The sequence below is a fragment of the Urocitellus parryii genome, chromosome 1 (genome assembly GCF_045843805.1).
Source record: "Urocitellus parryii isolate mUroPar1 chromosome 1, mUroPar1.hap1, whole genome shotgun sequence".
Taxonomy (NCBI): Eukaryota; Metazoa; Chordata; class Mammalia; order Rodentia; family Sciuridae; genus Urocitellus; species Urocitellus parryii.
The window spans coordinates 155,520,523-155,581,470 of NC_135531.1; the positions used below are offsets into that span (position 1 = coordinate 155,520,523).

The 60,948-nt window shown below is 37.5% G+C and overlaps 2 pseudogenes; both read left to right on the forward strand.

Moving 5' to 3' along the window:
• The first annotated feature begins 5,909 nt into the window (after positions 1–5,909).
• Positions 5,910–6,836, forward strand: LOC144255757 (olfactory receptor 14C36-like; annotated as a pseudogene).
• Positions 6,837–44,068: 37,232 nt separating this feature from the next.
• Positions 44,069–44,985, forward strand: LOC144255771 (olfactory receptor 14C36-like; annotated as a pseudogene).
• Positions 44,986–60,948: the final 15,963 nt, after the last annotated feature.

A 60,948-nucleotide genomic window follows, 5' to 3' on the forward strand; every position in this document is an offset into this window, starting at 1 on the left:
GAAGCTGTGAATGTGAAGCCAAAGATGGCATGGAATCCCAAGACATTAATAGTTACCAGTAGAATAAACTCTCTGCCAAGAAAAGGCAAAGAGAGACCCTGTGCTCAGCAACTGGAAATACCAAAGAGCAGGAATTACCAACCATTTTGGAAATATTGTCTTACACTCAAGAGTCCTAGCTGTTACATGAGGAATTACATATGGAGTTATTTTCTCAGCTGGTTTTGTATTTCCTCTACATCACCCATTCTTTCCACAGCCCTACTAAGTCCTTTTGGAATAAGAAGGTTTATGTTCTACAGTGGATATTGATGCATGTAACTTGCTTTTGATTTTTATGGGGCCTCAAAACCAAAATTTTACCTTCAGTTTTAGGTGAGATATTTGGCTCAAACTTTAGGGTAAAGTTGGAATTGTTACAACTAACAGACAGTTGGAGATGGCCTAAATTCATTTTGCATTGTGAAATGGACATGAGTTTTGAAGGTCTTGGGTTGAAACATTATGGATGGAATGTGAGGTATCTCAAAAAGTTCCTGAATTGAGACAGAATTTTAAAAGGTAGAATGATAGGATTATGAGAGCTGCAACCTAATCAATCCATCTTAATTTGAATGAATTGACTGGGTGGTAGATTTAGGCATTTGGGACATTGCTGGAGAAAGTGGCCCACTGGGATTAATCCCTGATAGCTTTCCTCTAACCCTAACCCTCATTCTTCTTCCCTGTCTTTGCTTTCCTGGATCCCTATGCTGAGCATCTTCCCTCTGCTGTGTTGGTCCTCAGTGTGCCCCCACCATGGGCACAAAGTCATGAAATTGGCCAAAGATAGACTAAAACTCTGAAACCCTGAGTCAAAATATGGTTTCCCAAATTGGTTGGTTTTTGTTTATTGTGGGTTTGTTTTTTTTGTTTTTTAACCAGGTATTTTGGTCACAGCCATGCATATCTGACACAATTATTCATCATAATCACGTAGAGTGCAGAGTGTATAAGAGAGATGACCAAATGGCCAAACTTATAATACACAATAAATCAGTCACATTTTATTACCAGATTGAGGAGAAATAAGTCCACAGATAGATGTGCTGATTTAAAGATCTGTGGAATGTACCTGTAACAGAATGTCCTTCATCCTAAAGAATGTACAAACAATGCCTGTACAGGGTGGACTGATTTTGAAAAAGTTAGAGAAAGTCAAGCCAGAGCATATATTGAATGATTTTATTTATATAAAATTTCACAAATATATAATTTCAGAGGTACAGAATATAACTAGAGTTTTCTAGTGTCTGTAAGACCATGTGTAACAGATTAGATGGTTCATCTGAAGTAATAAAAGTATCTGGGAACAAGTTGCAGTTGGATGTTCTACAACTTGGTAATGTAGTAAATATCACTACATTTATAACCATGAACTGTCACAAAGGTAAACTTTATGTCATGTGAATTTCATGTCAATGATAAGAAATTTTTATGCTGAACTACAGTGTGAACAGTTTCCCACTTACAAGTTGTGAGTGAGTGAGAGTTGCTCACCAGCCTTGATGTTACCTGATCCACACCAACACCCTTAATTCATAATGAGGACAGGAGGCCAGAGATGAAAACACACAGGGAGAACCATCAGTCTTTTCAGTGTTAATCACTTCTCAGTAATGATTTACAACCATGTGTGGCAGAGCAGTTCCACTGTCCATGCTGGCACGTGGCCAGGTCCTCTCTCCTGGGCTCTGTAGGAGCTGCTTCTTGGGGGTGTGCTCAGGCCTCCTGCTGTCTCTGCAGGCTGAGGTCTGGGCTCCTGGGGGCCCTGCTCCAACTGGCCAGGCACCAGGTTCACATAAAGCAAAGGTGACTGAGCTCCCTACATCCTACATAGCACTGTGCTGACTGGACAGATTCACCCTAGCTGCAGATACCATTGATGGGAGAAGCAAGGGGACACACGGTTCTGTTCCATGTTGACAACAAGTGACACTCAGGAGTGAGTAATAAGCAGTTAGAGTTTAAATGCATCTGAGCTTCACTTTTATTCTGTTCAGCAAATTACAGTGTCATCTAAAGAGTCAGCTAGTCCAGGAAAAGTTTTAATTCTGAGAAGAACACAGCAAGCATGGAGATTCCTTAAAAGTGCACTATAGTTTTGGGGTGATTGCCACTGCTGCAATAGGAACACAGGGACCTTCAGGAGGTCTGCACAGTGTATGCAAGAATAGTGTGTGAAAATTCTTCACGCTGATTCTGGATAGTTTAAAATTCTCTTCTTCAGATTACTATTCCTTATAGCATACTTGTAAAATTCCAAAGAAAAATAAACACATTCAAATTAAGACAACAAGCACAAAATGCAAAATATGGTATAGGATAGTTAGGTAGATAGGAATGTTTTCATACAACTGATAAACATGCATATATGTAAATAACTGTTGGAAATAATATATTAATGTAGAACACAATTTTCATTGGAATAGTTTGAAAATTAATCTCAACCCTTTCTTTTGATCACAATACATTTTTTCACTTATTCATTTTGTTACTTTTTGTTTTGGGGTTTCAGGGATTGAACCCAGGGGTGCTTAACCACTGAGCCACATCCCAGCCCTTTTGATTATTTATTCTGAGACATAGTCTTGACAAGTTGGGAGGCTAGCTTTGAGTCTGTCTCAGCCTCCTGAGCTGCTGGATTACAAGTATGTTTCACTGTGCCCAAATTTTCAATTGTATTCTTAACATTTTTTACTGAGTATATATTAAGTATGACTATAGGATGTGTGTGTCTAGTGGTATCAATATAAATTTCAAGTTGTTCAACATTTGGAAGTATATTTCAATTTTAGGATTATATGTACCTCAGCATTCCTCAATGGTTTATCAAAGATACTAATCAATTTCCCAATAAGGAAAATGTAATTTAGAAATAATTAATTATTGAATCTTTCAAACCAAAAATTTTTAGCAGTTTTGAAATGATCTATTTATCATATATTTAATTATTTGAAACACTATCAAGAGAAATACAAAAAATAAAAAGTCCTGGCTTTTCACGTGCAGAGAAAGCACCTGGGCAGTCCCTCTTCATGTTCCTGGAGTTAAAACATGCTAGTTCTCCTCACACACATTGTCCTGACTCTCACTTCTACCAACCCTTTCTGTTATTCATACCTTCATCTTATTGTCTTTAAGAGGGAATCTTCTATGGGTATTTTTGCCCCTTAAAATGAGGATGTCATACTGAACCATATAAAATTTTAAATTCAACCTATGCAATCTAAGCCATATTTAAAAAAAAAAAATCCAGCTTCAAAAATCACCATATATTTAGAATCTACTGAAATTGTCTCAGGCCCTTTGTAAAAAACAGGTGGTGCTTTGTACATTTATTTTATTGTATTTATACCTGACTTTGCATCAGTTCTCCATAGTTGGAAGTTTCCCAATATTGACTGGAATATGAAAAAAGAAAGTTGAATTGAGATGAATTTATCAAACTATACCAAAATCACACAAGGAAAAGAGGACATGAAGTAAGTTCCTATAATTCAAACTAGTTGTGGAGAATTTTCTAAGTTCTATTGGAGAAAGAAAAGCAGGAGGTGGTTTAGTGTTAAAAACCATAATAAAGAAAGAGCACTAGGGACATATCACAGTTGATGGAGTACTGGCCTCGCATGCACCAGACTCTGGGTTCAACACTCAGCACCACACACACAGAAAATTTAAAATTTTTTTTTTAAAAAGAAAATGTCTCTATAGCTCTATGCAACTTCTAGATTTAAACCCAAGTTTATGTTCCATCTGTATGTGACAAGATGTTCTGGGATGATCAACAAAAACTCCTGAAGATCCCAGAATCCAGGATAGAAGGTGAAAAACCTGGAAGATTTCCATAAAGAAACCTGATTAGTCTCATCATATATACCTTTCAAATTTTTTCATGTTTATTTGACTTTTTACATATGTACCATTTTACTTTTCCTTCACAATACTTAAATTATGTTTTAAAGATGATAATTTACCTCTTTTACTAAAACCAGTATCCAGAGCCGATTTTGCCATGTTATGAATCATTAGTAAATATTTATGGAAAGATTACCTAATTTGAAAAGATCTCATGTTATGCCCAAAGGCAAGTGTGAGTTATTTCAAAAGAAGGAACACTGTATTTCTTACAGATGTGAAGAAAGGGCTTCACCAATTTAGGAGTTACTCGATTGTAAATAAGTCAAATAAAAACTTAGTTCATGTTATCAGTTAGTCGGTTATGCTATATTGCATTTTTTAGTAACTACTATGCATGATGTCATGCACTTGCTACTATGAGAATAAAAACTTGAAGCAATACATGATCAAAATTCAAGGAATTTGCAACAGCATTTCCAGGGATAAATCATACTGATTTACTGAAAGGTAGAATAACATGTTGATTTCTAACACTACAGAGAAATAGAAGAATAATTAGAAGCTACAAGAGGGTTTCTGAGGAAAAGTTGCATTTGAGCCTCCTTTAAAGCTCAGTACGTAGTAATGAGGAAAATGGAATCATTATGTCACAGGGCCTCTGTCAGCAAGTTCTAGGGCATGTTGTGAACAAGGGGGTCACTGAGGTGTGAGATTCAAGTTTGTGTCACGGAGAAATGGGGAATAAGGCAAGCAAGAGATTGAAGTTAGACTGTGTAGGGGTCCTTGAAATTAACTGTGAAATTAACACCAACCTACCTGTGTCAGGGCACAAACCCCAGTCCATGGAGGACACAAAAAATGTAAGTAAAGGCCAGACAAACTCATGAGGAAAATCGCTTTTCTAAGGATGAGTGTGGTTAACCTGGCAAGGTGCTGAGGTTGACCCAGGTTTTCAGAGTGCTGAAGAAACGATGATTTTAGTGATTTGGGATTGAATCAGTCTGAGCTGCTTCATAAGTGCTATAAATATGAGCAAAATCTTCCTTCTAGGGTATACAGCCAGGATCACTTTGTATAATCATGACATTTGGAGCAAACGATTAAAATGGAAGGTGTCAACAAGAAAATGACAAATTATTATGTAGACAAAGAAATCTTCAACTTCATAGAGCTGAACACAGAGTAAAAACACATTAAGGTAAAAAATAAAAGTTTAGGAGAATGTCAGCTGGGCTGGAATCTGGAGCTTTAAACACCTCACACTGATGTGTTGGAGAGAAAAAGAGAGCCCCAGTGGGAACAGGACCAGATACCTATCTGAGATTGTGTGGCCTGCATACAGCACCACCCCATCATGGGGAGCAGCAGGGAGACTAGGGGACTGCAGGAGAGTCCAGATGCAGTCAGATCACCTCAGTTTACCACAACACTGGTCCTGCAGCCCTGGAATGGGAAACTTTGAATACTTGAGATTCTTTCCTCATGAGTAAAATTTTTTCGTGTTCATGGAGATAAATACTCCTACATTATGAAGAGTTTCCTATATGAAAAATATTAGAAAATTAATTACAATTGGAATTATTAATCATACTTTGAATTATTTAGTGTGGAAAAATGGCAAAATAATGTTGAAATTGTATTCATGGAAGAGAATGTAGGTAACTATATTACTGATCATTAAAAAAATTAAAAAAAAAAAAACATTGTCACATGCTCTGCATGGAGTATCAGGAGGTCAGGGGAGGCCTGATGAGGAGGAACTGAACACAAGCCCTACAGGTCACACCCAGACCCTGGGCTGCAGACCTCCACACCTGAACTGGGAGGTGCACTCTGCTCAGAAATGAGTAAACATATCAGAAAAGCAAGAGTGACCTTCCTTTGCAGGGAATCTAACCACAAAATACAAGAAAAAATGGTGCATATGAATATATAAAGTAATTGCATTGAATCTGTTTTCTTTCCACTTTTATCTCTTTATCATCCCAGTCAACCTGAATATCCAGTAAATGGCCAATGCCACCATGGTAACTGAATTTCTCCTCCTGGGCTCTCCTGATGGCTGGAATATGAGTTTCCTCTATTTCACAATATTCTCAATGACCTACCTGGGTACCTTGTTAGGGAATCTTCTCATCGTCACTGTCACCACTGCTGACCAGAACCTGCACACACCCATGTACTTCTTCCTCAGGAACCTGTCCATTTTGGATATGTGCTACATTTCCATCACTGTTCCCAATGCCTGTGTCAACTCTCTCACTGGCAACAGAGCCATTTCAGTGGCTGGCTGTGCAACCCAGATCTTCTTGGTCCTTTTTTGTGCATGTGTTGAACTTCTGTTTCTCACCATCATGGCCTAGGACCGCTATGTGGCCATCTGCCAGCCCCTCCAATACCCATTCATCATGAATCCTCAGATTTGTGTCCACATGACCCTGGCCACCCTAGTCAGTGGTCTGCTGTATGCAGGTGTGCACACTGGAAACACATTCAGGCTGTCCTTCTGTCAGTCAAACGTGGTCCACCAGTTCTTCTGTGATGTCCCCTCTCTGATGAGGCTGTCCTGCTCTGACACCACCAGCAACATGGTCCTTCTTTTTGTCTCTGCTGTGGCAATTGGTGGTGGTTGCTTTACTCTTATTGCAATGTCATACATTCGCATATTTTCTGCTGTGCTGAAATTTCCCGAATCAGGGAAGGCCTTCTCCACCTGCACCCCTCACATCCTCGTGGTGTCTATCTTCCTTAGTTCTGGTGCAGGTGTGTACCTGAGGTCCTCATCAACCTCTGACACCCTCCAGAACATGGTTCTCTCTGCCTTTTACACCATGGTTCCTCCCTTCCTGAATCCTCTTATCTACAGTCTCAGGAACAAACAGGTAAAGGAAGCTGTGAGGAGAGTAATGCAAAGACAGTTGTTCTCAAGGAAATAATAAAGATGCTTTTCAGTATTATTCTAATTTCCCTATTTGGGGTTCTTGATTAGAGATCATGCTCTTCATAGCTGTGCTTCAGAATTTATACTGCTTACTCTAATGTCACCTTATTGGGTCCTTGGTATTTCAACTTACAAAATAATTTTTGTTTTAATTTACACCATCATTTCTATTTATTCTTCGTAAAACGTATAAAGTTTTAAAATGCATCTTTTATAAATGAGTATAATTCAAGTTGTTTGCTATAATCATTTGAGATTATATATGTTTATGATTCATCAAATAGTTTGTAGTATTTTTATCAAGTAAAGTCACAGATGCAAACCTTACAAATCAATCATGAGAACATCCTGAAATCATTTGATCATATTTAGTGATTTCATTTAGTGATGTGTGAAATAAATATGGAAGATCTATGATACACAATTGTGTGAATGTAAATACATTGGAAATAACACAAAAATCAAATCCTAAAGAAGTTATAACCAAAAGTGTAGAGGGAATCATAGTAACATTTCTCTCCTTCTAGAACATAGAAAAAGAGGAAAATCCTTGTCCATGAAGTAAACAGAGGGCCATGGTTACCAACCCCTGTGTCCTGACAGTCAAATCCATCCCCTGGGGAAGCCACATTGCCTTCCTAGGCCGTGTTGGATGCCAGTCTTTTTTATGTCCATGATGGACCCAGAGATGGGGACCAAACCTTAGGGCTAAGTTGTAGGTGAGCATTAAGATTGTTGTCTCCCCCATGTAACTTAATTCTGTAATATTTAAGACATTTGTCTTGTCTTATAAAAATGAAATGATAGATACTAATTATCTGAGCTAAGTGTCTCCCCTATGTCAACTATCAACTTTCTGTAAGTATGTAATGTAAGCCTGTATCTGTACATGTCCTCTAATGCCTTTTTGCAGTCATTCATCCTCTCACAGAGTTTATGTCTTTTAAAATATTTTAGTGGCCAAACTGGAATGTGTTTTGCTAGTTATTAATTGCAACTGACATATACTCACTGTCAATGGATCTAGAAATTTTAATATAACAAAATATGAAAAAAAGAGTCCATATATATTGCAGGCAATGCATCAAACTCCAAATTCTGAGAACAATTTTTTCACCAGTTCATTAATAAGAAAATAGTGGACAAAATTATAAATATATGTATTAACTAGGAAAATACAAAAATCTAAATATATGTGAATAATGAATAACAGCATCTCTTAAAGTTTGCAGACAAGGGAATACTTGTAGTAGGAACCCATGAGCACCCCAGACAATCAGAAGGAAGCCTTGAGCTGCTGTAACAGGATCCAACCAGAACACAGGCTCCATCCACTGTGTCTGACCATTGGGTCTCCCTGCTCCAATGATCCCTGCTAGAGCAGAAGGCCCTTCAGAGCACCACAGATGACTTCTGTGACCTCCACCTTTACAACTATAACCTACTGAATCCTAATGAGTGGCATTCAAAATCTTACATGAGTTGAGGTGACAATTAAGTTTAACTTTAATGCATAAATTTAGAAAAAAATAAATAGCATAAAACCAGTCCTATTGAGAGACGTCCATCTTGGTGAAAGTCATTGGATATTTAACTTGTATTTTAAAATGTTTTATACCAAATAAGCTGGTTGCAAAGGAGATGCGAATAACTAAATATTGGTACAAAGACTATATGGAATCCCATATTGGATTTCAAATTATGCAAAGCCATGAAGATAACTTCCCAAGGACAGAAAAATAGAGAACATGAGTTAAAAATAGATAATAGCAGCAGCTAATTATTAAGATATTTCTTTCGCATATAAAATAAGGGATTGTTTTAATCTATTTAATGTGGTTCTTCTCTTGTTATTTATTAAATTATCTGCATCAAGAGACAATATCACCTTTTCAGACATGGATATGGAAGAAGTTACTAGTGTAGTCTACTGTTAAATGATTCAAAACAGAATGATAAGTAATGTCATTGTGACTTGGTGAAATTGGCCATGTGAAGGCTCAGACTGGGGTGACAGAGGCATAGGTACTGAGTTTGGACTCTTGGGTTCAAGGGGCAAGTCTCAGCAGCATGGCTTTATGAGCCAGTTCCTAGGAGCAGACTGACAGCTGATGAGCTCACAATGGGCCCCGACTTACTGGATCAAATGAGTTTCCTGAGAAAATGCTCAAGTTACTCTGGTTTTTTGATTCTGCTTTCTTTATCTATTTCTTTCTTTAAATATTTATATGTATTTTAGTTGTAGTTGCACCCAATACCTTTATTTATACGTGGCACTGAGGATCGAACCCAGGGCCTCACTCATGCTAGGCGAGTGCTCTACCACTGAGCCCCAGCCCCAGCCCCTTGATTCTGCTTTCTCAGTAAGAATTTACAGGACCCCACAATTTATTAGTGCATCTGGTGATGCAAAGCTGGATTGTAGAATATGCAACCCAGAGATGGAAGTGACCAATTCAAATATGCCCCAGTGTTCACTGAATTATCTGTGCAGATCGATATTTACATCAAGATCAATTCAAAGTTTTAGATGTTCTTCTAATTTTTGTAATTTTATGGATGCAAACATAGTTGTTCAACATTTAAAAAATCAAAGATACACACCAACTTAACCAGAGAAGTAGAATCAGAGTCTGTGGTGCATTTCCACCTGGTCCAGCAGCCAATCATCCTCGAGTCAAATATAGAAATGTTCCTTTCTAATGTACAAACAAAAGTGGATTTCCTATGAGTAAAATTGCTCCTACTTTGATTACTGGTTCCAATGCAATGGCATGAAAGTCCACAGACTTCTGTAGGACATAAGATTCCCAGTAAGACAGGATGTTCTTCCATCATAGGAATCCAGCATCATGTCCAGATTTGCTCTGTCAAACTAACATGTGTACAGCTCAGTCTATTCATCAGGGTGAATATTTTATTGTGTTTGGAGCATCAGTAGCACTTTTCCCCAATTTAGCAAGCCTTATTTAAACTTAGAATTGTATAGGATTTAGGATAAAAGATGGGGTGCAGAATTCCTTTCAAAAGTCAAATTGTTGATTTTTCAACTGGAATTGAGCTTTTATCCTACCTTAGTCACATCTCTTATGATGAAAGTGGAATATGCAAGGCCAGTATCTGTCCTAGATGTTTTAAGGGTTGATGTGAATCTAAGAAGCAATCCCTGGGAACTACCCCTGCCTGGCCTAGGAGCAGGACGCAACATTTGCTCAGTGGCTGGGACCACATACCAGTCCCTGTGGAAATGCAAATAATTTATTTTGGTAAAATACCTCTTTAGAATTGTCTAATAGCACAGTATGGGCCTCACTTCTCAAAGCTGGTATTTAGGTGGAGAGACTTCAAGTAGAAAGATCAGCAAACTGAATTAAAGACAAGCAGAAAACCCCAACTAATGAGTTTACTGTGAGGTTCCCAGATGGAAGAGTTGAATTTTGTTCACTGACATCCACAGTCCCTCTCCAAGCTCCATTTTTGAGAAAATCTGGAGAAGTGCTTCTAGCCCGACACCCACGCTGGCTTCATGAAAGAAGGTTTGATTGTGAGAAAATGCTAGGGAGTTTTAAACTAAAGAGACAAAACTCTAATTACCTTTAAAACCAGCTCCAGGACTGCTCCTCCCAGCTCTAGACTCAAGCCACCTAATGTGGTAGCGAGGTTTACTGAAGTGGCTAGCGAGAGAGAGAAAACGTCAGGTAGTGGACTTTTATTGGGGAACAGGAAATTCTAGGGAAAACCCATCCAATGAAGATTAAGGGGGGCAGCATCCTAAGGTCAGGGGTGATGATTGGGTCTTCAGGGCAGTTTCCAGACATGTCTCTGCACGGACAAGCCCTTGGACCTGGAGAAGGGTCGGGAAAGCTCTGACAGCTGTGTCTAAGTGCCTCTTACCCAGCCAGGAAGCTAACTCAAATCATGTGCGAGGATGGCCTCCCACAGTGGCTAAAGTCTACAGAAGGCCCACATGTTATTTCAGCAGTCACACTCCATTCTGGCTTTTACTTACTGGGCCTCATGGAATTATGGTCACTTGCACTTGGGATATTTTCATCTAAAATGCTGTTTCATGTTTGAATGGAGTCAGTTAGGAACATAAATAAATCACCACCAAATCTTAGTAACAAGTGGATCTTGGTGGCACTCAAAGAGAAATAAGGACAAGTACAACATTGGCTTGACAGTTTTAGGCAGATCCTGAGTCAAATCAAACCACATGTGTCTTTTTCATGGAGAAAGTAGGAACATTAAGAACAAGATGACAAGAGTGACAGGAAAGAAGAGCTCCAGTTGGTAAAAATACCGTAATGCATCCTGAGTCTTAAACAGGAAGGCAGCAAAGCAAACAGCTCAGCCAAGGAACTGTGATCGGCAACTTCAGCTGGACAGGGGCTGCCTGGTGTCCCAGGACCTGGGAAGGCTTCCCTCTGCATGACAGTGAACACTGGCTCTGCAATGTCCTTTACAGAGTCCAGATTTAATTCTCCTCTTTGGCAGCCTGTAGTCATTTCCAGGATGACTGCTTAGTTTTAAGTCTGAAGGAGGAGTCCACAGGGCACACTGTCAGGATCTCACTGACAGGCTAGCTAACCACAATTGATGAAGGCTCTTTTCAAATGGACCCAAAGTCCACATTTCTCTGTACCCTCTTCTAAACTGTACTCTCTTATCTGTGGGGAGCATTTGTCATTGTCAAGAGGTTTAAAACTATCATATCTGAGTTGCTTACTGTCTAATAGCCATTGACTTGGTTTGACTCTCTTCTTTTTGGTGCTAACTATGAGCAAACAAACAAAAAAAAAAGAATGAGTGCCATCTTGAACAGTGATGTGGGAGTCTCCCTGAGAGGATCCCCTGTTCTACTTTCCATGTCACTTCAGGAAACCTGTGGCCAAGCTTACAGCCACAGCAGAAGTACCATCCATCTTGTGTCTCCATGCACCTGGGTGGCAGCCTCACAGGGAAGAAGGAGGCCATGTCAATGAGCCCACCTTCACTCCAGGATGCACCCAACACACCCTGACCTCAGAAACACTGCCCTGTCTTGGGTTGGCTCCTGCTGTCCTTGGGTCAGTATCCGCCCATCAGTACCAACTCACAATCGTGAGCCCTGACTGAGGGAACAAGTCTCCATGGATCCATGAAACCCCAGAGTCCCAGCTTTCCAGCACATTCCTCACCTGATCCAGGATGCAAATCTTAACTCCCAGCAAATCTTAAGATGGGTTCTGTTAGAAAGAGCCATTGAAGTCCTGCCAAAGCTGCACAGAAACTGTTAAGTGTTGCCAGCCATCTGGTAAAGACCTACAGTCTTCTACCAGGGTGACTGTCCACCAAGGGAAATAAAATAATGAGACCTTTTTGGGCTCTCTGACATGGGCAGTTGTTTTTTTCCCAGTATAATTTAGTACAGGCTACTGGAAGCAAACTTCTTTCACCTGGTAAGACCAAAAACACACCCTCAGTGTCCTGTCAGGTACATATCGACATTTCAGCCTTACATCAGGATTTTTAGCAGAGACTTGACAACCTGCATCATCTCCAGGACTAGCAATGGTTGATTGTGTAATACTGATTGGACCCACCAAACAAGAAGCAGGAACTGCTCTTGGCTGGATGGCAATAATTTGTGTGTCAGAAACTGAATAAAAACAATAAAAGCTCAGGGGTCTCACAGATCAGGAAAATGGCTAGGATATCATGGTCTGGGTCATTAGATTTGCCCTGTTATGTGAAGTATAAGTCATTATATCTGGTCTCTTCTACAACTGAAAAGAGTCACCCTGGATAGAGAACTTCTCTGAATTTTCAAGACATCCTACTAGTTGCATGGGTGTGCTACTTCAGCCCATTGACCAGGTGGCCATGAAGCCTCTGACTCTCAGTGGGAAAGAGAAGAAGAGAGGGCTCTGTGGCAAGTCCAAGCTGGCATGCAAACTTCTCAGTCACTTGAGCCCTAGGATCCAGCAGAACCAGACATGTCTGAAGTGACAGTGGCTTTCAGTGACACCGCTCAAAGCATTTGGTAGGTCCCTATAGGTGAACCACAATACAGACACCAGATTTTGTAGCAGATTCTTGCCATAATCTGTGAATACATTTCTTCCTTTTAATTGGTATATATTAATTAATTTAAAATGGAGCTTTGTAGAGCCACAAAGCACTACAGGAAACCAGCATGAAGAAATGCATGCTGAGCAGCAGAGGAGGAGTCCTGGAGTGAGGAAAGGAATCTTAAGTTCATGCACCTGCCACAGGCCAGGGGAGAAGAACTACAACCTCTGTTCAAACCAGTAATGTGCAAAGCAAAAGTATCTGTGGGAAGTTATGAAATAGGCATAAAAGCATATTCCTGAAACTTCTACTTAGCAAGGAAGACTTTAGGACAAACAGATGAGATAGAGCAAGAGCATGCATACAATAGGATAGGGAGAAGAGAAATTGCCATTGTCATTGTCTGATATACAGAACTCACACACGCCTATGCAAACACACACCCAAAAATAATAATTGCAAAATTGATAGTTCATTTAAAATAAAATTTTATTTTATTTACTCTAGCTTGGGGTGGTGTGACATCTTTTAACCACTATTATCAGTCACATGTATCCCTAGTGCAGGAAGAAAGTTAAATATAGATGGAGAACTTCATCGTCTTTAGATCTGTATCATAAGTAAACATATTGTTTGAATTGCTTAAGTTTAGGAAGATAAATTTAATATATAGCATCTGCTTTTTATCTCCAATATTTTACAAGGAGAAATTTTTCAAAATTATAGTTGTATACAAGGGTAACTTTATTGATCAATGTAGATGTTAGATATTTTAAAGAATATAAAGAAAGAACTAAAGTTGAGGAAATTATGCTTCCTCCCGACTAATCATTTACTTGTAGTGTCAGCTGCCAGTGGGCACCCATTGGCATCACCAATGAGGCCATCCTGGCCAGCAGCTGGCCTCATACTGCATGGTCCAAGAAATCTCCTTTCTATCTTCTGTGTCTAAAAATCTGAAAAATAACCTCCAAAGAATCTATAATAAATTGTATTTATAACACATTGCATAATGCTAATTCATTTTCAAGCAATCCATTTCATGACACCAATGTGAATCTTTGATTTTGCATGCAGCTCAACACTGATTTTGATGTAGACTATCATGTTTATTTGAAGTCTGCTCATGAAGAGTCAGATGAAAAAAATAGACACTTGATCTTTTGATTGGTTATGCTGACATCTTTTCCCATGTTGCAAAAGTTTCTCCTAAATGACTGGAATTTCATTTTACTTTTTGGAAATTATTTTTTAATATTAATGCAGCTATAATTTAACTACCTACACAATGTTTAGCATATAAAGATTGCAGTGAAAATGTTGATCTAAGAAAATGAAATAGCATATTCATGCTTTTAACTTCAAATTTAATTTTGACTCATGTCGATTTTTATTTTATTTTTTTAGTTGAGATGTAGTGTCTGTATGTGTTAGACAGAACACCATGTTAATGTGATCCCCTGTCAAACGTGTGATGATCAAAGCTGAGCAACCTCCTTAGACCTTGGTCTTCCTGTGTGTTGGGCATGCAATCCTTCTCTTCTCTAGTCCTTGTGAGACCTCGCCCCACCTACTCTCTCCAGTAGCTTCCCACTGCTTTAAGGCAGGTCCAGGGTCCAGTCCCCTCTTCTCACTGGCTGGGTGGCCACCCTGACACTTCTTTCTATCCTCCCTTCCCAGGCCTTTCATGTCTTTAGTGATACCATCCCATTCTCTTCTTCCCTCAGATCTGCTTTTCAGCTTTCACAAATGAGTTAGAGTGTGTGGTGTCTGCTTTCTGGGTACACTTTATCCCACACAATGACCTCCCTTCCACCAGTCTGTGTCCAGCCTCAAGCGACAACATTTTTTCATCCTGAGTACCATTCTTTGTGACCATATTCCACATGTTTTGCCATTCACCCACTCAGGGGTATCCAGATGGAGGCCATGCTTCAGCTTCAAGGATTAGACCATCTTGAAACCATTATTGAAATGATGTTTCTTGCTAGAATTTTTCATACTCAGACTTAATAATGTAAGTAAAATACTGTAATAAATAAGTTCATAAAAAGATGCTGCGATATTTAAGTTTTTCTAATTCATTTTCATTATAAGTAACACATAATAATTTCGCCAATAATGAGATTCATTGTGAAAATGAATAGTAAATGTGGCTCCACCAGAAAACTTCTAGAACTAGTAAATTAATTCAGAAAAGTATCAGGATATAAAATAAACACCCATAAATCAAAGGCATTTCTGTATATCAGTGATAAAACCTCTGAGAAGGAAATGAGGAAAACTACCCCATTCACAATAACCTCAAAAAAAAAAAAAGACACTTGGGAATCACCTTAGCTAAAGAGGTGAAAGATCTATTCAATGAAAACTACAGAACCCTAAGGAAAGAAATCAAAGAAGACCTTAAAAGATGAAAGATCTGGGCTGGGAGTGTGGCTCAGGTGGTAGCGCCCTCGTCTGGCATGCGTGCAGCCCGGGTTCCATTCTCAGCACCACATACCAACAAAAATGTTGTGTCCGCCGAGAACTGGGAAATAAATATTAAAAAAAATTCTCTCTCTCTCTTTCTCTCTCTCTCCCCTCTCTTACTCTTTAAAAAAAAAAAAAGATGAAAGATCTACCTTGCTCTTGGATAGGCATACTTAATATTATCAAAATAACCATTCTACCAAAAGCACTATACAGATTTAATGCAATTCTGATCAAAATCCCAATGGCATTCCTCATAGAAATAGAAAAAAAGCAATCATGAAATTCATCTGGAAGTATAAGAGACCCAGAATAGCTAAAGCAATCTTTAGCAGGAAGAGTGAAGCCAGTGGTATTGCTATACCAGACCTTAAACTATACTACAGAACAACAGTAAAAAAAAAAAAAAAAAAAACAGCATGGTACTGGCACCAAAACAGACTGGTAGACCAATAGTACAGAAAAGAGGACACAGAGATTAACCCACAAAATTACAATTATCTTATATTAAACAAAGGTGCCAAGAATATGCACTGGAGAAAAGATAGCATCTTCAACAAATGATGCTAGGAAAACTGGAAATCCATATGCAAAAAAATAAAATTAAGCCTCTATCTCTCACCATGCACAAAACTTCACTCAAAAATGGATCAAGGACCTAGGAATTAATACAAGAAAAAGTAGACCCTAATCTCCATCAAGTGAGATTAGGCCTCAACTTCCTTAATAAGACGTCTATAGCACAAGAATTAAAACCAAGAATCAATAAATGGGATGGAATCAAACTAAAAGTTTTTTCTCAGAAAAAGAAAGGATCTGTGAGGTGAATCGAGAGCCTACATCCTGGAAGCAAATTTTTACCCCTCACACATCAGATAGAGCACTAAACTCTAGGATATATAAGGAACTCAAACAGCTAAGCACTGAAAAAACAAAAAACCCAATCAATAAATGGGCCAAGGACCTGAACAGACACTTCTCAGAATATGATATATAATCAATCAACAAATATATTAAAAAATGGCCTAGACATTCTTGACTGTCCAAATCTCCACTAAGCAAGTTTCTAAGCAGTGACTTGAGACTATGCAGGTTACTTGATTTTATAAGTGTCACCATTATTTTTGGCCTCTCAACTTACCCAGGGGATCAAGTGATAAGCTCATGCCCCAGTGTTTAGAAACAAGCAAGCACAGTATCTCTGCAAAGCTATATCAATAATGCATGTGCCAGGAAAGGGCCCTCAGCAAATGCTTTTGGTCACCCCTCAACTGTCACTGATGGAGGACCTACTGCTATGCAGACACTGAGGCTGAAGCCACCATCACACTGAATAGATTTATGCAGATTCTTCTCTGGGTGGTCTCTGTGATTTAACTAATGTCTTCCCACATAATTTTTCTGAGCAGAAAATAAAAACTAAAGAAAAAGAGAAGCCCCTGGAGCACTCCTGTGAGAAAGCATGGTCCCAGGGAGCAGGGGAAGGGGAGGCCCTGTGCTGGGTGCTCACGTGAGAAGAAACTCACTTATGAGCATCAGTAGAACATTCTACCAAACTTCTAAATGAAATGGGGTATGAACAATGACACATATACAGACACACACACACACAAACACACACACACACACATACACACACAATGCAGCAAATTGGAGATTAATTGACAAAAATAAAAGGTGGCAGCTTTATAGAGCATGATACAATGTGTACCTGGGCTTCTAAGACAGTGCCTGCCCTCCACAAGCCCAGTGTTCCTGGACTGGAATAACAATCTCTCTTGACCCTGAGGATGACACCACCAGGAATTACTGAGGGCAAAGACTGAGAAAGGTGGAATCTCAATTCAATTCCCAGTCCCTGTGAACATATATGTTAATTCCATAAAACAAAATTATTTGGATACTGTAACCAAGTAGATGTGTTGTAGGAAGCTATGGGAACATCCAGCAAGCAGTATCAAAGCTCAGACTACAGTCTTTATGTGGGTTTATCTCAGGTTAACTTCCTTATATTCTCTTCCTTTACCTGCTACACACCACAATGACCATTCTTTAATATTCCACAATGAACAAGTAAAACTCTTATATGGAACTTGAGTTATTTTTTAAATATTGAAAGAGGATTGGCATATATATGAAATATAATCTTTATTGCTGCTGTTTTCATTCATTTTCATATTATAATTAAAAACAACTAATGCTCTGTTTTGCATGTGTTTTGAGTATTTACTTTAAAGTTTTATGTGCTAGAAGAATGGTCCTCAATTAAACTATACAGGTGGTGTTTATCCTAAAGAATTAAAGTCAGCATACTGTACTGATACATGCATACCCATGTTCATAGCAGCACAATTCACAATGGCCAAACTATGAAAACAGCCCAGGTGTCTCTCCTTGGACAAATGGATAAAAAGTTTTGTGGCAATATATACAAAAAATTATTCTTCCATAAAGAAGCATGGAATTATGTCATTAGGAAAATGAATGGAGCTTGAGAAAATTAGATTAAGTAAAATAAGCCAAACTCAGAAAATCAAGGGCCATATATTTTCTCTCAGATGTGAAAGCTAGAAAGGACAAAAAGGTGTGTGGGGGGTGGATCTCATGAAAATCAAAGGGACATCAGTACAGTAGAGGAAAAGGTGCAGTGGAGGAAGGAGGAGAAGGAAAGGGGAAAATTGGGGCATGCTATTGACCAAATTATATTGTTGTAGGTCATGTGAATCTGTGACCATTTATCCCATCGTGTACCACTGTAATGCAACAATGAAAAATAGGAAACAAAACAGTCCTGAGGTGGTGAGGCCTTGGGTGATTACACCATCTGAGCAGCACCATCTGATGAGACTGAGTCAGTCCTATAGGACTAGATTCCTTCTTGTGAGACAAGGTTTTTATAAAACAGTGAGCTCAGTTCCTTCCTTCCCTCATGCTTCCTGGCTCACACAGTGTCCCTTCCTCACCTGACCAATTCTCTTTGTGGTTCTTCATTGTTTTGGCATATCCAGTGTGGTACCATGATGTTTGGACCATGCTATCTGGACTTCCCAGCCACCAAAATGGTAAGCCAGTTAATTTTGATTCCTTTAGATATTACCCGAAGCTGTATACTCTTACAGCAACACAAGCACCAAGAAAAATCTTCTTTAAACAAAATTATGAGAAGTCAGCAAGATCATGGGCTATGAAGTCAGAAACAATCAATCCACATGGAAATATTGAATATCTATAGATTGACCAAAATAGACTTTTGAGAATTATGGACACTCTTCAATGACCCATATTAACCTAGTGGATGTCCAATCACCAAAAACACACATCAAGTAAGTTGGGAATTTTGTAGAGTCTTTTTTTCTTTCCTTCTTTTTATTTTTTTAATCTTTATCACATCATGACATAGACAAGAAGAGGTAGTCCAATTTCCAGTTTCCTCCCTTGGAAGGAAAGGGACAGAATTTGATTCATCCTGTCATGTTTGTGGAATATCACAGGAGTTACTTCTGTATCACTTGGCTCACAGGTCAAATAGTAATAGTGGCAAAGGTGGCTTCCAAAGCAGAAAACCTCCAATTGCTGTGACAGGTACCACAGGAATGAAAGATAAAGGACCTGCATATATGTGAGGGCAAGAGATCTTAGGCCAAGGAACATAAAAGAACAATCAGTTACTGAGAAGAAAAATAGATAAGAATCTCAGAAAAAATGAAGACATTTAAAGCATCCATGAACTTGGGAGGATTGTGGGGAGACACTTGCACAGGGAAGGGAAGACACATGCTGAGAAAAGATGCCCTCAGTGAGCCTTCAATCAAGCAGGTTTCTAGCACACAGAGAGCCAGGCTTCAATGAGAGGTGATGTCTTATAGTTGATGTCTTACATAAATCCCATTTGTCAACAAAAGATCACAAGACACACAAAGAAACAGGGAAATGTGTCCCATTAAAAAAACAAAATTAATCTACAAATACTAATATAAAGACACTAAATTCAAATTTAATAGACAAAGACTAAATATCCATTGCTTTAAATAATTCAAAAAGATAAGGGAAAATACTAAGAGAGCATGAAAGCAAAAAAGAAAAATATACATGAAAAAAAATAAGAGTACTAAGAAAATTGAAGAAGTTATAAAGTAAAGTAAATGGAAAAAATTCTGAAACCAAAATTAAGAAATGAATTGAAAAGTGTAGTAAGTGTTTCAATGTCAAATTTAAACACATAGGAAGAAGAATCAATAATTGGAAGACAGTTAAATTGAAATGATCAAGTCTAACAAACAAAAAGAAAATGAAAACAGTAAACATTCTTAGAAACTTACAGGATAATATCAAATTGTAGAGAAAGAAGTTAAGACCTTCTTTAAAAAATTTTTTTAAAAATACCTATTCAAAGATATGACATGTACATCTAAGACATTCATGTACTCCAATAAATCCAGAGATGAAGACTAAGAGTCATAACTATCAAAGCATCTAAAGCCAAAGGTAAAGAGAATATTGAAAGGCATAAGACAAAGGCAGCTCATCACACAAAACTAATCTTCTATAATATTACTGGTCAGTATCTCAGTAGAAACTTTCCACACTAAAGAACAGTGGTTTGATATATTTAGCAAAGGAAAATACAACCCATCAGTATGAATTCCCCAAATGACAAAACTATCGTCTATCTCCTTAAAATAAGAAATAATGATACTCTATGAAAAAAAGCAATCAACTTAATTAGTACTATACAGATCCAATTAGTACTATACAGATCCAGATATGGTTAAAATAAAAATAAAATGACACTAGATAGTGATCTGTAGCCATGTAAAAATAAAATTCTCTGGTAAAGAAAAATATAAAAACTATTAATATTGGTATTTCAGTTTATTACTCCACATTTAACTTTTCTTAGGGATTAGAACAAAAAAGCAACAAAATGATTTTAGGTCTGTTAATTGGTAGACCATATGTGACATCAGTAATATAGTGTATAAGGTCAAAACTAAGAGAGTAGAACATGATCAAAGTTAAGTTGGTATCTGTTTAAAACAGTTATAAACCAAGATAAACTAAGATTGATAGATGTAATTCCCAAAATAACCACACACACACACACACACACACACACACACAAACAATATCTATATGTATTGCTTAATACAAATGAGAAGTGAATCAAATATCACTACAAAAATAATCAAACACAAAGGACATAAATAAAGGAATGAATAAGAATGAAAAGAGCTCCAAGACATACAGAAAACAATAAATGGCAAAAAGAAGTCCTTCCCGTCATTAATGTCATTAAAATTAACTGGATTTGATTGCCTAATCAAATCGTACACATCAGAAAATAGGATTTTAAATATCATACAACCTTGTTCTGTCTCCTAGAGTATTGACTCAGATCAGGATAAGACCAAAGGATGAAGAATGCATAAACAGCAACCCAAAGAGTCCAGGGTGCTACAACAATGTAAGAATGAAATTAATTCAAAGTCAAAAACTTTTAAAAATATAGTGATCATTACATAATGATAAAAGTGTTAATGTACAGGTGGTATTAACAATCAAGAGAACATACATAACATGAATCAGAGCTTCACAATAAATTGAGAAAGATTAGACAGGAAGAAAAGAGAGAGACAGCTCTGAAATAATATTCATACACTTCAATATCCAAATGTATTTAACTAGTACCTACAACAGACAGAGAAGAAATAGGAACACAGAAACTAGAAGAGCACCCCAGTCCTACATACCCCACTCCACCCAGTGATGGGGAAGGCATGGACTTTGATTCACAATGGATTGCAACTACATAGCGAAGACAGAATGGTAAAATATGGTAAATATACAAATATGTGTAAATTAACATTGTCTCCTACGAAAATAAGAGGTCAGAAGGGAAGTTGCCTTCTCTACCAGAAAATCTCCTTATAAAAATGATGTAAAAGCACAACACACTGAAATTGAAAGGATGTAGAGAGAATAGTGGGAAAGGGAGATTTGTATTTGAAAATACTCAGACTCATAAAAGAAAGATTTCATATCAGTCACTTAACTTTACACACTGAAGACATAGAACAAGAGACACAAATTAGACACGAAGTCAGTAGCAGGTGGAGTAATAGAGATAAAATAAAAGGAAAATAAAATACAAAATCCTCAAGAAAAATCAATAAAACTTAGATTATTGATTCTTCAAAACAAAGATTTAAAGGAATGACACCAATCTTAGCAAATCAGCATGATTCTCTCTCAAAAATGATAAAAATTAAAAACATTGAAAAGGCCTGTGGATGGAGCTCAGTGTTAGGGAGACTTGGGTTCAATTCCTAGTACCACTAAAAAGAACTTTTATAAAATTCATACAAAAACAAAAGGCAGAAAATATATCCTAACTTCATTTTTTGAGACTAGTATTACCTCATAGAAAGCCAAAGTCAAATTAAGAAAATTAAACCCAAAACAGATAGCCCTGATCAGTATTTTTAAAATCATACACCTTGGTACTTATCCAAAATAACTAAAGCCAGTATACTACAATGAAACAGGCTCATCAATGTTTAAAGCAGAGCAATTCACTCTGGCCAGTCAAGGACCCACCCAGAAGCCTACCAACAGATGAATGGATTAAGAAAATGTGGTACAAACACACAATGGAGTTTGACTCAGCCACAAAGAAGAAGAAGATCATGGCCCTTTCAGGTGAACGGATAGAACTGCTGAACATCATGCTCAGTGAAGAAGACAGACTCAGAAGTCAAGGGTTGAGTGCTTTCCCTAATGTGTGGAAGAGCAAAATTAGTAAAGAAGTGAGGATGCCATGAATGTAGAAGGAAATCCATGGAGTAAAGGTCAGGAGTTGAGGGGAGTGAGGAAGGATGGGGAAAAGATCCAACTATTGTATGTTCATATGTGAATACATCCTAGTGGATTCCACCTTCAAAACATTAAAATGAAAAAAAAGATGAATTGAAGGAATATCAGAAGAGCAGATGAAAGGGAACATGGGGAGGGAGGAGAGGAGAGGAAGAGGAGACACTAGGGACTGGATTAGAAGAAACTATGTCCCGTGCTTGTATGACTGTGCCATTATAATCCCCAATATTATGAATAACTAGACTGCACTAATAAAATACTGAAATATGATATCAAACAGAGTTTAAAAGTACAATGAAAGTGTTACACAGCAAAAATAAGTGGTGTTTATCCCTAAATGCGAGAGAGTTTCAATACACACACACACACACACACACACACACACACACACACATGCACGCACAAATCTATCAATGTCACAAACAGGCTAGGAGTCATAAGGGAGAAAAATCACTCATGATCCACTGGTGGAGAAGAAGCACTCTGTAAAACTCAGTATTTTCATGATCAGATATTAAACTGGAAATTGAAGGAAATAGGAATCCACAAAGAGAAACAATAGGAATAGAGAAAGAAGGTGAATCGTAAGAAGTAAACACCAAGAACAAAACTACCTACAAATAGTCAGAGTCTCATAGTAAATACCACAGCAAAGACAATGACCAACTCTGAGCATGTGGGAGGTTCTTTAAGACAAGAATAAGACAAATTTCCTGCTTTCACAATTTTCACTTAATGAAGTACTGTATGTCACAGGCAGAATTATGAATTAAATAAAAATAAATAAAAGACATCAGACAAAGTAACTGACAGTAAAATTATCTTATTTTTCCACCATAATGTGATCTTTAGTGTTTAAAAAAAAAACAGTTTCCACAACAAACTGTAAGAATTACTAAATCAGTGAAGCTAAGATGCAGAATACAAAACTAATAGAAACAGATATTTATCTCTATAACACAACCATGAGCAATCAGAGGAGATAAAGAATTCCACTGTAGTGACACCCAAAAGAATAAACATGATCTTCTTTTGCTCTGATTTCCTTCCAGTGTTGACTTGAGGTCTCTCCCTTGACAGTGGCCAGAGGCCAAGGTGGGCACTCCCTGGAGGACCTCTGACTGACATCAGGTTCAAGTGTGTCAGACAGAGGGCAGAGGAGGAAGAGAAAGTCCAGCGCACGACACAGAAGAATTGTACTGCTCTCCTACACTCATGTCCCAGAGGTGTTATAGGTGCCCACTGAGAGTTGGAAATGACCGGGAGCTGGAGTCAAGTTCTGAGGGAGACACCATGGGATTCTGCCTTTACCAAGGTCAATGGGCAATATCCATAGGCTTCCCCAGGGAACTGGCTAATTAAAAAAAATAATAATAACACATGCGAATGGCGACATTTGTTCACCTAACTATGGTGCTGGCCAGTAGGTTGGCAGTTGCAGGGGTGTTGAGTTTGGGCTCAGTGTGATGGGAAACCAGCTGCCTCATCTCCATGACAACATGAGGAAAGCTTGTTTCACTCAGGGCAAAGGTAGGGTGCACCTGGGCTTCAAAGAGTCTAAAAAATTAAAAAATGCACACCAAGGCAGCAACTGTACTCAGCAAGGGCACAATAATAAAACATTCAGGAATTAACTTGAACAAGGAGGTTACAGTCTCATGTGCAGAAATCTCCAAAATGCTACAGAAAGTAGTCACAGTAGACATGGATGAATGGAAATGTATTCCACACTCATGTAGTTGAAGACTTGAACAACAATTTTGATAGAAATGTTCAACTTTGATAGAAATTCAGAGAACTTTGATAGAAGTGTTCAAATGACCTAAAGATATTTCTCTAGATAAATAAACAAATGGATTATGATGAGTTCAAATTATAATAAATGCTGAAGAGGATGTCGGTAAAGGGAACACTTCACACTGTTGGTGGGACTGTAATTTAGGACAACTACTATGGAAATCTGTATGGAGGTTCCACAAAAGACTGGGCATGGAATCACCATTTGACCCAGGAATACCACTCAGTATTTGCCCTAAAGAATTAAATTAATCACACTACAGGGATACATGCAGACCCATATTTATAGCAGCACAATCCACAACAGCCAAACTATGGAACCAAGCCTAGTTGTCAAACCATGGATGAATGGATTAAAGAAAATGTGGTGTATGTACATGATGGAGATTTAGTCAACCATGAAGAAAAATGAGATTATGTCATTTGCAGGAAAATGGATGGAACTTGAGATCATCCTGCTGAAGGAAATAAGCCAAACTCAGAAGGTCAAGGGTATGTTTATCTCATGAGTGGAAGCAGAAAGAAAGAAAGAAAGAAAGAAAGAAAGAAAGAAAGAAAGAAAGAAAGAAAGAAAAAACGACGTGAGGGAATGTCCTGAATATAGAAGGAAGATCAGTAGAGCAGAGCCAATACCATGAGGGGAGGAGGAAGGAAAAGGGAAATACTGAGGAATGATATTTACCAACTTATATTGCTATATTGTGTGCATGTGTGAAAATGTAACAATGAAATCCACTAGTATGTAAAAGTATAATGCAGTAATAAAAACACATACAAAAGAAGATTAAATAATATATTATACAAACTCAATCCCAATTTACAAAATTATATTTAAAATTCTTTATTATGACAAAGATTGATTTATTATTTCAAAACATCAAATGTTGTTTGGTTATATTTGAGAAGAGACATGTATCATAAGACCTTAGGGCTTCACAAGTCTAAAGTTGAAGAAGCATCAAAAACAATAACAGAAGGCTGTTTCCCAATTAGCATAATACTAAGAACCTAGACAAATTGAACAGAGTAGACAGGTCAGAAATATTCTAAACATATGTAATCAGGTGGATTTCAACAAGGACACCAAGAAGACACAGTGAGGAAAGAGGAGTCTATTCCATACACATTGCTAAGAAAAATATGAATTTCCAGAAGTAAAAGAATGAAATTGGGTGCTTATCTAACTTCACATGTAAAATCAGCTTAAAATGGATAAGTGACATAAAAGTAAGGCCTGGAACTATACAACTTCTGGACAGGAACAAAAGGGAAAAATATCTCAATGCTGATCTTCACAGTGATTTTTTCTTATTCCAGCCCTGGAATCTTACAAACAGCCTGAACTCAGAAAAAGCACTCCCAACCCTCTCTGGGTACAGTTAGAGGGCCACACAGGACAGAGGCAGAATAATGAGCAAAACACGGAGATAATCATTGGCTGGAATCATGAGGGGAAGTTTGGAATCTGGCAAATGAAATTTTGAAGAATCGTCATGGGACTCATTAAGCTAACAAGACAGAAGATAACCTCTGGGACCTAATCAGAGCTCTGTCTCCTGAGCATCTCTCCCACATGAACCCTGGTGCCTCTAACACACAACACACAGAGGCATGCCATGTGACCCTCAGGTGTCTGATGCAAGCAGAGATCTTAGGAAAAACTAAGGAGTCAAAAGGACTGAGAAAATTAGTGCCCCAAAGCATGTTGAAAAGTAAATTGCCAAGAAAGAAGAGAGAGGACTGAGATGCTGGGCTAATTATGCCGTTAGAGGAGCACTCAGCTCCCAGCATGAACAGGCAGGAATTTCCATGTTTCTGTGAGAGAATACAGTTTACCTTTCTATCATATTTGTTTTTTTCAAATAATGTGAAAATAAAACATTGATAGTTTATATTTTTAGAAGGATGATTTTGGTTGGAAATTCTTTCCTTTGAGAAATGAGATAGAGAGATGATTTACTAGAAAATTCTAACAAATATTTGAAGAATTTACAGCAATCTTTCTCAAATTCTTTTGAAGAACTGAAGAGAAGGTAACACTCTCACTTCATGCTGAGAGGTAAATCATTTCCCTGAAACCTCAACCAAGGAAATTACAAGAAAAGAAAGCAAAAGAGCAATATCCCCAAGTGACTAGTAACTCAAAAATCCTGAAGAAGAAAAAAAAAAAAAACAGCAGATTGAATTGGACAGCACATTAAAAAAAAAGCAATACTCCTGAGCAGATGGGATTTATACATGGAATGCAAGGATGGTTTAATCTATGTCAATCAATGTAATACAGCAAATTAACAAAATGAATACAAAACTATGATCATTAAAATTGATGTAGAAACATTAACAAAACTGAACAAGATAAAAATGTACATTAATTTAGGAATAGGAGGAAAATACATCAACATAGTAAAAGGCAGGCATAAAAAGCCCACAGATAACACCGAATTCAATGGAGAGATGAAATCTGTGCATCTAAGATCAGGAATAAGGCAAGGTCCCCTCTCTCAGCACTACTGCATAACAGAACATAGGATGTTACATTCTACCCAGAGGACACAGATATGAAGAAGCAGCAGGAGGCACTCAGATGCATTAGCACACTTACCCCTTCACATAGTTATCATTATTTTTTGTCTGCGGTGAGAACATTTAGAATTTTCCCTCTTCAACTATCAAGTACACAGTGCCCTGAGTACAGTCGTCATGCTGGGGAGTTGCTGACCAGAACTTACTGACCCCACATAACATCACTCCATTTCAGCCTCACATACTTATGTGGGCTGAAAACTTTCAGATATCACATACAAAAAGTTTGATTATAATTATCATTTTGTGCATAGTACACATATGCCTCATAAGTACCTGAAACAGGTATATCTTACAAATGTCTATATGACATACACATGTAATATATGTATGTAATAAAACAGAAAAATTTCTGAAAATTTGTATGAAATTACAAAACTTTACATGTTCACAGACATAATGGGAAAGAAAAACAAAGTTGGAGGCATTCCACTTTATCATTTAAGGTATTTTTACAAAGCCATTGCAATCTACAGGATAGCACAGGCATAAAACCAGTAATCCAAGCAAATGGAACAGAATAGACAGGTCAGAAATAATCTAAATATATGTAATCAGGTTGGCAAATTTTCAACAAGGGCATATTTATATAGTAAATGTAAGCAAATTTTGTTGTTTCATTATACCTCTATTAGATGGAAAAAATACCACTCTGAATATTCTTTTTAACAGCACTCTTTTTGTTTCCTTTTTCCTACAGCTCAACCCAGGTGTGTTTCACCACTGAACTACATTCACTGCTTTTTTAATTTTTGGCCTTGAGGCAGGGTCTTGCTCCATTGCCAGGCTGGCCTAGAACTTTTCATTGTCCTGCCTTAGGCTCTCAAGTCACTGGGATCACAGGCGTGCACCACTGCACCAGGCCTCAACTACACCCTCAAAGAGAAACAATCAATTCTAACTCCTCACAGTTCTACAAAATAACTGCAAATGCTGGATTCATAAACACTGCCCCATTGCTACCATGAGAAATGCAGTTTAGGCCCTGAGATCTAGGATTGCAACTGATCACAGCCTTTTCACCAACTGACTACACACATACCCTGTTCTGTGCATGTTTCCGGGAGAGGACCTGCTGTTCAATGCACCTCATCACTGTCAGCGCTGTGATGCAGGCCACACAAAGCTCATCCGATTGTAAGGCACATCAGAACCTAGTGGTGCTCAGGGACACTGGAAAGTAGCTCATCACCATACATGGGTGGCCTTCTGGACAACAAAGCACCAAGAGCATAGTAACTGGAACAGAGAGGCAGGACCTTGACAGAGAGAGAGGACACTGGTGTACAAATTGAAAGCCCAAAGAAGAAGAAGAAGGCAGAGACCTGCTGCATCCTTCCTAAACCAGGAGTATGCATTGGGGTAACTAAAATAATGCACTGTTCTTGCATTTTAGGAGGAGTGGTCCTTAAGGGCTGCAAGTACAGAGACTGGGGTCACATTTGTGGGAAAATCACAACAAGCAAGCTCACAAACACAGAATCTGAGAAGAAAGTTCAACTGTATGTGGTTTGATATAAAGAAGTCTGATAAATAAAATTATGAACCTATGACAAGAAATTGCCTCAAATGAAGAAACAACAAAAATTAGGGAATTTGTTTGCATATATCACAAATGTGCCACTAAAAAGTTACCTTTAATTATATATATATATATATATATATATATATATATATATATATATATATCAGGTGTAAGGATTGAAATTTAAAAAAGAACTTAAAATATGTTTAGAGATGACAACATTTTACATGTAGAAACCCCTGAAAATTTACCAAAAAATTTGTTGGAACTAACAATTAATTCCAAGAAGTCTAAAGATACAAACTCAACACTCAAAATTTTATAATTTGCATTAACAATAACAAATCACAAAAGGAAATTTAAAAAGTCATCCCATTCAATTATGTATCAAGAAGGATAGAGTACATTTAATCAAAATCTTAATGATTCTTACATGAAAGTATAATAAAATCATTGTCCAAATAAATTAAAGTTATACATAAATAGAATAATGTTCCATGCCTGTGGATAAGAAGTCTTAATGTTATTAAAATAACTTTAGTTTCTAAAATGCTTTAAAGATTCAATGAAATCATTATCAAAATTTTTTTATTTATCTTTTTCTTTCAGAAACAAAAAAAAAGTATCATAAAATTCATATAGAATGAAACTGTCCTGAAAAGCTAAAATAGTCTTGAAAAGAAATGAGCAAAATTAAAGGTCTCACACTGAGGTTTCCAAACATACAAGAGGGAGATTATTTATGACAGCACCTGCATCCCTCACAGAGTGCAAACAGCAGAATGTGGAGCCTCACAGCAGCCCTTCCACTCTGGGCCTGGAGATTTTAAACAAGGGTGCTGAGATTACCCAATAGGGAGTCATGGTACAGGGTCCTCCGCAAAAGGGTGACTTGGGCCTCTATACCACACCTGACCTTAGCTCAAAATGCACATAGGCCTAACTGTGAGCCTTAAATCCATTGAACTCCTACAAGAAAGACCTGTGCTAAAGCTCCAGGACTCAGGACATGATCACAGTTTCATGAATCTGAACCTAAATGCTGAGGGAAAAAAATGAAAAATAAACAAATGAAAACTACATCAAACTTAAAACCCTCTGCATATAAAAAATATTGTAAGATTGGAAAGGCAACCTGCCTGTGGGATGGGAAAGAGAAATCTGCATCTGATACAGAATTTTATTCTAGATGTAAGTGACTTCTATATTCAATCACAATGAGCCTTATTAAAAATGGGCAAGTGACAGATATTTTCTCCAGAGATAAAGCAAAGCACATCCCTGTGTGGGTGAACATGCACATGTGTGAGTGTGAGTGTGCATGGGGATGTCCATCACTGGGACATTTCCCAGCACTGCTGCTCACTTCACATGGTTGCTTATGAAACAGAAACATACCACCCTACCCTGCAATGTGTAGAACACATAGCACATGGCAGTTTTATTCAGACACATACAAAATGAACATGAAGTTCCTCTCCTTCCTAATGACCTCTACCTTGGTAAATACAAAGTGTTTGAGTGAGTCAATAACTCTAATTTATTTTCTCAGAAACTTTTTTCTAAAATTACTCACCAATTCACAATTTCCCAGTTTTTATGGGATTTTATAAAATTACAATAATAGAATACTTCTATCCCAGCTACTTACACTATCTTTTGTGATATCTTTCCTCCAGGCTCCAGGAGGAAAGACTGTGCTGTTTACTTCTCTGTTCTAACTGGAGCAACTAGAATTGCACGTGGATGAAATACAAACATACCAAATATAGTGATGAGTGCTTCCTCTTTTCACCCCCAGAACATGGAGTGGGTGCTACCCATTGTTATCATGGTGGAGAGAGTTTGGCATAGCTACTCACATGTGGGAAGTGAAACTTCCACAACCTCAGCCCCTCAACTCTGGGGTAGAATGGAGCCAGTCACAGAGGCCTTGCAGATGGAGAGGGAGGAGAACCAGCCATCTCCACATAGCATAGTAGTCACAGCTGTGACACTGCCATGCATAATGTTTCTTCACTCTTTTCCATTAGATGAAGTAACCCTGATGTAGACAGCACCACTTGATCTCAGGTGGTGAGGCATGAACCAGCTAACTCCAGAGCACTGGGAGTGGTCATCTCTTCAGGGGCCTTCTTCTTCCTGGACATTAGTGCTGCAGAACCTCACACAAGGAAGGCAATCTCACCAACAACAAGGTAAAATTATGAACCTGAATTTTTTGATGTATTTGACAACTTAACGTGCATGGCACGGATTATATTTTTTTTCCAGTACAATTTTTGAATGTTGTCCCAAATTAGCAAACCATGTAATCGTTTTAATTTTTTTTTTAGTTTGTCCTCAAACATAATGAATTTAATTAATTTTTTACTGAGAAACCTGTTTCATATTGACCAAAATGGTAAACAGAAGATAGGAGATAGAGAAAATATAAAGCAGCCTGTGTACATTTCTATGAACACCTCCATGTAATTAATTAGGTGTCTCCATTTCCTTCCACATACCTAGTATACAGGTAATATGCAGATATAGCTCTTTTTATCTACATGTGCACAAACTGTTATGGGGAAGACCACTCAGAAAACATAACAAGTCCATTTTGTTCAAATTGGAGAGTCTTTATTTACCTGGCCAGCCGGCAAGTGCTCCCTACAGCACCCATAATTTTTTCTGCAAAAAACAGCCCCAAGCCTGAGCATTTCAAGTTCTTTAAAGGCAAAAACTGGCAAAACTACATCTCGGTTGATGTAGCTGCAAGCAAGCAGGAGCACAGAAGCTACATTGAGCAGTTAGCGAGACAATGCAATGGGTACATTGATATTTCCCATGGGACTTTCCAGGTTGGCATAGCAGCAAGCACAAGGGAAATGGTTCAAAATTACCCTAGTTGAGTACAATTTAGAGAATGGTTACTAATGTCTAGACAATCAATCTCTGACAGGGTACACTGCCCATGAAAAATGGGAACCAAAGAGAAAACAATTTCAAATTGTATAAGAATTGCCAATTTATGTTGCAAACTTGCTATGCTAAGCAACTATTGATAGGTACAGAGGCATAGTGTTTCCATGGGAGATGCATTTCTTACATGACATGGAGCCTTAGGGTAAAATGGAGTCTGTTTGGTCATTGCCTATATAGCCTGACCCATAACACAAACAAAAAGACACTGAGCTCTATATTTCCTTTAGCATATTTACAAGTAAATAAAGAAACTTCTTTGTCATTTGTAATTCATTTTAAATAGTTATTACATTACAGTTTCTAAATATGCATCAACTTCATTGGAAGAATTATATATCTTACTGGATCCTAACTTATCAAATTCCTCCACTGTTGATTGTTATAAAAATTACTTTCAGATTTCACTACGATAACTGCAATTCACAAAGCCCACACTTTTTACTTGTTGGTTATTTTCTAAGTTTGTAAAAGTGGAATTTAAATCAATATTGTGATAACCTACTTACACATGCTGCTTGACTTCTTAAAAATGGTGCCAACTTGTGTTCTAGCTAATATGACATGGATTGTTAATTTCATGATGTCATAAATCCTCAATAATCTTCGTATTAACTGATTTTCAATTGAAAAGCACATGGTTTTGTTCATTATGAAACAAAAATGTAGAGCAAAATAATGACAAAAATAATAATGTCCCTGTTTTAGTACATCCTAATTCCTGGGCATTCTATATTTATGAATCAGACAAGTAAGAATGCTGCTTACTATTAATTTAGTAATAAGATCTATAGAATATGCATATTGAGGGTGTGATTCATCCGATTCTCCTACTCTGAAAGCACAGGCATGAACTAAGCAAGCTGAAGAAACAATGTCACCAACAAGCAGAAGCTTATTCCAAGGGCTCCCCCAGACTATCCTATATACTTTCACTCTCATATACCTATTTAATTAGACCAAAATATTACATGGTATTTGTACACAGACTTTCCAGACATGGAAATGGAAGTATTGAAAACTCTAGTAACATTCTAATGCAAACTTCTAAGATAATCAAATGGTTCCTTGGGTAATGCAATGTTCACCTGAACTTTGTGTTATCTTTTTAGTTGTGAGAGATCTCTGGACCCAATGGACTCTGGAGGTTCCTGGTGTTGTCATCTAGGGCTCCTGCATTCACTGGAAGCTCTATGTCAAGTCTTGTTGACCACATCAAAATTGATAAAGATAAACTGAGACCAGTATAATGTAACAAAGTTTATTGCAGAGAGAAAAAGGTCCTTGCACTGGCCAGCATTCCACACTGAAGGACATTGGTAATGTGCCCCAGGCCTCACAACCAGGAAGACAGGAAATGGCATGCAGGGAGTCCCCAGTGGATGAGGCCTGGCCTTGGCCTCATTTCCGCATCACTGGACAGGCTTCGGCCTAGGATTGGCTGAGGCCCAGTTGCTCAGATATAAGGACACACTGATGGGTCATGTTATACCCTGCTTGGAACCCAGCTAGGTGGTGGTTCACTATGTATGGAGGCTGGTACATGCTTACTCATCATGAACACAGAGGCTTCCCTGATCTCCAGTTCCGCAAGATGGGAGGTAATCCCCTGTGTTACGGCAGGAAGCTGTAAAATGATTGGATCAGGAGAGCTGAGACCTAATCAGACCATCCTAGTTTGAATGGAAAGATATATCTTCCCTGCAGACCCTTCCCCCTCACTCCCTCTGCTATCTGGCTGCCATGAGCTGAGCAGCTTTTCTCCACCACACCCTGTGACCATGGCCCAAAGCATGGAACTTGTCCACCATGTACTGAAACTCTAAAACAGAGACCAAACTGAACATTACCCTCTCTAACTTATTCTTGTTGGGCATTTTGGTCACAGCAATGAAAAACTGACTAACACACCACTTTTTGGTCATCCCCTCAAATAATGACAGATTTAACAAAACTACAGATGTGCGCAGTGACAGCACCTCCTGCCACCATCACAGGCAAGCTGCCTGATGCCTGTGCAGCTTATGTCACAAAGGCATTCCACTTAGGTGACTGTTATGCTCTCTTTTATTATGCCAATCACAATAGCACCATGACACATGAGAGATAACTGCCTCCAGGTGTTCAACACCTCTGGGTGACTACAACACAACCCAAAATCCAGAAAAAAAAGACTGAAAAATGCACACTTCCTCATTAAGGGGAGTCTCCACAATGCAATCCAGTCAATTTTCAAATACCTTTTCATTACAGCCTTTTCCTGTTTCAATGTTAAACTTATCTAAAAAGGAAGAAAACTGGCATCAAAAATATCATTCCAAAAAGAGAAGAAAAGCAAATCTGCTTCTGCCGCCGCTGGACAGTTGCTTGATGTCAACTGCACTGGCCAACTAGGCCCCTGGAGCATCTCTCAGGTTTAAGGCTCAGAATCTCTCTTCATGCCAATCCACACTCAGTCTTCAGAAATTCATCAGCATTGTCCTGTAAGTGTGCCACAGTTTATGGGCCCAGCAGCTTTGCACCAGGCAGCTGCTCTTGGCTGCCCATCTACCCTCCCCTATTGTAACCTCCATAGCCCAGGGAGGGGCAGCAGCTCTGCAGCCTTTAAACAAAAAACTCAGGAAACTCCACCAGAAGCAAGTGACAGACATGCACACAGTTTCAGTGATTTATCATTTGACAAAACTCTGAATAAAGACAAGGAAAGCTTCCGGTGGACACTCTCCTCACCTGCAGAAGGCTGCCTGGGTCTGTGGTGTCTCTCATGAGCACTTTTGGTTTTTCTCCTTGTCTTCTTGTTGCTGATGTGTTTCTACAGGTAACTCAGAATTTGTTGGTTAGAAACACCATCATTGATCAGTGATTGGGTGGTACCGGCTCTCCATGGTCACAAAGCCATCCTTACCCTGATGTAACTTCATTTACGGTTATAATCAAAATTTGGGAGGACTTTGGGGCTCTGAAAAGAGTGGCGTTTGTGATATGCGCTGTGCAATTTCCAGATCTACTGAAGCATTTGGTAGACCAAGTTCAGGAGCCCCATCACCAGGTGGAATAGGGAGGAAGATGCCACAGCTTTTGGAAAACCTAGATGGGGAGACTTGGCTTCCTTCCCTCCAGGCCATGGCAGTCTAATATGGCCAGGCTGGGGCCACACCATCACTCCCCCCACCCCAGCGCCGCCCATGCCCTTCAGGCCATGCCCACGCCCTTAGTAGGCTGGCCTCTCTGCTGCAGATACAGGGCTAGGATTCAGACCCATCTGAGCCACGTAAAGTTGTGGTTCAGTAGCTACCAAACAGTACTCTACCCAGGTGCAGCCCAATAAGGATTCTTGTGTTGTGAAAGGTAATTTTACAGTTTTTGTCAATGCCTTATCCACAACAGACTTCTGATTATGTAAGTGAGGACTTGGCTGAGACTGTGAACTCATGCCGAAATGGGATTGCTAGGAAGTTAGGGACTGATAGGAACTCACATTATGTGTCAGTAGGAGATAAATCTAATACAGAGGAGTTAGGATTAGTAAACCTGAAGAGAGGAATTTGCAAGGGAGGAGTAGCCTGAGCTTATTCTGAAAAGCTGGGAGGAGGGGAAGTGTGGAGCTGGATTTTGATTGACACAGAGCTGTGTATCCATTTGTATCTCATCAGGAAGAGAGAAATGGACTTTAAGCATTTTATCCAAGATAATTTAATATGGAGACTTGTTTCCAGGTCAATAAAGATTGCAAACAATTGAAAGAGTCCCTGGTCATTCTTCAGGTATACTTCCAGGCTCCTATACTGTGCTCAGGAAGCCCAGGTTTCTCTTCTGTGCTGGAAGATCCATGTGGAGAATGCTGGGTCCTGACAGGGAGGAAATTAGGGGCTGGAAGTGGTTGGGACACTTTAAGTTCACAATGAAGAGATCTTGCTGCCCAGCAATACTCAAAACCCAGCCAAGTATCAGCAAACCTCACTCCACACATGAACTAGACCCACCACAGCCTCATAAATGCTTTCATACATTGAATACAGGAGAAAACAACAACAAGGGTCTGGGCACAAGGAAACAGAGAAGAAACGTAGGTCCAAATCCTGGACATTGACTCCTTCAGCAAAGACAGAGAGAGGTCCCTAGAACCAAAATGATAACTACCCACAAAGGACACACATTTAACAAAGGAAGGAGTCCAAGTCAACTGAAGTGCACATTCCAGACCTTCAAAAACTTGAGGAAACATGCAGGAGAACCTCCTCCCAAACTCACAACACACCAAGAAAGGATCCCACAGATAAATGGAATTCCAGAGAAAGATTATGAAAATCTGATTATTAAAATATTCAATAACTTAAAAGAAGATCAAAGTAACTGGGAGGGCACCTATGAGATATAAAAGACCATTTAGGCCTTTAAAGAAGAACTAGGATTAGTCTTTATCAAATTATTTCATGAAATTGAAGAGTGGAAAAACTCTGATTCCAAAACTGAAGATATTGCAAGGAAGGAAATCTACAGACCAATGTCCCTGATGAACATAGATGCAAAAATTCCTAATCTTTTTCAGAAAACACATTTAAAAATACATGAAGAAGATAATAAACCATGATTAAGTTATTTTATCCCAGGGATACATGGGATAAATAAATAAATAATAAATGCAAATTAGTAAATGCAATACACCACATAAATAGAATAAATAGATTTAGAGCTATGGTAACAAAAATGGCATGATTATGGCACTAAAATAGACATGAAGTCCAATGGAATTGAAAGTAGATACAGAGACAAAGCCATACACAGTCCTCTGACTCTTGACAAAAGGGCCAAAAATATATGTTGGAGAAATAATCGCTTTCAAAACATGGTGCTGAGAAAACTGAATATCCACAAATACAAGAATGAAATTAGGTCCTTATATCCCACCCTGCACAACAGTCAGATCAAAATGGATTGAAGATGTAGAAATCTAGCCAGAAACATGCAACTTCTAGAAGAAAACATTGGGTCAGCATGTATTGGTGCATCCACTGACTTCCTTAGCAAGACCCCTAAAGCTCAAGAAATAAAACCAATGATCAATGAGGTAGCATTAAATTAAAAAGCTTCTGCATAGCCAAGGAAATGATAAAGAGGGTGAAGAGAGAACAAATTCAGAGTGAGAGAAAATCCGTGTCAGCTATTCTTCTGACAAGAAATTTATATCTAGAATATATAAAGAAGTAAACAATCTGAACACCAAAAACATCAAATAACCCAATAAAAATTAAAAGAACTAAACAGATATTTATTTTAGAAAGAAATACAAATGGCCACCAAATATATGAAAAATATGTTCAACATTTCTAGCAATCAAGGAAATGCAAGTCAAAATTACATACAGATTTCATCTCATACTAGTCAGAATGGCAACTGTCAAGAATACAAATAATGAATGTGGGCAGGTATATGGGGAGAAAAGGACCCTAGTAAATTGTTGGTGGGACTGCAAATTAATACAAACATTCTAGGAAGCAGTATGGAAATTCTAGGAATGGGATCATCATATAACTCACCTTTACCATTTCTTGGTATTTATCCAAAAGAACTAAAATCAATATACTATGGAGATACAGCCATATCAATGTTTATGGAAGCACAGTTCACAATAGGCAGTTATGGAACTAGCTCAGATGGTTGTCAACACATGCATTAATAAAGAAAATGTGATATATGTACACAGTAAATTTTATTCATTCAAAAGGAATAATTAAATTTGGCATTTTCTGGTTAATGGATGGAAGAATATAACACCATGCTAAGTAAAATAAGACAGACTCAGAAAGTCAAGGATCAAAAGTTTTCTCTCAAATGCAGAAACTAGAGTAAAGTAAAGGGGGAAATGGAGTTGGATATCATAAAGATATATGGAAGACCAGTGGAATTGAGGAAGGATATCCAGAGAAAGGGAGAGGGATCAGAAATGGTCATGTGCATGTATAAATATACAACAGTGGATTCCAACTGTATGTGGATCCATAAAGCACTAATTATTAATTTAATATAAACATTGATTAAAAATAAATAAGTATAAGGCAGACCAGTTAAACAGAAGAAGGGGAATCAGGGAAGGAAGAAGAGGAGAGAAATGACAGGCAGCAAGAACTAAATTAAGTTCAATGTATGTATGATTATGTTACAATGAGTCTTTATGGACAACTATAAACACTAATAAAAGAAAATAACTAAATAAAATAAAAAGTATTCCCATAAAGTAATTCTGAGATAAGCAGTTATTACCTTTGGAAATGAAGCAAATCAGATAAATGCTGAGGAAGAGGGGAGAGATTACCCCCTCAAATCTGCAGAAGAGACCTCTGAAAGGAGGGTCTGCCTAGTGAACTTGGCATTGGGGGTTCTGAGCTGGATCTGCAGTACCAGGATGTGAACTTCTGGTAGGGAACTGTACCTGGCCAATGTATGTATCCCAGAAGAGTTCAATGAGGCTGGTTCTCAATATGACTTGAGTTAAAGCAGAAGAACCCATGACTCATATTAACCACTGTTCATCACACACAAGGGAAACTGTAAGAAGAGAATCTCAAATATACTCACTTCTCAGAAATTAATGGGGAAACATATAGAGGATTGATATTCATTGAATTACAGAAGAGGTTGAAATAGAGGAGAAATTTTTATGCTGGTGAATTTGCCTACATTGGCATTTCTGTTCATTATAATGTACTATCAAAATTTAATTAAGAAAAATCATATTACATTAGCATCAAAATGATGTATACACTTCACAATATTATGATCCTGATTAGAATAAGATGTATTCCATGTTTGTAGAAATATGTTCTAAATATACTCTACTGAAATGTAAAAAGAAAGAAAAATAAACACTTAAAATAAGCAGCAACATTTAACCTAAGAGTGAACTATCTTGGTCCTAAAACTATACAATATTGATGAGTGAAATTGAGAAATAAAAAATAAATGGACTCAGGCCTCTGGACCAGGTGGTATGAGCTGCTCTGAGCATATCTTGGCCAGGCACTGAGGGCAAAGGGCCACCCAGGCTTGAGTGGCAGCACCCTTGTCTGTTTAGGGACACTGAGCCAAGCAGAGAAAAGTTGTAGACAGAGCAAAAGAGACAGTGGAGGAGATCAGATCCCAGAAGACATGAAACATAGTAGATTGGATATTCCTGCCTTCATACCCATTGTGAGGACTCCCAGTGTAAGGAGAGTCCCTGAGCCACTGTGAAGAGAGAGGAACGTCCCCTCAAGGTTTGTGACTGAAGTTGTGGGATATATCAAATAAAAAATAAAAGACAGTAAAATGATATTGACTAGCCATATACTTAGGTCAGTTGGTGAAACTCTTGTAGCTATAGTTGAGAAAAATCAGTGTACTCACATATTGCTGACAAGAACAAAATTAACATAACATGCACAAATTTGTCCACCAAATATTGGCATAAGTGCATCCTGAAAACAACCCACATAAATGCTGCCTGAACTGGGTACTTTGTATGTATTTGGTTTGTGGAAAATATGTGTCATTTTGTATATGGTCATAGACTATTGATTGATCATTCTTCCATACTTGTGAAGTTGTGAAAATTTTTGTTTATGGACTTTTTTCCTAATGTTCAAATTCCTTTTCAAAAATAAAAAGTAAACTAACTTTAAATGAGAGATATTTGAAGATACCAGAAAACATTCCATTTACTAAGACTATTAATGAAAATGGAACCATAACATAGCAAATCCTATGACATTCATGAACCACTACTAAGGAAAAAGGTGCAACACTAAATGCCTACATCGGTAAAGCAGAAAGTCTAAGAACAGATCCTACAATGACAGTAGAAAAGAAAACACAAACCACACTTAAAATAAGCAGTTGAAAAAGCAATGATAGATATTGGAGAAGAAATAAATTAACACTAAATAACAATACAAAAAGTATCAAAGAAAGCAAAAGTTGTTTATGAAAATACAAACAAAATCAACAGACCTTTAGCTACCCTAACAATAAAAAAGCCAAAGGTAAATAAAATATCAGAGAATAAAAGAAACCTTATAACTGATGTCACAGAAATGCCAAAACCATTAGCAAGTCTTATGAAAAACCAAATCTCAACATATTGGAAAATATACAAGAAAGGGATAAATTTGGGACAAATATAACATACTACATCTGAATAATGAGAAAATATATAACCTGGATATACATAATGGCCAAGAAATTTGAATCATTAATTAGTAAAACAAACAAACAAAACCAAAAACATAAAATCCTCCAGAAGCTCATGGCTTCACTACTGTTCTACCAAACATTCAAAGAGAGGTAACGCTACATCTCCTGAACCCACTCCAGGGAACTAAAATGAACTTCAACTCCTCAAGTCACATTCCACAAAAATCATCATTTCCCTAGTATAAGATCCAGAAAATTACACAAAAAAAGCACAAAATAAGAGGATTACAGACCCATATCCTTCATCAAGACACATGCAAGCATTCTCAGCAAAACCTAGAAAATGAAATCCAACAGCACATCAAAAAGACAGCACCCTGTGTACATATGGAATCTATCCCAGAAGAAAAGAAGCCCAAAGACAATGACTGGAAATTCCACACTATGATAACAGAACAAAGGACCAACTGCTTATAGAAAGATATATAGACTTTTTAAGTTGCTGGTATACATATATAAGGGAATAGTTTCATTCTCTAAAAGAATAAACTTGTGATAAACACTACAATGTGGATTAATTTGAAAAACATGTGACTGACCCAAGTCATAAAAAAGAACCCATACTGAATGATTCTACTCAACCAAACCTGCAAGACATAAATTTAAACATGGAGATTATACTTAGAGTCTTCAAGTGACTGTAAGTAAAGATACATAGGGACAATGGGTAGTGTTTCACTGAAAGTGATAAAAATATCTAGGAAGAAGATATATTTGGAAGTTTCACAATTTTGTAATGTGGTAGATAACACTGAATTGATGACCATGAACTGTTAAAAGGTTAACATGATATCATGTGAATTTTATCTCAATGATAAGAAATTTTTGCAGCAAAACTGCAGATAGTGTTAGAAGTTTCCCATTTACAGGTGGGTGAGTGAATGAGAGTTGCCCACCACCCTTAATATTATCTGACACCAAAATACCCCTAATTCACACTGAGGTGAAGGAGGGCAAGATGGAAACACACAGTGAGAACCATCAGTCTCTCCTTAGCGTTACTCATTTCTCTACAGATGTCCAGCAAAGGAATTCCACTGCTTCATCCACTGTCCTTGCTGGCATGTAGCCAGGTCCTCTCTCCTGGGCTCTGGAGGTGATGCTGCCTGGTGATGTGCTCAGGCCTCTGGTTGTCTCTGCAGGCTGAGCTCTGGGCTCCCTGGGGTCATGCTCCCACTGGCCAGGCATCAGGTTCACATAAAGCAGAGGTGACTGAGCCTCCCACATCCCACATAGCACTGTGCTGACTGCACAGATGCACCCTGGCTGCAGACAGATTTGATGGGAAAAACCAAGGAGAGACGCAGTTCTGCTCCCACCTGGAGAACAGGAAACACTCAGGAGGGAGTACTTGGCAGTTAGAGTCCAGGCACTTCTGAGCCTCATTTTTATTCTGCTCAACAAACTGGAGTTTCATTCAGATTGTCAGCCACCCCAGGAAAAAATGGTTAACTGTTCAAAGAATTATAGTAACAATGAAGACTTGTAAACACGATACTATTTTCTGATTTCCAGTGCTTCAGTAGTATTATACCTGGAGCATGGTGAACGTCTGCACACTGTTTGCAAGTAACGTAATAATTCTTCATGTTACCTCTTATTGGTTTAAAATTCTTCTATTCAAATAGTTTTTACTTACCACACATTTAGAAAATTCACAAAATTATCTGCACAGTTTTGATGGCTGACAAAGAAGTATATTCATATTAAGGCAACAGAAACAAAATGCCAAATACATTGAAGGTGGCAGGGAGGTAGATATGAATTCATTTATGGAAATTACATTCCATAAATGTAATATTTTTCAGTAGCTGTTGAAAATAAAAACATCCAATATGGTATACAATTTTCATAGAAGCATTTTGAATTCATCAACGTCACCTTTTTGTCCTAATCACAAATATGTTCGAATTTTCAATAATTGTTCACATTTTAGACTAAAAGCATATCATGTGTAATGAAGATGTGTGTCTAGTGGTAAAAATATAATAATAGGGTCATGCAGCCTTTAGAAGCACATTAGGGTCAGATGTGCTAAAGTACTCCTCAGCATTCCTCAATGACTGATCAATAACACTAAAACATAATTGCTAATATGGAAAAATGTAATTTAGAAAATAATTAAAACCTGTATTTTACAACATAAACAATCCACTGCATTTTTAATGCAATCTACTTACTTGATAGTAAAGAACTGTCAGAGAAATACCAAAAGGGAAAACTCCCAGCTTTCTCCACTAACACACGAAAGTTTTTGCAGAAGCCCTTCTGCAAATTACTGGCATTAAAAATATGCTAATTTCTCTTTATGATTCTATTCTTGACCTTCTTGTTACCTGAACTTTGTTTTATTTATAACACCAACTTTTGGTGTTTATGGGAATTTTCAATAAGCATTTTCATTAGAGGACAATGTAGTTGTCTACATTGCTAAAATTGTGAGGTCAAATTAGAAAATTTGAAGACTTATTTCTTATTTAAAAAAAAAATCTAGGTGAAGAAATTAATCACATTTTTGAGATCTACAAGAATACTTGGAGGACCCCAGGAAATCAGGTAGTGGTCCTATATTTATTTTGTCATATCCATAATCTGAAGTTTCCTGTGAGACTGATCCATGAAAAAAGTAAGTCAAATATAGATAAGAATTTTTCAAGAAGTAGTTAAACACATAAGAAATGAAGGACATCAATTAAATTCATATGATTCAAACTGATTAGTGGACAATTTACTAAGTTTTATTGGAAAAATAAAAATAGTACAAGGTTTAGTATAAAAAATGGAAACAAAAAAAAATGTCTCTGTAGTTCTGTGCCAACTTCCAGATCCTGTGTACATATTTGTTTATCTTATATTTGACACAAATGTCTAGGGGTGGTGAGCAAGGACTCCTGTAGTGCCTGGAAGTCAGTATAAAAAGTTGAAAACCTGCAAAGTTTTTAAAATGCATTTGTCTCATCACCCATCACCTTCTGAATTTGTCATGTGCATTTATATTTTTACATAATGTATTATTGTATTATTTCTCTCATGGTAATCAATTTACTTGAAAATATCAATGTATTTTTTCTTTCCAAAACTTAACCATCAGTAATCGTTTTAGCCATACCTGTTTCATCGGTTATGCTTGTTGAGCAATTGCTGCTATAAAGTGGAAATGTGCACATTTGCAAGTGCACAGGGCACCTGCGCTTGCATGACCTCCCACCATCTTGCACTGTGTGTGCTATAGCAGTGTAGAAGGGGCAGAGCATGCGTGAGACCTCTTCATCTGTAAGTCAGTAGCATAAAGAAATCCAGTCGAGGGGAGTGATCAGTCAACAAAGCCACCAGGCATTAGTTCCTTACCACTGTGAAGGAAGTCATGCACTTGATACTAAAAAGATGAACAATACAAGGTCCCAAATCAAGGAATTTGCACAGTGATCTGAGTGTTGAATACATGATGACTTAATCAAAGGCAATACAATATGTCTATTTCTAAGACTACACAGAAGGGGGAAAAGTTTAAGATTGTAAAGCAGTTTACAGAGGAAAAGTTTCATTTGAGCCTTCTTTAAAGCCCAATACACATTAATGGAGAAAATTATATCACTATGTCACACTTAGAAAAGGCTTCCGTCAGCAAGTTCCAGAGTATGCTATAAACAAGGGGGTCATTCGGGAGTGAGCCTCAGGTTTGTATCAGGGAAGAATTGGGGATGGGGCAAGACAGTGTTCAGGTAGACAGAGTAGGACCCCTTGAACTTCACCCTCACTGTGAAATTAACACCAACCTACCTGTGTCTGGCTACCCACCTCTGACCCAGGGGAACACACATTTCCAGAGGAACCGAGGGAGGCTCACCAGGAAGATCACTTTTCTAAGGGTAAGTGTGGTTAACCTAGAAGGTGCTGAGAAGGACCAGGTTTGCAGAGGGCAGAGGAAATGACAATATGGGTGATTCTGGATTGAGTCACCTATGGGTGGTCTAACCTGCTGTAGAAGTATTGTAACCATGGGAAAAATATTCTTTTAGCATATACACTCAGTATCTTTTTGTATAATTATGATGCCATTAAAAAGAAAGAAAAATAATGGAAGGTTCCACAAGGAAAATATAAATTATTGACAAAGGGAACTTCAACTTCATCATGGTGGTGAACACAGAGTGAGAACATTTAAAGGTACAAAGTAGAAGTTAAGGAGAGTGTCAGCTGCTCGGGGCCTGAGGCTCTGAAGACCTTACCCTGATAACCTGGAGAGGAATAGAGAGCCCAGCAGGAGCAGGAACAGGCTGGTTGAGGGTGTGTGTCCATGAGACAGCACCACCCCCATCCTGGGGAGCACCAGGGAGAGTGGGAGACGTCAGCAGAGTTCAGAGGCACTCAGGTCACCTCAGTTTTCCACAACACTGGGCCTGTGATGCTGGAATGGGAAAATTTGAATTATTGAGATGGTTTTCTCATGAGTCAAATGTTTTCATGTTCATAGTGATCAGTACTCCAACATGATATATATAGATCTTTACATAAAAATGTAAAAAATATTACAATTTGCTTTATAATTTGAGTTATTAGGTGTGGAGGTAATGGCAAAATAATATTGAATTGTATTTATGGAGGAGGATGAAGGTAAGTAAACTACAGAGCATTAAACAATAAACTGTCACACAGGTTTTTTTACTTCCTCTTTTTAACTCTTCATCTTCTCAAATAACCAGAATTTCAAGTAAATGGCCAATGTCACCATGGTAACTGAATTTCCCCTCCTGGGCTCTCCTGATGGCTGGAATCTGAGTTTCCTCTATTTCACAGCATTCCCAATGACCTACCTGGGTACCTTGTTAGGGAATCTTCTCATTGTTACAGTCATGACTGCTAACCAGCACCTGTATAAACCCATGTACTTCTTCCTGAGGAACCTGTCCATCTTAGACATGTGCTTCATTTCTGTCACTGTCCTCAATACCTGTGTCAAATCTCTTACTGGCAACAGGGTCATTTCAGTAGCTGATTGTGCAATACATATCTTCTTGGTCATTTTTTGTGCATATGTGGAGATGCTATTTCTCACAATCATGGCCTGGGACCGCTATGTGGCCATCTGCCAGCCTCTTCAGTACCTCTTCATCATGAACCCCAGATTTGTGTCTGCATGACCCTGGCTTCCCTGCTCAGTGGTCTGCTGTATGCAGGTGTGCACACTGGGAACACATTCCAGCTTTCCTTCAGCCAGTAAAATGTGGTCCATCAGTTCTTCTGTGATGTCCCCTCTCTGCTGAGGCTCTCCTGCTCTGACACCACCAGCAACATGGTCCTTCTTCTTGTCTCTATTATAGTCATTGGTGGTGGCTGCTTTGCTATAATAATAATGTCATATATTCACATATTTTCTGCTGTGCTGAAATTTCCCACCAGAGCCCCAGGGAAGGCCTTCTCCACCTGCACCCCTCACATCCTTGTTGTGTCAGTCTTCCTCAGTTCCATCACAAGTTTGTACCTGAGACCATCAGCAACCTCTGACACTCTCCAGGACATGGTTCTCTCTGCCTTTTACACCATTTTTCCTCCCTTCCTGAATCCTCTCATCTACAGTCTCAGGAACAAGCAGGTAAAGGAAGCTGTGAGGAGAGTAATGCAAAGACAGTTGTTTTCAGGGAAATGATAAAATTGCATTTCAGGATTGTCCTCATTTCCCTGTTTGTGGTTCCCAGATAAAGCTCTTCACATTTGGGATTTCCATCTAACCCTGCCTACACTGGGATCACATCATTAGGAGCTGATTTATTTTATAAGATATCTTTTTTGTGATTTACCATATTTTTCCATGGATACTTCATAAAATTTGTAATTTTTATCATTGTATACATTTTTATTTTTAATTATTTGTTCTAATTAGTTACACATGACAGCAGAATGCATTTTAACTCATTATTCTAAATGGAGTATAATTTCTTATTTCTCTAGTGGCATATGATACAGAGTTTTATGGTTTGTGCAACCATAAGTGTATGTACATAGGTTAATAATGACTGCCTCATTTTGACAGCCCTCTCCCCCACATCCTTCCTTCCCCTCACTCCCTTTTTCACAATCTAAATTTCCTCCATACTTCCCTATGTTCACCCCATTTATGAATCAAAACTGCATATCAAAGGAAACAGTTTGCCTTTGGTGTTTGGGGATTGGCTAATTTCACTTAGCAGGATATTCTCCAACACCATCTGTTACCCAAAAATGCCATCATTTTATATTTTTAAGCCTGAGTAATACTCCATTGTGTACATATACTACATTTTCTTTATCCATTCATTTGTTGACGGGCACCTAATTTGGGTCTAGGGTTTAGGATTGTGACTTGAGCTGCTATAAACATTGATGTGGCTGTGTCATATAGTATGCTGTATTTAAGTTCTTTGGGTGTAAAACAAGAAGTGAGATAACTGGGTTATATATGGTGGTTACATTCCAAGTTTTTTAAGAAATATCCATACTGCTTTCCAGAGTGGTTGCACCAATTTTTGGTCCCACCAGCAATGTATGAGTGTACCTTTTCGCCTACATCCTCACCAACAGGTAATGCTGCTTTTATTGTTGATAATTTCCATTCTTACTGGGGTGAGATGAAATATCAGAGTAGTTTTGGTTTGCATTTCTCTAATTGCTAGAGATGTTGAAATTTTTTTCATATATTTGTTGATCAATAGTATATCCTCCTCTGTGAAGTGTCTGTTCAGTTTCTAAGTGTATTTATTGATTGGTTATTTGTTTCTTTGGTGTTAAGTTTTTTGGATATATTTCTTTCATGTACATGTGGTAAAGACTTTCTCCTATTCTGCAGGCTCTCTCTTTATGTTCTTGATTTTTTCCTTTGTTGTGAAGAAGTTTTTTAGTTGATATCATCCCATTTATTGATCTTTGATTTTATTTCTTGTGCTGTATGAATCTTTTAAGGAAATATGTCCTAAGTCAACATGATGAAGATGTGGTTCTACTTTTTATTCTAGTAGGCACAATGTCTTGGGTCTAATGCCTACGTCTTTCATCCAATTTAAGTTGAGTTTTGTGCAGGGTGAGAGATAGGGATTTAGTTTCATTTTGCTACATATGGATTTCCAGTTTTTCAAGCTCTATTTGTTAAAGAAGCTATTTTTTCTTTGATGTATTTTTTGGCACCATTGTTTAGTATGTGATAACTGTATTTATGTGGGTTTGTCTCTATGTCTTGTATTCTGTACCATTGGTCTACAAGTGTATTTTCATGCAAAAACCATGCCATTTTTGTTACTATGACTCTGTAGTATAGTTTAAATTTCTATATTGTGATGCTTCCTACTTTACTCCTCTTGCTAAGGATTGCTTTCACTATTCTGGATCTCTTATTTTTCCAAATGCATTTCAAAATTGCTTTTTTATATTTCTATGAAGAATGACAGTGGGATTTGATGGGAATTGCATTAAATGTGTATAATGATTTGGGTAGCATGGTCATTTTGACAACATTAATTCTGCCTATCCAAGATCATGGAAGGTTTTGCATTTTCTAAGGACATCTTCAAATTCCTTCTTTGTTTTGTTGTTTTCATTGTAGAGGTCTTTTTACTTCTTTTGTTACATTTGTTCCCACTTATTTTTATCAATGCATAATTTAGTGAATAAATATATTTCAACATATTTGCTGAAATTCTTTGATATATAAAACCTCAAAGAATTTCAGTATATATATATATATATATATATATATATATATATATATATATATAATTCATCCAATATGTCCTCTTACATATATCTGTATGCAGGGCATCTAGTTTGGTTATATAGTTTAGCTATTGTGACTTGAGCTCCTATAAACATTGATGTGATCAAATACTGTGACAGAGGAAAAATTTACTAATTTAATCTAGAGATAACTTACACTCCATAATTTATTCTTACTCAGAGCCAGTGTCAAATATGAAAGAACTGTGATATATAATTTTGTCAATTAATTATTTGAAAATATACAAAAATCAAATCCTAAAGAAGTTGTGACCAAAAATCCAGAGAGAAACACAATAATATCGCTCTCCTTCTAGAACATGAAAAAAAGAGGAGAGTTTCTTTTCCATAAAGTAAATGGGGGGCATTGTTACCACCCCTTGTGTCCTGACAATAAACCCAACTGCTGGGGAAGAGATCCCACCTTCCTTAGCTGTTCATGAGTGACCCAGTGTCAGGAACCAAACCCCAAGGCTGAAATCCAGGTCATCTTTGGACAGTTTTCCTCCCACATTGTAATTGTCTGGCCTCAGTGTCTGATGATGTGAACACTTAAAATTGTCTCACTTTACTGAACTTTTAAACATCTATCTGTATTTGTTTCCTAAAACCTCGTGGCAGTTTATTTATTTATTTTTTTCCTGAACAGCAATTGAATACAAGGGAGCATCCCCAGACTTTTATGTGTTTAATATAGAAACAGGGTCTTAGTAAGTTGTTTACTGTCTCACTAAGTTGCTGATGCTGGCTTGGAAACTCTTATTCTCCTGCCTTAGCTCCTGATGCACTGGAATTGCAGGGGTGTGCCACTTTCAAGTCTTGTGGCAATCTTTCATCATCTCACAAATGTTATTTCTCTCCAAACATTCTAGTGTCCTCATTGACATATGCTTTGCCAACTATGAATTATAAATGACATATACTCATATCAAGTTACCTAGGAATACTTATATAACAAAAAGAGAAAAAATATATATAATATGAAAATATTACATCAAATTCTAACTTTTGAGAAACAATTTACACTAATAGGAAAAAAATGAAAAAAAAAACAATGTACTTATTACCTAGGTAAATTTAAAAGCTTGAACATATTTGATTGATTAGTAAAGGCATTTCTTAAAGTTTGCAGATAGGGGAATGCTTGGGAACCAGTGAGCACCCCAGCACTGGATGCTACAGGAAGCCTTGACTTGCTTAACAGTATCCAAACAAAACACAAGCTCAATCCACACACTGTGTCTATAGTTTCTGGTTCTCACTGCTCCAGTGTTCCCTGCTAGAGCAGAAAGACCTTCAGAGAATCCCAGGTGAATTCTGAAAACTCCATATTTACATGCATTTCTTCCAGAAATATAGCTTATTGAACATCTTTGGGTGACTTGTATAGAAAGTTTCTATAGAAGTCCTATAATGTTGAAAGTGAAACTTAATGAAGGACTCTTCTGATAGGAGCTCGGAAGATTGAAATGCCAAAAGGCATATGGACAATAAAGACTTCATTCATTAGGCTTTTTTTATGTACATATCTATGTTTATTTTAAAATTGACTTTATTGTTTAAATACATGATTCCAGAATGCATTTAAATTCTTATTACACACATAGAAAACAATTTTTTCATATCTCTGTTTGTATATAAAGTATGTTCACAACAATTCATGTCTGGGAATGAGCATGCTGTGGGGAACTGGATTAGCAGTCACATCTGTTACATTCTAGAAAATAACCTGTCAATTTTTACCCATGCTCAGAGACTATGTGTGAGTTTGAGTTTAAATATGATGGATTCATTGATCCAGGAGAGAGAATTGCCAACTCACAGCACAAAAGCAATGACTGTATTGTTGGCAGCATTTAGCCAGGTTCAATTCTGGGAGCCAAAAGCAGAGCAGAAAGATTTGAAAAACTTTCAATTTGGGCAGAAAGGGAACATGTTTAAGTTTGTGGTCAAGGACGATGTGATTGCTGAAGAGATCAGTGTCTATAAAAAAAAAAATACAAGTGCTTCTCATTGGGACACTTGGAAAGATGTCTCCAGGGTATCAAGAATTGTACAGACAACACACAACACAAACTCAATGATGTCAAAGAACAAACTCACTTGAAAGACTGCTTTGAGAAAAGAGGCAGGAATACCCTGTTCCAAAAGGACCATCTAGAAAATCACTTTCCCCAGGATTCATGTCAGCATGCTCAACTAACTAGGAATTCAGAAGTCATTGCAGCCATAATCCCAGTGGGTCCAGCCAATGCTTGAGCTGGCAGCAGTTCTTGGCATCATTTATGGGGTGCTGGTTCCTGAGGAAGGGAGAATGCAAGAGCTATGGGATCATGGGGATTTCCACTGAGATTTAAAAGGGAGACCAATAAGCCAGGCTGGGTAGGACAGTCTCAGCTTCCCTGAAGGGTTAATGTGTTAACTGGTAAGAATAAGGAGGGACGCCAAAGCTGTTATGTTGACCACAGGAAGTTGGAGATGCCAGGAATTTGGGATGTTAGTCAAAAAAAGCAGCAGGAAATAAAAAGAGCCAGCCCAATACAGTGATCATGTGGGATACAATTGGCAAGGTCACACAGCTTGCCAAGCCATTTGGAGTCCCCATGTGCCCTGGATGCCAAACATGGAACTAAAGGATTTTTCTTTGGTGTGATCCCTTCTTTCTCTTGCCCATGTGAAAACCACATAGCTAACAAACCATGCCTAGAAATCTCCTACAAACGAAAATGAAAGAAAGATGATAAACATAGTGAAAGCATGTGAAATATAAAAATCCCTAGACAGTTAGGTACACAGAATGGAACTAGAACAAAGATCCAACTTCAACAAAATAAACCCCATTGAAACAGTAAAGTTACCAATACAGTAAAACCTCAAATCCCAGAGATGAATGAGAAGGAAAAACAAAGAATATTTGCAAAAAAAAGAAAAAGAAGGAGGAGGAGGAGGAGGAGGAGGAGGAGGAGGAGGAGGAGGAGGAGAAGAAGAAGAAGAAGAAGAAGAAGAAGAAGAAGAAGAAGAAGAAGAAGAAGAAGAAGAAGAAGAAGAAGAAAATTTTAAAAGTGCAGGCATAAGACATTATTTTTAAAAACTAACCTTGAATTTAAGTAGACTAAATGCTCCAACTAAAAGATAATGACTGGCTGAATGGCTATAAAAACAAGACCGACATTTGCTGCCTATAAGAAACTCGATTTAAAAATTAATATGCACAGAAAGTGAAAGACTGGGAAAAAATCTAAAATATCAATTTTTATTATTTATAAGTTATAATCATCTTTTTATAAATTATATTATTTTATCCTTCTGGAAAATGGAGGTCAAGTATTTTGCAGAAATTGATGGCTGTCAACCAGGTATTTTGCATGTTGTGTGAACATAAGTCAAAGATAAAATAGAAAAGAAAAAGTACCTCCCCAATAGAATTAAAGACAGAAACTTGAGAATAGCCCTAAGATCTTTAGTTGTAGAAAACATGAAATAACTGAGGCCTGGAATTGTAGTGTGGAATAAGATGTCCTCTCAACAAGTCTCCAGTGTAAAGGAAAGCAGTCTTCCTCCTTCTCACTCACCTGCACCTGGCCAGGGAAGAAGGAGGGAGAGCAAGCATGTCCAGCTGCCCACACAGAAGAACTGCATCCTAGCTGGAAGGTCCCAGTGCCTGTGGGCCTGTCACAGAGCACAGTCCTGAGATACAGTACCTACATCCCTCTCCATAAACAATTGCTAAACAGAAAACTAACTTACAACATCACTGAATACTGGAAATGAAAGTAAAGTGTCATGCAAGTGGACTTTGATCAAGTTGAGTCATTCTTTTACATGTTAAAGGACCAAATAAGGAAAGAGAAGAGATACACAGAAGTCATTATGATATGGTAAAACCCCTCCCAGCACCAAGGAAATGGACTCTAATATCTTTTTCCAGACTTTGATTTTTGGTTTCTGTTTTTGATTGGTTTGCTTGTGGAGACATTTTTATTGGTGCATTATAATAATACACAATGTTGGGATTCACTGTGACATGTTTGTACATACACATATTATAATTTGCTTCATTTCTTTCCCCAGTACCACCCTTTACCCTCCCTTCTTCCCTCTCCCTAATTGCCTTCCTCTAGTCTACTGGTATCCCTTCTATTTCTATGAGATCCTTTTTGTTTTGTTTTGTTTTACATTTTCCTCTCTAGCTTCCATAGGAGAGAGAACACACACTTTGACTCTCTGAGGCTGAATTATTTCACTGAATATGCTATTCTCCAATCCTATTTAATATCTTTGCACTAAAAAAAAGATTTCCTTTTCAGACAAAATATGGTTCACAGACTTCTACATTGCTGCCCTAATCCTAATGTGTACTCAAAGTTAAATAATCTGATTTTTGTCCTTTGACGGGTTCCTTTAGAAATTCTTTAGAGCTGTATTATTAAGAGAAATTGCAAAGATAATGTTACATTTATGAGTGATGCATATGTTTGCTTGTGTTTTATTTAAGAATTATAAGAATACCTTTGGTCTTCAGGAGATACTAAAAGATGGGCAATCTGAGATAGTTTTCTCAAAACCTCTCATGATGATTTGACCTTATTCTTCTTGTTCTCTAACTATGTAAATAAAGAAGATGAACAGATATGTGCACAGAAATTTTGTGATGTCACATAGAGTTAAGGGTGTACCTCCAGTTAAAAGCAAGCTAAAATGGTTCCAAATATTTAAAAAAACAAACACATGGCTTCATAAGGTTTACATAATTATAAACTATGCCTTTATTCTTAATGAATATTTTCTCAGTTATTTGAATAATCTATAGTCCTTAATTCATAGAATATTTAACATATATGTCTATTTATTTAATTAATATATATGTATTTGAGTCTTATTAATTTTCTTTCAACAGAAAACACATAATTTATATTCCTTATACATGCATTTATTGGATGCTCTGCTTTTTATAGTTACACATATTTGAGAAATGTATTTCACTATAAAAATTTTTCCTTTCAAGAGATAATATAACCATCAAGTAATCTCTAATTCTCAAATTATTGTACAAACTTTTATAAGATAATAAACAAATATAATTTTGTCTCCAGAAATATCCATATTTCAATATATTTTCATTGAGATATTTTTTCATATCAAGGTACAATAATTTGTTTAGATTCTAAGACTTATAGAAATTCTTCCAAATTATAACCAAAAGAAAGAATTCTAAACGGAGAAGAAGATACTTCCACAGAGAGGAAACATAAATTGGAGGTCCTACAAAGAGGAAAGAAATCCTCTTTGGGAAATATAAGGTTGTTATATTCTAGATTTTTCTACATAAGGAAATCCTTACATCATTATCTATTATCTAGACAGATAATAGAAAAATTTAAAATAATTGAGAAACTGATTTATGTATAACTGGACTGACTGTAAATATAAACCAATCAATTCTAGTATATTTTAGGCTATTTCCCTGACCTTATTATGTTGATATGAGCTAAGATTTTATCCATATTTTGACATAATAAAGACTTATTTAAATGTTAAGTTTATTTCCTTTAACTAAGGTTTTTATTTACTTAGTGATTCTTAATGTTTAAGAATTAATTTTAGTGAATAAATTCACATCCTTAATTAAAACAATCAATGTTTTAAAATGCTGACTAAATTCTAACTTTGACATTTCTCCTTGGAGACTAAATTTGATTCTTGCATATTACTTGTATTTGTTGGATGTTTATGGGATTTTGAAGAACATTTAATTAGGATGGGTGTTCTCCAAATTAATGTTGTACATTAGTTTTGAACAATAAAAGTTGCAAACTTTGTTGGAAATTCATTGGTATTATATAAGTTGTCTGACTGGACCTATTATCCAAAAATAATATGGTAAGACTCATATACTACTCCCTACACAGGGAAGTAACTTTAATCATATTTTTAAAAAGACAATTAAGAGACACCTCTTTAAAGGATAATATTCTGAAATATGGAGATATTTTGATGCCTTCTCTCAAAAAGAGATTGAGGGATCTTTTTGAATTGTAAGAATGAATAAACTAGTCTATATACTGGGAGATTACAATAATCAAATGGTATCTCATTTTCTTATCTAGCCTCAACTCTATCATCAAAGAAGGCCTTAAAAATTGCCTACTAGAAAGAAAGATCAAAGGGAACTTTTCAAACTTAATATAGACCAAAACAAATTCAGGAAGATTTTCAAGAAATACAAATTCATGTATTATTTCAAAATTTATGCCAAATGTCTAATCTTACCTAGAGAAACATTATGCTATTACTTAGCTAAATTTTGAAATAGAAGGCAATTGAGCTTTGTAATGTTTTGAACAACTAATAATAACAAAAATAAAACTAGATTTAAGGGAGATTTATCTTAACCATGTCCTAGTAACACAGAATAGGGACAAATCTGATAGTCTAACTGAAGTACAGACAACCCTCCAAAACAGATATCCACCATATAAACAAAATGCCTAAAAAAGAATTTTAGTAAGCCTTTAGAAAAATTCTACTATTTTCATAGAGATACTTAAAGGGACAATACAGCACCTAAACTTATAAGAGGCCACATATTTTCAAAAGATGAGTCTATTATCCAGTTAGCCATGAATATTACAAAGGATTTACATAATTCTAGCCAAGTTTAGGTGTTGCACCATAGTTAAATGGAGCCCAAGTGAAGAAGAAAAATAAAGGCAAACATACAGACAAAAAGAGATTAAAGTTGTAATTTTTTTTATTGTTGGTCGTTCAAAACATTACATAGTTCTTAATACATCATATTTCACAGTTTGATTCAAGTGGGTTATGAACTCCCAATTTTACCCCGTATACAGATTGCTGTATCACATCAGTTACCCTTCCATTGATTGACAAATTGCCTTTCTAGTGTCTGATGTATTCTGCTGTATGTCCTATTCTCTACTATCCCCCCTCCCCTCCTCTCCCCTCCCCTTTTCTCTCTCTACCCCTTCTACTGTAAATCATTTCTTCCATTTGTATTATCTTGTCTTACCCCTCCTTTCCTCTTATATGTCATTTTGTATAACCCTGAGGATCGCCTTCCATTTCCATGCGGTTTCCCTTCTCACTCCCTTTCCCTCCCACCTCTCATCCCTGTTTAATGTAAATCTTCTTCTCAAACTTTCATCCCTACCCTGTCCTTGTTTACTCCCCTTATATCAAAGGGGTCATTTGGTATTTGTTTTTTAAAGATTGACTAGCTTCACTTAGCATAATCTGCTCTAATGCCATCCATTTCCCTCCAAATTCTATGATTTTGTCATTTTTTAATGCAGCATAATACTCCATTGTGTATAAATGCCACATTTTTTTATCCATTCATCTATTGAAGGGCATCTAGGCTGATTCCACAATCTTGCTATTGTGAATTGTGCTGCTATGAACATCGATGTAGCAGTGTCCCTGTAGCATGCTCTTATTAGGTCTTTAGGGAATAGACCGAGAAGGGGAATAGCTGGGTCAAATGGTGGTTCCATTCCCAGCTTTCCAAGAAATCTCCATACTGCTTTCCAAATTGGCTGCACCAATTTGCAGTCCCACCAGCAATGAACAAGAGTGCCCTTTTCCCTGCATCCTCTCCAGCACTTATTGTTGTTTGACTTTCTAATGGCTGCCAATCTTACTGGGGTGAGATGGTATCTTAGGGTAGTTTTGATTTGCATTTCTCTGACTGCTAGCGATGGTGAGCATTTTTTCATGTACTTATTGATTGATTGTATGTCCTCCTCTGAGAAGTGTCTGTTCAGGTCCTTGGCCCATTTATTGATTGGGTTATTTGTTATCTTATTGTCTAATTTTTTGAGTTATTATAAGTTTAATGCAATGCCAATCAAAATCCCAGCAGCATTTCTTGTAGAAATAGATAAAAGAATCATGAAATTCATATGAAATAATAAAAGACCCAGAATAGCAAAAACAATGCTAAGCAGGAAGTGTGAATCAGGCGGTATAGCAATACCAGACTTCAAACTATACTACAGAGCAATAGTAACTAAAACAGCATGGTACTGGTACCAAAACAGGCGGGTGGACCAATGGTACAGAATAGAGGACACAGTAACCAACCCACAAAACTACTTATATTTGATAAAGGGGCTAAAAGCATGCAATGGAGGAAGGATAGCATCTTCAACAAATGGTGCTGGGAAAACTGGAAATCCATTTGCATCAAAATGAATCTGAATCCCTATCTCTCGCCATGCACAAAAGTTAACTCAAAATGGATCAAGGAGCTTGATATTAAATCAGAGACAAGGCATCTGATAGAAGAAAAAGTAGGTTATGATCTACATACTGTGGGATCGGGCTCCAAATTCCTCAATAGGACACCCATAGCGCAAAAGTTAACAACTAGAATCAACAAATGGGACTTACTCAAACTAAAAAGTTTTTTCTCAGCAAAAGAAACAATAAGAGAGATAAACAGGGAGCCTACATCCTGGGAACAAATCTTTACTCCACACACTTCAGATAGAGCCCTAATAACCAGAATATATAAAGTTGTAATCTTACCACAAGAAAAATAAGATTCTTAGTTAAAAATTTTACTCCTAATTAAAAACAGGTTTTGAGAGCCTCTAAACATTAAAATGGAGTCTTGGCCCTGACAACAGTCTGTCACTGTGGAAAATAGCCCTAAAAATAGTTACTCCTAAAATATTAGACAGCCATAAATAAATCAGCTCCATAGCCAATAACTAATTTTAGTAATAAATTTAACATAATAGAGCTTTTTTTTCAATTTTAGTGCTCTGAGATGATACCCTACATACATTAATATTTTGAAATTAGTAAAGTCATGGATTATGCATGGTTACTGGAGCTAATTTTGCTACATTAAGTGGAGTTATTAAAGATGTTCATGCATAAGTTTCTTTATACACAATTGTTTTGACAATAATCCCTCAAGATGTCATTGCTAGTTCAGTTTTATACAAATTCTAAAATAGGTCATTGTTTTAAATCACACTATTGACTTATTTTTACCTATTAATATTTGAGACACTAACTCTCCATACTTAAGTCTACACTGTTTGATAATGATAATGACAGCTTTTTTTAAGATTCATAGATAAAAGACTATTAATTTCTTTTCTCTATTTCATTTTTTAGTAATGGTAAAAACAAAATATCTTCTCTAGGCTTATTTAGCATTTGACTTTCTATTTTGGATAGATGTTTACATAATTTTTTATGCCCCTAGTAAAGACCACCACCACTCTAATTTTAAAACTCTGTCTCTACCTTTATTCCAAATTAAGATAATTGATTAAGTTAATCTAGAGCTAATTTCAAAATATAAATTTTTGTATACAACTTATTGTATTCTTCATTTTTGATAATTCTGTTAAAGTCAAAATCAAGTCATACATTTAGTAAAGGCTAAATTTCTATTTACCATGCCCCCTAAATTGACTTTTGTCAAGTCTCACGACCAGCTGAAGATAATAAATCTTTATCATTTAAATACTTGTACTATTGTCAATAATTTATACTAATGATATTATGATATATGTCAGCATTTCATTCAATGTTAATATATTAAAACAGGGAGAAACAGGACCCCACAGGGTCACAATAAATCTTACAAAATATTTTTTAAATTTTTTCTTAATTGTAGTATTGAGTCTTACTGCTGCTGAACATGATTCAGTATATTAAATGAAATTTCAAAAAATAGAGTTTAACCTGGTTATCATGGAAAGGTTAAAACCCTGACACAGAAAGGTAAATCTCCCAACTGCGGAGCTTACATCCATGCAGCTTCATGAGCTTGTCAGGTAAGTAAAAATTAGAATCAAACTTCTATAGGCCCATTTCTCAGGTCCACCTTTAATGTGCTTTGTGCTGTGGACTGGAAAGTCCACCTATATAATCAGATTAATTGCCCTGACTGTAATGGTCAGTTACACCTATATGTCGATCCTGTGTAAACAGGCTGTCTGGGAGTATCTTTTGAGAAAAAGACAGCATATGAGAAAACTAAACCAGCCAATCATGCTGGTCCTTAGAAATTAAGACTATATATCTGGACAATTGCCAAAATAGAATGACTATTGAAATAGAACCTTCCTATATAGGCCAGGCATTTACAGACTGGTCTCCTAGAATTGACAAGGAAAATCACAGAAGACTTAACCCTCAGTGAGTTGGCATCCAACAGAATGTCTGGTGCTTCTGCCTCCAGAATTTTTGTATTACTGACCTAAAAGACTCCTTAATATGATAATTGAGAGAAAGGATGATTAAAAAATCCTGTAGCCTATAAAAGGTACAACTTGCCTCATTCCATCCCTAGTTACAGTAGTGGAAAAGGACATTGATCCTTGATCAACTTTCCTTCATCCTATTGCCAGCTAGCATGCAGAAGTTAACATTCTGGCTTTGAAACAGATGCATGCCAGACCTAGGCAAGCTCTAGGCAATTAACCAGACCTAGGAAAGCTCTTGATTTCATGATCCTTGAAGTGAATACTTAAAACATTATTCATTGTTCCTACAATACAGCATTTGTGGCTATGTTTTAAAACAATATGTGATTTTTAAAAAATAATTTTACTTAAATTTCCTCAAAGATCCCTCATAGTCAGATAAGTGCTGATGGAAGAATTGAAACTAAGTTAAAATCCTATACAAACCATTGTAAGGAATAATGTGAATGAGCCCTCTGCTCTATGGTTTGTGGAAAGGCTTGAATGTCATGCCAAATAAAAATGTCTATGTTACTATGGTCAAACACAATGCTTCCCAATAAAATTGGGAAATGATTAAGAATCTTCTGATGAGTATTTGACAGAATAATAATAATAACCTGGATCTTCCAAAGTTATGTTATTGAAATGATATGTTTTCAACTAATTCTTTTTGTGTTTCAATAGTAGATCATGACAACCTGGGACCAAGAATCCAATGACTAAAATATACAATTCTCTAGTTGCCTTTTTAAAAAAATATATATTAAGAAAGGAAGAATAAGTTTTGCGCTGCCCTGGATGCAGATGCCTTTAAGTCCTGATGCACCGGGTTCTGACCAATTACTTTCTTCAGTCCTGCACGGCAGTGCCAGGTCGCAGTAACTTGGGCATTGCCCCTGCTAAGAAAACAAGGCATGGCTCCAGGTGTAGGTGACACCTTGCTGGGGTTGAGTTACACTTACCTATTTGTAACCCTACTCCTTTCCTCGTTTGAATGGCTTCTCCCCAATGAAAGGGTTCAGCATATGCTCTTCACTCTCTTCCTTGCCTGCCTTGCTCCCCTGTGGGAGCTGCAGCTGAGGAGCGGTCAGTGAACCCAAAGAAAAGGTACTTTCTGAGTCTGTGTCTTTATTTATTCTCCAAATTCACTTGGAGTGACCCAGATTGGTTTAGTTGTGAGACGCAACACCTATCTATTTTCTTGAAATTGACATTACTTAATTCTTCTTTATAGTTGAATAAGACTCTTTGTATATATGCACCACATATTCATCTGTTGACGGACACTTAGGCTAGTGCCATAGTTCGGCTACTGTGAATTCCACAGCTGTAAACATGGATATGCATGTATTGCTATAGCATGTTGAATTTAATTTTTTGGGATAAATACTGACTAGTAGTATAGCTGGGTTAGATGATGCTTCCATGCCTAGTGATTAGAAGAACTTCCACATGGATTTCCAGAGTGACTGTACTAAAGTACAATATCACCAACAGTGTATGAGTTTATTTACCCCCACATCCTTGCCAGCATTTATGATTATGTGTGTTCATGATGCTTGCCCTTTTAACTGGAGTAGGATGGACTCTCAGTGCAGTTTTAATTTGCATTTTTATGATTCCTGAAGAGGTTGAACATTTTTTTATGCTTGGCCATTTAGTTTTATTTTTGTTTTAATTTTGGTTTTAGAGCTCCATGTATTTGCTTTTTCAATATACTTTAATAATAATAAATAATAAAATAATAATAAAAAATGGCCATCACATTTTTATTTGTGCAGTGCGAGGCCATCACCTCCAATGTCAATGTGGTCAGGAGCTGTGTGCAGAAGGGCAAGGACAGCACAGATGTCCAGTCCTCACCTCAGCATCCCTGTCAGGGGTCTTCCCTGGCACTGCTCCAGGAGATGAACCTCCACCTTGCCTCTAACCTTGAGGAGCATGGGTGAGTCTGATCTCCCGTGGTTACAGGTATTTCTGGCTTAGGCCACCTGCACCTTGCGGCTCAGTGGTCGAGTGCCCCTGACTTCAACCCCTGGTACACTTCCCCTGCAAAAAAAAAAAAAAAAAAAAAAAAAAAAACAACATTTATAGCCTGGCTAGAGAAAAAATAAAAAACTTTCCAGGAGAATAAAATGAAAGAAAGGTCAGTGAGCAATCACTTGCTGAAGCAATTTGTGCAGATGAAAGGGAACCCTGTGCTAACAAGAAGACAATAAGGAAACATCACAGAAGGCAGCATAGAGGTTGGTAGGGCTGGCCCTCTCCATAGGAGCAGAGGCCTGAAAGGGAGTGTGTGTGTCTCAGAGAAGGCACCTGGTGCTCTCCAAGGGCTGGCTGCCCAGGCCCTTTTCAGAATTGTGCTTCCTACTTTCTGGTAAAGCACTCCATGGCTACTTCCAGGGCACAAATACACCCAGGTCCTGGTCATACTGACAGTAGAACTCAGTGGCATCTACATGATGCTGGTTGTGTAGGCACCAACGATAGAGTCATGGCAGCTTCATGTAAGATTCTGAAGGTCAGCCTGGGATGCCAGGCTAACGTTGGCTGCAGGATGAAGTGTCCTTGAGATCACCCAGTGTGGTGATGCCTGGTATATCAATGGGGATGGGGCCATCACCAGGACTGAGCTCGAGTAAGGCCACCAGCAGCATGCACTCGCAGACCTGGGAAGTCCCAAGTGTCAGTGCAAAGTCTCAGGGAGCATCTTCTTGGGATTTCAGACAGCAAAGCTGTGGGTGTGGTGCTGCCCAAGGCCCTGTGGGCCCACTCCCCACCACAAAATCAAGACTTTGAGACTGGGCTTCACATAAATGCAGTTTTCATTGTGAGGCAGGATAGGCCCTGCAGGCCAGGGTTGAGTGCTATGGTTTGAATATGCTTTGATCATGCATCCAGCAGCCCACCTGTTTGGACTGAGGTCCTAAGGTGTTGATGTTAGAGGTGGTGGAACCTTTATGAGATGGAGCCTGATGAAAGGCAATTGGGTCACTTAGGCACTGGTCCTGGAAGGGATGATGGTCTCCCAGAATGAAGCCATGGACGTGAAGCAATGTGCAAATAGCTCATGCAAATCTAGTGAGTGCATTTTAATTGGAGAATTTAATTCATCTACCTTTGAGGTGATTGTTGGCAGGTAAGGTCTTGTTACAACCATTGTGCAACCTGGGCTTTATTTTATTATAGTTCCTTTTGGTCTTCCTCCCTGCTATAGTATGGATGTGAGGTGTCCCCCAAAATTTGTGCTAATGAGGAATATTCTGGGGGGATATGATTTGATTATGAGAGCTGTAACCTAAAGGGTCACTTGGGCTGACTTACTTTGGACCCAGAGGAATGGATATGGCTGACTGTGGACTAAACCTCTGGAACTGTGAGCTAAAACAAGCTTTTCCTCCTCTGTCTTCTTTTTATTAGCCGTTTTGATCACAGCAATACAAAGGTGACTCTTTCTGTCTCTCTTACGGCCTGACCTTTGTGGTTTGGTGATTGTCTCCAGTAGTATGTTTATTCCTTGCTTATTATTTGTGTGTTAAAGAATTTTGGCATTTATTTCAGTCTCCTAATTTGGCTTTGATTTTGCCTTGTTTATAAAAATTCTGACCAGGCTATCTGTTTTCTCTGAGACTGTA